A 72,089-nucleotide genomic window follows, 5' to 3' on the forward strand; every position below is an offset into this window, starting at 1 on the left:
GTTCGGGGAGCTTTGTGCAGTGTGTGGTTGGTGCTCTGTAAAACCCGGGAGATGTTTGGACACCCACACTGCACTGAATGCCACAGGTCTGCAGAAGCACCCCCCCGTCGCTCCTCTCACCCCCCGTGGTCTTCAAGCCGCGCACCCCAACCAGAGCCGGGACCCCCAGCACAGACACAGGGGTTGTCAGGTCCGCCGCGCGTCTCCCCATCTCACCAAGTTAAGAGTATTCACACAGAGCTAGAGGGTTTCCACTCCATTATGTCCATCTATGAGAAAGGGAGAGAAATGTATTGAGTACAGCACTGTGCAGGTTAAGTGACAATGAAAGGTGAATCAATAATGAAAAAATTACAATCTTAAATAAGTAAGTTAAGAAGTGCTAGAATCTTGTAATAGTTATCTTGATGTGTATATTTTGACTGTTGATTTATTATTTTTTTTAAATATTATTGCAAGTGCAGTAGCATTTGTCTCCTGGTACTCACATTATCGTTACTACAACTTGATTCAAGTACTTATTTTTATTAAGATTGTAATTTTTGTTCTCCTATGGATTATTTTGGCAAGGGTTCTTATAGGTACAGGCCTTTTCCCCTATTCAGTAAGCCCTAAAGTGCCTATTTTTGGTGAAGATCCATTCAAATGATACATTTTAAATCTATACATGGTCAGTATTTATCTAATCTTACTTAAAAATGTAATAATAAAAACTATTGATAGTGGCTTTGTTCACATGCACACCAAAGATTACTTAACTGGACCTTTAAGATTACTTAAATGACACGTAAATTGAAAAATGTGAGTAATCATGTAACCATGATCAGAAAAAAATAAGAAAAATGCCTTTTATACAATCTTATAACTCCAAAAATGTTATATTAATTAGATTCTGAATGTGCCAGTGTCCTGAAAAAGCATTTTCACTTTTCACCTTTTTGCAGTTGTGCGTTTGAATCCATTAGTAGGCAGCACCCGTCCAAAACAACAAGAGACAAAGGGGCCTGAATGCTGCAGATCAGTGCACCTGTCCGTAGTTGGCCGTACTATTTAAAATGTATGTATTGTGTGTCTTCAAACTTGTTCAGCTCTGTCTGACAACCCTTGAACACCAGTCCGTTAATGTGCGTAACAAGATGGTGATGTGCTGCCAAAACAACTGCTCTATATTGTATTAGCATTTCAAACATTGTGCTCGGGTACTCGCTCATACGTGTGACAGCAGAGGGAATAATTTATTTGAGAGCTTGGAAGTGACAAATCAAAACTCCTGCAGTGAACTCTTTTTCACCAGTTAATGCTTCACAGGCTGTAGGTGCTGTCCTCTGCATTCATCTCACCTTGGACACAGGCCATAATGCATACACTGGTGCATATAGGTGCTTGCTTTGTGTGCATTTCACTTGTAAAGAGCTTACAGTTTGTGCATGCGTAGGTGTGGTGAGCCTTGAAGTGACAGTTTACTGTTGTCTGTGAGTGTTTTGATACAGAAAAGTGGGTTAATATTCAGATTTGGGATACCATTACAACAATATCCTGTAGAAAGAAGGGATGTGGATGTGACTGATCTTGACAATTCCCCATCTTGCTCTTTCCTATCTGTCCTTAAAATTATCAGCACAAAATTTATCATCAACACTGAAGAGCTCCTTAACCGAGCTTAACCGTGCGACCTTTGTCATTAGTCTCTGTGTAATCTAAAGTGACAACTACCTCAAGCAATTAAAATTCCCCTTCAGTCTTCACAAAACACACACACACTTTTCAAATGTCTAACACAATTGTTACCAACCTACTCAACTGTAAATCTGACCTGTCCTCTTTTGGTTCAAATCTCACTTCCACTCTCCCCCTAAGTGCCCTCGAACTGGTTTAGAGTTGTCTTTTAATTTCATACCTCAGCAGCGTAGTGCAACTCCAGGGGTGCTCAGGCTGTCGACTCCGCAAAGCAATGCTCCTCCTGTTTTCCAGTGCTGTGATGCCGAACTGATCGATCCCGTATTGATCCAGGAGATGCTATGTGGTCACTGTATCCCTTCCCTCCGTGTTTTGGTCTCTGTGTCTCATGCCCACTCCTCACTCACAAAAACAGAGCAGTGTGCTAAACAGTGCTCTACCCTCCAACACTCCCCGTCCTACTATGTCTTGCCTTTTTGCCTCCTCCTACTTCTTCTCCTCCTCTCCCTCTCCTTTCCTCTCTCTCTTCCCCTTGTGTTCCTGTCTTCATCCCCCCTTCCAGCGACCATGCATCCTGATGTACAGCAGGGTGGAGAAGGAGAGCTTCGGAGTGAGGCAGACAGAGGAAGTGACTTGCATCAGCGTTAGGGAGTGTCTGTGAATTCCCGTTCAAGTTTAAAAAGCACAAAATGTTACAGCTACTTCAGAACTTGGTACATACCTCTCATTGGCATGCATATGAGTTGTAATAAATTTTACATCAGACGCTGAATGTAGGACATGGGAGAAGTGTTCATGTGAATCTGTTCCCCAGAGAAATAAAGTTAGAGCCAACCATTTAATCTAGTGAAATGTTTAAGTGCCTCCTGCTTTATACATTATAGATCATGGACAATGGATCTGTTTTTGATATGTCTGTATAGAAATAACTGCTGGCTTCTTTTCTTCTAAGTTTTATTCCTTTAGTTTGGGAGTTTTGTTTACTGATGACAGCAATACACACTTACACATTACAACTGGATGTCTCAAAGTTTTCTCTGTATAATAGAGGCCAACATTAGACAATGAAAGCACAACAAGGGTGGCCTTTTTTATACTTATACTATATAATCAGCCATCTCTACTTATGTTAGGAAATTCCATAGAAATCAATATTTTTCATCAGTGCTTGGCCAGTCCTATAAAGTATTGCATATTGCATTGCAGAGCATAAACTGAAAATGCTTTATTATTGTGTGTTCACATTTGGAGGCGGGCATATTCTGCTCCAGGGCCACATCATATTTTCTGCTGGCACTGATCCAAATTAACTAGAGTCTTGTCTGGCTTGAAGACTAATTAACCTCTTTATTTCGTTACCCCAGAATAGAAAATGGGGCTGCAAGAATAAGCAGAAGACCATGTGGAGTGAAGGAAAGGAACCTTGCATGATCTTACACCACGTTTCATATTTGTACAGTGGCAGCCTGGTGTTTTACTGCATGTTGTATGTATGAGTGATTAATCATATTTAATAGTAGTTCTATTTGACTGTAATGGCTGCACTGCTGAGTGTGCTGTGCTCAGTATATTGCACTCATATTCCATCACTGTGGCCCATGGGAAACATGAGGCTCACTTTGTGAATAGGATATCACCACAGAGTCTCAAGGTGATTACATAAGGCTTTACAGAGAAATGCTTACTGTGCTTTAATTCTTGATAACAACAATTATACTGCCCCTATAATGGTTTGGTGGAGCTCAAATTAATAAACCCCATGGTGGTGTTTTGTCTCATGGGAAGTCCAATGTCAGCTTCTTTTATGACCTTTTTAAGTTAGAACAGTGACAAGAAGCTACTAAAGAGAGTCATCTACGGTCCATTAACAAGCCACTAATGGCGATATTCTGTAGTTGTAGGTGACAATAAACCAGTGTACTTTACTTTTAATAATAATGAACTTTTCTTAAAAGTGCAAGCATTTGTAGTACAGAAAACTGTGTTGTTTGTACAGTTGCATTGCACTGTGGGATTATAAAAATATAGGCTGGATCCTAGTAGAGTATCCAGACAAATCTTCAAGTTTTTGAAATACACAAATTTACAGAGTTTAGGTCTTGCCAGCCTATAGTAGCCTCATAAATGTACATAATACTCAGGCTATTATTATTATTGTTATTATTATTATTATTATTATTATTATTATTATTATTATTATTATTATTATTATTATATTGTTGTTGTTATTGTTATTATTATTATTATTATTATTATTATTATTATTATTATTATTATTATTATTATTATTATTATTATTATATGTGTATGCCCATTTAATCTAATGAATCTGTCATCTGTGAGTCTGTGACTAGTTTTATTTTGGGATCTTGCTTTGGACCACCAGAGGGCGCAGCTGTAGCACTGATGAAAGCTGCAGAAATGAATGGGCGTGTAAACGGATGACTCCAGTCTACAGACAGATGGAGCCTGTGGCACAGATTCAAGCAGACGGTTTACTACGAGACAACAACACACGCGTGAGCCTCCATGAAGTCATTGTCTGGATAGGAGGAAACGGCAAAGGATTATCTAACTGTATTTAATAATGTCAAGTCATGGGCCATAACCCAAGGAGTCCACTAGGGATATATGCCACTGAACCCTTGTGTTCATCTGAACTTTGAGATTATGAGATATGAGATTTATTCCTTCAGATTTGTTCAAGGTCCTCAATTGTTTATTTTATTTAGTTCATATTGCAGTTATAGAATTTGTCATTTTTGTCTTGTATTTAAACATTCTTTTGCAAGGTAACATTTTGAGCTCATCACTCATGCTAATATAAAGAAAAATGTATCTACCATTATATATTATAAACTATTAAAAAAACTTTTAGATATTATATTTTCTAATAAGTAGGTGTCAGCTTCTTAATGTTTTTATTTAGAAAACCACTGAAGTCTGTTTATACAGATTATTTCATGTCATCAATGATTGCCATAGATATTACACTCTTTAAACTTGTAATTTCTTTAATATAAACTTTTTTTAGACAGTTGACTCCTACATTTCAGAGTTCAGATTACTGCCAAAATGCATCGACACACACTTGAGCCATTGTGAGATATTTAAGAAAAAAAAACTTTATTTGTGACTTATTAACAAAACACATTACCAGTTTGAGTAAATCAAAAAGAACCACTATTATCACCTTTACACTGATGAGCAGGTGTACAAAAGATGATGTTTCGGACAGATCTGCACTGTCACTGTCGAATGGGACGTGCCACTCACAGACACACCCAATGACTGAGGAACATTCACTATACACAAGCAGAGAATACACAAACAGCATTTTTTAAAAGCATTTTATACATTTTGAGTTTTTTTTTTCTTCTTTTGCAGCTTACATAATCTACTGGGTAAGGGAGAGATATGGAGGGTACGTAAGTGATTTGATTTCACAATACCATTTGTTCCATCATTTCAAAGTGTAACACAAGGTTAATGGAATTGGGATTGTTCGAAATCATAAAACAAAAGCAAAGGGTATTTCATAGCATAACACAATATCGTATATCTAGAAGTTTTATTTTCAACAGGATGGAAAATGTGTTTCTTTTAGTTTTATTCCACAATTGACTGTTTATATGTATGCATGGATCAGTTTGTACAATGGTTCTGTGTTGTATTTGAGAATTGGTATTAGAGGTATATGTAATTCCAATACACATTTCCCAGTTGAAAAAGAAAGAACATATCTATGTATATATATATTATCTATATAGTATTCGGTTTCCTTTGCTTTAAGAACATGCAAACAGCCACTTGGTGATGTGACAGCACAGAAGTTAAGTTACACCTGGGCAGGGACCGTTGTGACTGCTGACGTTAATGGCACCAAGAAAGCAAGGAACACAGAAGGGAAAGAAGATTGGACACTTTCTACCATGCCACTCCCTATAACATAACATACACTCCATACTGGGATTCACTATTGCAATACAGTCAATTTTTCATATAGACAACATTTTCCTGCTTTTTAAATGGTTTTCTTTCCAAAAACAGAAACCTCACTCAAGACTGATTCACGTTTCTTTTTGTATTCCTCATTTTGTAGAGCGATCCTACCACTCTTCCTTTGTCTTGTTTCTTTGCATCCACCAAAGCATTACTAACCTGTCACATGTCCTCACAACATCACCCATAGAGACGCCACAACTGTCATCTATGTTTGTGTAAAGCAAAGAACAGCTCATTGCCAAGAGTGACTTGTCTTTCTATATATTTTATGTCTTTCAGAAACTGTGTTGATGTGAAGAAACAGGAGGACATCCTACAAGTGCTGAAGCGGTCGGTGTGAATGGCGCAGGAAATCGAAGAACAACTATAACATTCAGAGACAGAAGTATATCTGGGGATCAGGCTCCAACAGAAACATTTTTCAGCCATTTTGTACACTCCCGTAGTAAGAATGGTGCCAGGCTGCAATCTTTCTCATTGTGTTGTATGGTTGTAGTGTGTGTAATAGGCTATTCATGTACAAGCCAGAAGCAGGTGTTTGTATGTGTTTGTCTTTGCTGATACACAGTGGGTTCGTGACCCTGCGCCCTCTCGACTCCACCAGAAGGGGGCAAAGATCGCGGGCCGGTTGCATCAGCTGCATGTTTAGGTTCCCTAAGTTTAAATTCCAGTCCCTACTGCATGTAATCCAATCACGCATTGCTAAAGCACAAGCATAGCAACACGAACGCAACCTTAAGTAACAACTAAATATTTAAGCAAGCAAAAGCGAGTGCAAATGATACAGTCACACAATTGCAATCACTAACCATAAAGCAGATTTTTTTTTTTTTTTCAGTTTTTTTTTCTTTTAGGGTATATTTGTTGAATATTTAAACTTATAGAACCACAAAAGTGATTTTTGAAGTTTTATACAAATTACATATACTTTATATAATTGCTAACCATTTCCGGTGGAATACTAATACACTATTGTTTATCAAAGTTTGCATTTTATACATTTTGGTGTTTATAATGCTGGTTAGCTGAAAAGTATATTAGGTTGATGAAGGACTTCAGCATGCATGCTCATTTAGTCCTTGCAAATACAGTTGTATTTAGTACAATAGCAATATTTCCAATTCCATTAATAATATTTCCAATTCCAACATTTTAGATCAGATGTTGTGGTTTCTACCCATTAGCACAGTGTTGGACTGAATTGGCTAAGTCTCCTATTGTTTATCTAACTATATTTTTGTAGCAATACTTTTTACTACTGTTTAAAGTTGTAACTCACTAACCTCCACTGAAGCCACTACTTGTCGCCCTAACCTGGGAACAAACTTGCTCATAGTTGGTGCAACCCTGACCTGAGCCTCTGCGATGTGCTATGTTACACTGAAACAGAGCTTGTTGAATATGTGGTCCTGTACTGTTCCTCTCATTGGAATCAAAGGTGCTAATCTTGTGATGCACTTTTTACAGTTTTTTCTTGTTTTTATAAAAAAGACCACTTTTCTGAATTTCTACAAGGCCTCCGAAATATTGAAGACAAAAGCATCTGTTTCATAATTTTTACATTGTTCTTTTGCAAGTGCAAAAGGGGGAGGGGCTGCATAAAGACAGAGATGCCAACGTCAACAGCTTATAGTGCTCTCAATACAAATATGACACCTCTGTAGGTGTGGCATTATACAAAGGGGCAGCACAATCACAGAAAGGCTCTTCTCATCCAATATTATCCTTTCTGTTTGAATTTGGTCCAACCATTTTATATAGTTACCTGAAAACATTTGAGGGACAAAGACGGGGCCAAATGAGCCGAGTAGGATTTGTTCACATAGTGTAGGGAGCCAAACTTGGTCAAATGAGGGTTTGGCCACTGTACAGCGTCTATGCAAAATTCAGGTGCGAAGAGGCTCCCATACTTTAGATAGTTTGCATTTGGCTTGGATCTGGCTCAGTAATTGGGACGGGAGTTTGTTGGTAGCTCTGTATTTGTTTGTTTATTTTTAACCCCTAGTCGTCCCCCCCGTCATCCTTGCCCTTATCCTTCTTGTCCTTCTTGTCTTTCTTCTTCTTCTTTTTCTTCTTAGCCTCATCTTTCTTGCCAAAGCTGATGAAGTCTCCCTTGTCATCCACTGGTCCGGCGTCATGGCGAATGGAGATGATGGCGGGCGATCCCGGGATAATGAACGCTTCTGGGGGGATCTCACCAGGCTTCAGGGGCTGGGGCGCGGGCACGTAGCCTTGGCCCGACGCTCCATATCTGAAGTGCCAGCTGTTGCTATTCACTCCAGCGCCCACTGGGGGAGACAGCTCTCCACCGCCTTCTCCATCTACACAGACACAAAAGAAGAGGCCACAGGACAAGTGTAAGTACTGGATCAAGTTCATAATAAGCTACAAGGGTATAATTTCTGGATTAATATTATATGTGGAAATTGGAAGATAAGGTGTTATTGTACCTATATAGTGTTGTAGTACTGATTTTTAGTCTGACATTATCAGAGTATAATTTTATATATAACCCTAACCCAAAAATTTTATGTAGTGAGGAAATTGCTGTACCTAAGCTATATTGATTATGCTAAATAATATATACTCTAGGTATGTTTTAGTTATTTTTGGTTTGATAGCCAGTGTTTTTAACTCAAGAATTTATTTTTGGTTACTTACCCACAGTTTGAACCTACGTATGTCTACAAAGTCAACTCAATAACTTCTAACACTGTATACATAACTGTCTAAAAATATTGTATGCCTTTACTAAAATCTGACTATACAAAATACACAAAACCTAATGCTACAACAATAATAGATGTGACAAGAAAGAGGAAAGAAGAGGAGGAGATAGAAGTGACACCAGGGGAAAAGTCTTCTAAAAAGAAAGACTAAGAAAAAGCAAAATGTCACAACAAAAATGTAACTACAGCAAAAAAGTATAAATTGAATGTAATTGAATTGAAAGTGGACGTTTCTCATATGATACTGGATTTCAGAAAGGAAATTAGGAAAGAGGGGTTTACAATTAATTAATTTACTTTATGTATATAATATTTTGCTAAAATAATTAAAATATTAAGGATGTAATATATCATTATCATACTTTCAAGTAATATCTAAAAAACAACATGTCTTTAAAAGAAAGTTTCAGTTTTATATAAATATTTTTTACATCAGCTACACCAGCCATGCCCTATCTAATCAAGTGGCAGGTATAGTGATGACACCCTGGATGTCTGTCAATATGAGAGCACCGTTGCTGCTAACCTATTCAGTGCTAAATGCCTCCCTGCCCCATACATCTGCGCCTCTTCATTAACTTGCTCTTCCCCCTTTTTCTCATTTCTATGTCTTCAGGAACACGCTGTGCTTCAGAACTGCAGCGCTCATCAGGTGAGCCATTCCCAAACTGCCAGCGCCTGCAAATAATCTCCATCCTCATCTTGTCTTCCATTCATATTCTAATCAATAATTAATGTTTGCACAGATTTGAGGTGCTGTAATAGTTTGTGTCGTGTTTTGTTCCCAGGAGGATACATCTCATTCAGTGGAGTGGAGATTCTGTGTTTGAACTGGGGTAGAAGCCTGAGAGACCGGATATTTTGAGGACAACAATTCATCTGGGACTACAAATTCACATACAACACTGAGGGGTAGTAACCTTTAGTTCACATGAGAGCTGAACTTGATATGCATTTCTATTTGATTGCCAATACTTTAAATCCCCTATGAAACTTTGTGACAGCTTATGGCATAAATGAAATAAAGACAACAAAAGACAATAGTCAAAGGACAATAATAATGTCATGAAGGAGCTATTCAAAGACAGACGATTACATAAAGAGAAAAGAGTTATTAAGGTCAAAAGGTGAAAGTTGTCAGAACAGGAGCGGAGGGAGGATGCTGGATGTGGCATAGAGAGAGATGGTGATGAGGGAGGAGGGGGAGGGCTGGGTGGGTTTTCACAGACATACCAGTTCCCTCTGCGCTGACCTACTTTTACTACAGATTTTATTTAGATCAAACATGGGCCTTTGATTCGTCTTTGTAGGCTATTTATGACAGAGCTGCAGCCTGGTCCCAGTGGGAAACGCACTATTTTAAAATCTACTCACTGTCCTCAGACTTAATAAAACATTAAAATGAAAACTATCCAATATGCATATTCTGTTTGGCTAAGCGCTACTAGAAAGACTTGATGATGATGAGCCATAGGAAATGAATTTAATGCAAATATAACTCAACTGTGTTCAATGTAGGCATCGTAATGTCTGTAGAAAAATGGCACTGCCATGGGGTACTAAAATATAAATACAGATATAAATTATGTGTTTCTCATCTCTAAAAATAGGAATACTCATTTTCTTTACATAAAAAATGTGTGTATACATGCCCATGATACCTGTGGAGTGGAACATAATATGCTGTATGGGAAACTGTGTGTCTACAAGATAGTACATTTGTATTTCAGCAAATAATAAAAAGCTTATTTGCTACTCCAATATATACTTCAACATGGGTTTAAACGGAAACAAGACTATGCTACAACCCCTATTATTATTTGCATAATTGCATACGTAGGGCAACTATTTGAACAATAATTTATATCCAGAAATACTGGAACTGTTACATTGTTTATTTCAACACTACCATCTGGCTGCCATCTGAGGATTCATAGAACTATAGTTACATTCTTAACTTTAATACTGTGACCTAATCTTAACCTAAAATGTGTGAGTTTTTGCCAGTAGATCAAGCTTATTTAATGATTAAAAGGCATTATCATCTTATGCTTCCATTAGTGGTGTTAAGTGTTAATGCTACTTTACTTGGATTAAAACATGCCTTTATCTGTGTGTGGTCTTTATGTGATATGAGCAGGGTATGAACCCAAGCATGAGGGGCTGTTATTTTAAATATGCCACATGGCTACACTGGATGTACATGAGTGGGTCTGAAATACTGTGTCCATCTTGGAGGACAAGCAAATGTCAGTGCTGCTGGGCTGCATGTGCATGAGATCATTTGAACTGGTAAGGCGTTTAAACATAAATATCAGATGCTTGTTGGAAACAATAATTACAATATGGAATTATAGTTCAATAAATAACAGTTAGAACAATATTTTTTGGAGTTCATAATTTATGGGAATATTGGGAATATTCTGCTACCATTTAATTTTTAAGGAAGGAAAAAAAGTTCTGCTTTGTGTCAGTGGTGTAGAGTAGCTTCAGTCAATATTACTGTTTATGAAGGTATTTTTATATAATCATATCACACTTCAAAATGTGTTATTGTGACAGCCCTACTTGTTGGGTTTATTTGACTGTAAGATCAAGGCATGCAGGGATTTTATGGTCTGTCTTGATGAATTACTCTGTTGAGGTAATCTAGTAAATGTAATTGATAGAGTCATCCTCACACCGATCAACCAAGCCAAAATGTCAAGTCGCTGTTTGATGTCCAAGTAATTACAAACTGTCAGTGTATCTCTTGATGTCCGTTTGCTTCCTTCACAGACTGTGGCCAATTGAAATCCATGTTAATTATAACTGCAGCTCAGGTGTTAATTATATTCATGTACAAAATAACTACCGTTACAAGCGGGTCGTGTTTTGGGTATAACATCACATACACAGGGAGCTTGGCTGTGCTCCTACTGTGCCTCTAATATGGAGGAATATGTGTACCTCTGCCACCACTTCATATTAGCCCATATTTCACAGCAAACAACCATCTGAAATGGATTATAGCAGTTTCCCAGCTAAGCAGGTCACTCTAGCTCCTTATGAGTAGGTTGCCATGACACCTGCAGAGATGTGGGCGTCTTAAATCCTTGTTTCCGTTGCCCTGGTGTCCCACATTTTAAGTAGGATATCTTTTTATATATACTCCATAATACACTTCTATTTAAATGTGTCACTAGTGGCTTGTAGATCACGCACAAACCCACCGGGCATGTGTAAATTCTCTGCAGTACAGTACGTGCTTTGTGAATGAGAGTGTCTTCATATGCACTCATTTCGATTTGAATGCCTCCTAAAATACTATCTGACCTCCTTTTTATCTGCTACCTACCCTTGTCAAGTCCCCTTCCCTCCCCTGTCCTGTCTCTAATGCTCCCCATTCAGAGATATTACATGTTTCCATGGAAACTGGCTTGCCCACTCCCTGCTGATGGAGGAAACTGATGGTGGGTGCTGTTGGAGGGAGCTGTGGAAAATGTTACTGATGGTCCAAGCCACTGAAGTGTACTAAGAGATGGCAGAGGTACCAAGTGGGACTGTACAAGTATGAGGGGATAGAGGAACAAGGTGGAGGCAGCTGACTGTGGGTGCTGCCCAGGGTGCATAAAGGGTATTACAGGGAGAAGCAGATGGAGCTGATTGAAGAGGCTGTTGTTGGAGGGTACGCACTGGTTTGACAGTCGGAGGGGACTGTGGGTGCAGGTGGAGGGAGCTGGTGTACAGAGCTGAGGGAGGGAGCAGACAGAGGGTGTTGATGGAGGATGCTGTGGAGGGTGCGGCTGCTGCTGCAGTCTCTCAGTGAGACAGTGTTGCTAGGCAACAAGTCACATGGCGTTCCCTAGCAACAACAGTACTGCAGGAACCTGCCAATCCTCTTAACCTTTCTCTTCCTCCATCCCCCCAACACCTCCATGCTGTTCCCTCTATCCCTAGTGCGTCGCTTCTCGTCTTCCTCTCCCAAATCGCTTTAATGTTTTGAGCTTTTCCGTTGTGCTCTTTTACTGCTGATAATAGCTTCTCAGGGCCTCTGGCATTAGACCTAGTCTCCTCATCTGCACCATGGGTCACTTACATAAACAACATTTTAGCAGTGTGGATGCAGCACAGGATGTTGGACAATAACAGTACCCTGTTATTGTATTGTAAAGTGATATAGTCTACATCCCCACCATTATGCGCTGAATTGAATTATTCCCCATCATACATTGGGCCGCAGTGGAAATCGCCCTTTGATTTCAGGCTCCATCTAACCACAGAAATGAGAGATGAGAAGTGCTCTAAAATACAGTAAATGCCAAAACATGTACACTGAACACCTTTCTCAGTGTTGACATTCCCCAGAGATGATTACCATCATGTGTGTTTACATCCCTAACGGACAGACATAACTTGGCACAGAGCGGCTGAGTGATGCCTCACTTCATCCTTCATCCTGTACCTGTGTTAAAAGTTCTGATGCTTGACAGAAAATCAAAGAACAAAAGTGGGGCAAAACAACTGACTGGGGCCTTCACCTTCAACCTTAGTGAGACAGGATGCGATATCAGGTGCACAAGAATGAGACAAGACAAGATTATGACATAATTTATAATTAATAAATTCACTATTTTAGTCACACAGTTTCTGATTTATTTAAATGTTAAACTTTGCTGTAGTTGTAGCACAGCTTTATTGCTAGATCATTCTTCACCCGTATGCCCGATCCTACAATTACTGTCTCATCTCTAATAAGTACCAAAAATGAATCCAGTATTGTTGCGAATGATGACATGTTGTTTAAGCAGATCTAATATATATTTCCATAGATCAAATTAAATGTTCTATGTTTTGGCTTGCTTAATATCAGCGCTCCACATACTTCATTCTGCAGCACTATTTGTATTAAACCACATAAATTAGAACTTGGATATCACGCTATGAATCAAATGAATCAAAGTCTCACCACTCTGGCTATGTTGCTAAATTACTTGAGTTGATATTTCATCTACACTGCAGGATTAGTGAGCAGAAAGGGAGTAACCATGGCAACGTGAACAGTCCATTTTAGCAGTCGGTTATCATGTACTGGTGGTTCTTGTCTTAGCTGCAGAGATGAACTGGGTCCACTTTGGTCCAGCAGTTCTCTATTATATTTTCTTTGTCTCAAGCTTTATTACATAACTGTCTTGAGTTTGAACCCAGTGAACTGTCTGCAATGACACAGCTACAACCTCTACGGGAGGTAAATGTTACGATTGCACTGTTATTTTTTGTGACATTTCTAATGAATAACCTAATGGATAGGTGTGCAGTGTACCAAGCCAAATTACAAATTTGAATTGATCATGATTCATGTAAACTTTGTATGTTTATAGTGCCTTGAAGTTGTCATATGCTTCTTCTGACAGTTCAGATTTAATTTCAGTTGGTTGAGTCCACCTGTCACTCATTCAGGGTATTGCTGAGACAGACCAATAGAAGGTGTAGGTGGGAGAAAATTTGAATGTAAAGCTACGTTCAAGAGAAAATTAGTGAATAAAAATATGGTGATTTGACCAAAATATCATATTGTTACTAGAATGAGATCACAACTTGATTTTTAGCACCATATAGGCCAGTCCTACCTAAATGACTTCTGTTGTCATCAACAATCAACATCATCAACAACTTATTTTTACAACCTAACTTTATTACAGCTTCTGACCTGAATGCAGACTCTCATTAATCAAATTGTTCAGTTGCTAATACCTTTTTGCTTGATACAAGAAAGTACCCTAATTAAATTCACTCACAGATACTGATTACAACATGCTCTGCTAATCTACTTTGTTATGACTAAGACATAATACATATGTTACTTTTAATATTGTATAGCAAACAATCCATGTCACTGATATTAAGAATTCGTTTGTATAATGTGACATTTTTCAGCATTGTACACACGCAAGATGCTTTTAAAATGAGCCTGCATTTAAAAAGACCAGTATACACAATGTTCTCTTTGCTGTGTCCGTAGGAATGTTTCTTCCACTACACTTGCACTTGAGGACTTGCACTAACCTGCAGCGCTGGAGACAGTGGGCCAGTTCTGGACCAGCATCCCCTGGGCTCCCTGCATCACTGCTCCCGACTCCTCCATGTGGACTGAGCTGGAAGTAAGAGCATCAGACAAAAGCATCAATACATCAAGTTTAGGCTAATTACTTTTACTACCAAGCACTGTGAAGTAAATACTTGTAACTAAACATTCTTAAGAGGAATTCAGATCATCTAAGGCCAATGTTTGCAGTGGTAAAATGAGCTAGACTTGTGTTTATTTTTACTATTTTTGAGAGCTGGCACAAAGTTTGTGTATGCTTATCATTAGGCGAAAAAGTAGTACACTTCCACCATGTTTCATGTATTTATCAATTAACTAAGGCATGACATACATTTCTGTTTTCTCTGAATGAGCATCTTCTTTTTATTTAACAATTAACAATACACAGCTGATTAAAGGATCTTCTGCTGGCACTTTCAATAATGCGTTACAACTAAAAAAAAAACATACATTACATAAAAATCACATCCAGCAAAGCTGGGCACTGCAAACTCACATAATGTCATTTTTATTGCTCTACTTTAATGCCCTTTCTAACACTGGGAATCATTACTCATAAATTCATAATGAGTATACAGTGGAGCTTATAGTGGGACCTCCACTTACTGGGGCATCTGCAATGCAGCACATCTACATCTATCTGAGTCTGAGGTGCAATAACTACGTGAAACTATTGCAAAAGGGGCAGAAAAGTGTATTTTTAGCAGTGTGAAGGAACAAAAGTATACTAGTAGGTGCGGTTTTGAAGTGTGGCAAAGACAGGAATACGAGCAAGCAACTGAGTGTGCCAAGAATGTGGGTCAGTGCAGATCGTGCCAAAGCTTTAACTCTGTAGAGTTTTACAAAGCAGTCGAGGAAAATGTATAGATTCTCAAGGCCTTGTCTTATCTGACTACATTTATTATGCCATGCTAACTTGAGGTTTCCTTGAGTTAGGTTTTGTATGTGTGAGTATATAAGTATAAGAACGACACAGTGAACAGAATAGTTCAGAAGAAATTCAAATGACAAGAAAGAAAAACAAAAAAACTAACTTGAATTTCTCGTTCTAGTAGTTGTAGGGCATTAATAGTTGCTACTTGTATCAACAACGATCATGTAATAATAGTGTAGAAAGTGGCAAAAATAAGTAGTTCATAACACATTTTACTTTGAGGTATAGTGAAATTACATGACTTCAGTTTTGATTACTTCTTTAAATACGGTTTTACATTCTGAGTGTTGGTGGTTTCCTTCATGTCATTGCTCATTGGAACTTGATGGCAGTGGTAAATTACGTTGATGCCTTATGTTAATCCATGTCATGTCACAGGGGCCTTGATGACATGATGCAGATTAAGATCCCTCTCCACACCATAAAAATGGACACTAATGTCTAATTAAAACCGAGTCAGACGATGCCAGAGAGTCACCGCTGTAGCCTACATTGTTAGCATGAAATTAGGGAAATTCAGTACAAAGGATCAGGAAGGGAAGCAAAAACTCATTAGGTCTCTATGATCCAGATGTCCGCACATCAAAGCCGCTTCATTAAACTCCATAATGCCACTTCAGGATACAGATCATCACATTAAAATGACTGATGACCCCATTGTTCATTAGTCAGATTTTGGGCGTAGTGTTATTTGGAAGCTATGCAATATGATTGGTTGTCATTAAGAATTGCATTGCTCAAATCACATTTAAAGTTCTACTGAACATTAGAACATGTTCTGATCTGGCTTGATTTTGCCACTTTTTATTCTGATAAAATATCAAAATATAATACAACCTGCAAGCTGTTATTTTGTTTATAAAATGCAATGCAAGTTAACATTCGTTGTGTCACATTAAGCCTGGCTTGCTATTTTGATTTTGGTTGGGTAATTTTAGTTTCTGATATAGAGCTCAAATGTTGGTACAGCTCATATAGTAAGGCAATTTCTTTTATTTCTGTTGTGCCTTGATGGAGGTCTACTCAGTTATTTTAGGATTACTTATCATGTTTCAATGCCTGTATTACTTCCAAATCCTGGCTAGACATGACTCCAGATGTCCAAAAGCTTCTGCCTAGTTTTCTCCACTGCAGTATAATGGTAGAATTTGGCCTGCCTTTTTGTATGCTATAAACAACCTTTCTGATTAGGGCATTTTGGGAAATATAGTATCAAATCCTAAATGATGTACTGCTGCTTTTACCAAATGAGTTCTCAAGTTAAAACGCCACTTGGCTTCCATTTCACAGTCTTGAATCCATTAATGCTCACTGCAAGAATAATCTGTGTATGCACTTACCAAATTGAAATATCTTTTTTGACAGTACTCTACACCTCCAGACTGGACATGCAAGCAAGACACCCTTTGCATCACAATGAATAAGTGTAGGTGTTGAGGATGACGTGAGCTGTTACCATGAGCATGTAAAAGTGCTTATTTATGTTGCTGTAGCGACGTGAGTGGACTGGGATGTTTGCGTGCATCTCATGATCTGAGAAAGGTCATAGTCAGTTTGTTTGTCCTTCATGCTTCCTGTTTAGAGACTGGAGCTGGGGGAAGCAGTACTGTGAATGTAGATGACCTATATAGTGTTACACTGCAGTGGAGGAGAGCCGCTATGCACGGATGGGAGGTGTGCCTGGTCATTCTCCCATAGGACGTTACGGCTGTGATTTTGACAGATGGTAAAATGGCCCTAGTCATTTTATATCAATATCTCCACAAAGGTCTGTTTGCTTGTTAATGATATTGGTCTACATATCAAATTCAAACAATATGTTAGAATAGGGGTTTGATGGGCCTAGAAATGATTTATGTAGATATGGAAAATGGGGAGGATTTTATGATTTTTGGTGGTGGTTCGTGGTCCAACTAATTGTTATGGTGTTTTGTCTTGATGATGCTGGTGACCTATTTTAGGCCTCATACAGTCTTAAAATTGGCACACAGTTAGAGTGGCAATTACCTTTTGTTCCAAAATATTTGGTAAAATGAACTTTGACTACAGTGACTTTGCAGTTAAAGAGTTCTATTATTGTTTAGTTCAAAGGCACTGAACCAGCAAAAGTCAATTTAGCGCTAGGTCTCTGTTTGTAAATGTACATTTTTTGCATGAAATAAGTTGTATGACTGTGTAAATTCTTCAACACTTGAATCTTATTTCAGCATGTTCTCTACCTTTCCTAAAGTTAAAACAGAGAACATTATGCAAGAACATTAATGTTGTGTGTCTGTGTGCACATAGCGAGATTAGTATGTGATTATTTTTAGATTAAAACAAGTTACAAATGTGTGTGAAGTGCTTACCTAGTCTGCACCCCTGCTCTCAAAGATGCAGAATATCGCCAGTCAGCATTGGGTGCTTTTGGCTGAACATGCCCGAGGTGAAGACACAGCAGCAGAGGAGCATAAGAGAGGGACAGAGGGGGGGTGGAGATGGGAGAGAGAGAGGAAAGAGGGAGGAGAGAGGTTAGTTTGATTTCATACAGTGCAGAGACAGGCTAGGCCATGGTCTCATCAATTAATCATGACACACATCCCAGCTGAATGTGATAGGAGCACTGCAGCTGTGTTCCCCATACACACACACTGACACACATATGTGTAGAAAGGCCCACCAGGGTTTTAAAAGGGTCATATTGATAATGTTTTGGACAGTAGAAGTAAATCCATGACTGCAAAAGCCTAATATTGTTTCAGCAGGATAGAATTTGTCATACAAAAAAATACAAAAATTGCAGTTTATAAAAATCTGTGTATACATTTGCATTTGTCATCATAAACAGGGGGGTTATTTGGAGTATCCAGAGGACATCTTGTAATTTATGGCTTTCACATATCCAATCACCATGAGCCTCTGTCACCAGGGCAACCACATTCTCCATGCGTGTCTCGTCGCCTGTGTTAGACCAGTGGGAGGTGTTTGCTTCATCAGCCCAGAATATGCTAATTATACTCTATTTTTAAAGCTAATATAGCACAATTACATGTACCGCACAATAAATCTTTGCAAAATGTGAAGTGGTGGATGCAACAATTTTCTGTAATGCTAGCCTGAGACTGTTTATATGATTGAGAGCTAATGTAAAAAAGATGAAGAAAAACTCTGCAAATGGGAATCAGAGTTAAGTAAACAACACTAAGGAAGCTTTGTTTAAAGACAGGACCTGCTAAAGCTGTAGCAATTGTCCCAAAATAAAATGGCACATTATGTTCTCCTATTCAATTCAGTGGGGAGTATTTTCTGCAGCTATGGCCAGCCTCTTTGTGTAAATTTAATTTGTGAGGCTGAGGAACAGAAGCGGGAGGTTAATCTCATTTCCATAGCTTCAAATTGTCTCAGTGTATAACTAATGTACGAGTGTCTGGCAACCCACAGCTTATGACTGTCAGCCTCAAGATCTTTTGTTTACTTAATCTGATATTGTAAACACCGTTAGCTAGCTGGACTGAACTCTGTGAACCTGAAATACATTAAAATGCAGCCATTAGACCCAAAGTGTTTTTAAACCACAGAAAATTTGCCAAATATTTCTGCGTTGTTCATATGGACTCTGCATTACAGACAAGAGAATACCAGAACTGTCACATTCTCCTAACACCTGCTACTGCTTACTGTGTGTCTACACCCGTCAGGCATAATACAACCGTCTGTTATAGGTGGTCTTGTTGTAAGGTGTTAGGACCACCTGTAGTGATGTGTAGCTTCATATGATACAAACTGGCTGACATATTCCTATCAGAACTTGGAGTAATGACAATGTCTCTGTTTTATATTACGCTTACAAACCAGTGACTCAAAGGCAAAGTGGGTGATTTATCTTGGCTGAGTAAACAACAACATTAAGGAGGCTGGAGTAAGATTTGAACCATCAACTTTCTTGTTAAAGGTGACTGCTCTTATTCTTTCCACCATCACAGTTACTTCTTTGGTGATACTGTATGTCTTGTCAGTTTACAATTTTTCAATTCTTGGATGAGTTTGGATTAACACAGACCGTCCCTGTAGACATGTTGATGTTCTGACCAAGTCATAAAAATGTGCCTTTGCCAAATTTGTATTTTTTTGTAATTTTTTCTTGCTTTAAAAATGTCAACTTTGAATACAAAATGTTTCTCTTGTCTTGACAGTTGTCAGATTAGATGTGTTTATATTACAGTAGAACAATCATTAAAGATTTACACATGTTCAGTTGTGTCTATCAATATGGTAACTGTCATTTAACAGAAGCAGACCTAATGAAATTATCCAGTGTTACTTTAATTTTCTGACACATCACAACCGCCAACAACAGGTCAAAGGCAAAGAGTGTGAGCAAGTCGTAATAGACTGTGTGTGGCTTGCTCCTAGTGGAGATGTGACAAGTTCAAAGTGAAACACAAATCTCTGAATCATCAGAAACAACAAACCTGAAATGCATCAAGAGTGACACTAATGCAGAGTGAGTGCTGAGCCGGGGCTGGGCTCAGACACTGGAGTGGATGTAGGAGTCCTGGGAGGTGAATGCTTGGATTAGTGCTTGTTATTTTGTACAAAGTAAAGTTGTACCTACCTCAGGGCAGAGCTGCAGTGAGGCATCAGGCATGCTCAGTCTGCGTACAAATCCACTGCCACTGGTGAAGAAGCGCTCTGCACCGCTTCCCCAGGTGCCACTAATGGGACGTCCTGTGTTGTAGAACATGAATGTGTCACTGCCGGAGGTGGCAGTCAGGCAAGTCTTGTAGCAGTAAGTCTTTGTGAGCGAGCCATTTCCTCGCACTTCAATGTAGTGAGGCTCAACTTTTAGGTCTCTTCTCAACACCACATTGTTATTGGGTTGCCCACCGGTTGCACCAGCGGCACCTGCACTCACACTGCTGCTGCCCCCATCTGGAGGGGGCTTTTGTGAGCCACAGCAGGTGGAGCAGGACCCTGGCTGAGAACAGTAGGCGTGACAGCGGACAATGGCCAGAACCACAACAGTCACCAGGAAAACAAAGGTGGTGGCACATAGCGCCACAATCAGGTAGAGGGTGACATTGGAGAGGAGCACCGTGCTGTGTGGGCGAATAATCCTTTTGGGGTCAGGGGCCACTTTGGGGGGCACTTCCATGACTGCCACATTGATGGTGGCGGTGGAGGTGAGAGGAGGCTGGCCATGGTCTTTAACAATAACAGTCAGAGCAAATGAGGTGGAGTTGTCTTCCAGGATGCGCCTGGTGGTCCGGATCTCCCCTGTGTGCTCATGCACTTTGAACAGGTCCATGTCTGTGGCTGTGTGGAGCACATACACCAACCATGCATTCGGACCTGCATCTGCGTCGTAAGCCACCACTTTGGTCACCAAGGCACCAGGCTCTGCATTCTTCTGTACCGTCTCCTGGGAGCGTGTCCCATTCCCTGCAGGTGAAACTATTAGTGGTGCGTGGTCATTCTGATCCATGATGTAGATGTAGACAGTGGCGATGCGGCTGAGTGGAGGAATGCCCCCATCTTGGGCTTTGACCTGGAAATGAAACTCTCGCAGTGACTCATAATCAAAGCCTCGCAGGGCGTAAGCCTCGCCTGTATCGGCCTTGACAGACACATAGGAGGTGACAGGGATGCCATGATTGTTGTCATTGAGCACTGTGTAGGTGATGCGAGCATTCTCCTTTATGTCGGCGTCTTGAGCTTTAACAGTACACAGAGAGGCCCCAGCGGCATTATTCTCTGTCACATAGACAGTGTAAGAAGTCTGCTCAAACCTGGGTGGGTTGTCATTTACATCGGCCACGTCCACCTGTATGGTCTTCTGAGAGGAAAGGGGAGGTGTTCCTCCATCCGTGGCACTCAGAGTGACATTGTAGGCATCCTTGGTCTCACGGTCCAGGAAGGCTGAGGTAACCAGAGTGTAGTAATTTCTGAATGACTTAATCTTAAAAGGAAGGCCTGCTGGGATCTCAAGGCTCACCTGTTTATTAGCGCCAGAGTCTCGGTCTGTTACACTAATGAGAGCCACAACAGTGTCTGCACGGGCGTCTTCCCTCACAGGGCTCGACAGAGAGGACAGCACAATCTGAGGGACATTGTCATTCACGTCCACCACCTCTACCACTACTTTACAGTGGGCTGCCACTGCCCCAGGGCCCTTGTCCATAGCCTGGATGTACATCTCATAGGAGTTGTTCTCTTCATAGTCCACATTACTTCTCACTCGTATTTCTCCTGTGTGAGTGTCCATGCTAAACATCTGCCGGACTCTCTCTGGAGTGTAACTGCTGAAAGAGTAATACACTTCTGAGTTTGTGCCCTCATCCAGGTCAGTTGCATTCAGTTTGATTACCAATGTGTCTTTGGGAGAGTTTTCCAACAGCTTTACTTTGTACACAGAGCTATCAAACTTGGGGGGATTATCATTAGAGTCCAGCACTCGCACATTGATTTTAGCAGTACCAGTTTTCTCTGGTGTGCCACCATCCACAGCACTTAAAATTAATTGGTGATAAGGCGTCTCTTCACGATCAAGAGGCTTTTTGAGCACGAGCTCAATGTGCTTTGTGTTCAGAGAGGGTTTGTTGGATACCAGCGCAAAATGGTCGTTTGTGCTAAGCTGATACATACGGACTGCGTTGGACCCAATGTCTGGGTCCAGAGCATGTTCAATTTGGTATCTCGAGCCTGGTGAAGAAGACTCTATGACTTCCAATTGGTATTCATCCTTGGGGAACTGTGGCGCATTGTCGTTGGCATCCAAGACCTCTACCTCAATATGGTGCACCTCTGTGGGGTTTTCAAACGTCACCTCCAGATTAATCAGGCAGGTGTTCATAGTGTCACACAGAGACTCTCTGTCAATCCTCTCATTGACGAACAGTTTACCGTTTTTAGAGTTGACAATCACGTAGCGCCTCCCGCTACTAGAGGTTATCCTCATCTTTCTGCTAGGGAGCTTTCGAATATCCAGCCCCAAGTCATGCGCCAGATCACCGACCAGTGCCCCATTTTCTTGCTCTTCTGTTATGGAATATCTTAACTGTCCAAACGAAAGGCCACAAAATAAAAGCAATGTAAAAAAATAAAAAGGCACATTATCCCCTATCCGGTTGCATATGCCCGCCAAAGCCATCGCAAGCTCATAGGATCCGCAGATGGATTAAACGCTGCCTTCCTTCCGCCTTTTTAGCTTGCAGTACCTCGCGTCCCAGCACCTCATTAAGGTGGGCTAATTGGTGTCCCGCTGAATCGAACACGAGCGGCTCATCCATTGCGGTGCCAAGCCCAGGTGAATCCTTTCCAGCGCGCCCATATTCCCTTTGTCCGTGATGCGCTCTTTTTTTTTGTCTCCGCTGTGCGCTGCTGACGGGTGTGTTTCCCTGCCGATGGAGCTGTTAGAAACGTCAAGACCCGCGAGTTAGGGATGTGGAGTTACCGGAAGAATAGTCCACACCTCATAAAATAAAACATTATTTTCTTTATGGAGTCCTTTTCAGGAAAACAAAAAAGAGAAATGATCACGACTAGATCAGTTTAAATTATTTTATAGAGAGATTAATACATTTTTATATTTTATTTTTCAATTACCGTTTAAGTGTAATACTACTGACTAGATTAGTCTGAAAATATTATTGGTCACTGCACTGGTATCATTAGTCTAATCTGTGATTAAGTAATCTACAGTAATACAATTACTACAATTAAACAAGAATGCCACTATTTTTCCTGTCATTGCCAACAATCTGGCTGTAATTTAGTGTTAAACTCACTATAAAATAGTCCTAAAATAATGTATTACTATTAATTTATAATTATTAATATTTAAATGTATTATATAAGTATACTCCCGATACATTAAGAATTTGTAGACCTATTGTGCAATGGTGTAGTATTTATTTAGTGATTCCTAAATAACCAATAGCCTCCATCATTTCTACGTTACGCATTTTACGGTGAAATGCCCAAGAGGAAGTTAATACAGCCAATATCTCCGCCTTTACAATGTATCCCACCCTGGTGCGCGCTCAGACTCCAGACCCATCTCTCCTCCGCAGCTCGCCTCCTCCCTCCTTCTCTTTTTACCCACCCATCCCTCTATTTTTCTATCCCCTCTTTACTTAGCTTTTCTTTATAAAGTCTGCCCCGGTAGCTCACATATGCGTCCCTATTCAATACGTATATTTCTGGAATTATCTCACGTTACGTCCACACCTTTGGCACTTCAAAGCCGGTGCATGACTCGAATGCTAATGAATGCTTTGTTTGGAATAAAACGATTTTTTAACCCTTCATGGAGTCATTAATTGCCTTAACAGAGTCAAGGAGAGCAGCGTCCTTCCACTAATGAACACAAGCGTTTATGTTCTCTGCCTGTCTGTATCCTGTATTTGAAGCGTAAAAAGGGGGTGCCATGCGCTCTTCATTTGGCCGGTGGCAATTCTGCGACGCAGCCATACATTCTCAGCATACTATAGCCTAGCAACAACACTGGGCTACAGCAGTCTCATCTGTGGCGCACTATGGCGCGCGTTTGGCACAAAAAGCAAAACATCGCAGTGACAATCACAAGCTTCCCTCCACGCGGATCACTGTCAGTGGAGTCCACGCTGTCAGGTCAGATCAAGCGTGCTTCACATGTGCCGCCTGTGGTGGACCCCATTATGCGAGAGTCTGCGGGAGAGTGGGTTTGCGGGTCAGGAACGCAATGTGTGCATATGTATTCAATAATCTTGTCTACAATGTCACTAAGTTTAAGGTGTAGTTGTTAAAGTATGCGTGTTATATGTCACAAGATTTTAATCTCTTCCTTTTGTTCTTTTTAAGAATCTTAGATATGTCCTTTTAGGTTGGCTACTCTTACTGATTCAACCTTCAACATGTATCCAGATTTTAAACAGACACAGAAAGTACTTGCTTTTAACCCCCTGTGGCTGGGATACAACAAGCTTCTGATTACACAGATTTTTTATTATTTTTTTTAATCAGACAATACTATTGTACAGCTTAATCTTATAACCCCAATTAAACTGGTCTCATTGTTCAAACAGAAGTCTTCCCTGATGTCCAACTCCCCACTAAAACCATTATGCATTAATCTAAATGCACAGGACCTTGTGTGACTGTAGTGGTCTGTGCTCGTATCAGGGCATAGACGACCTGCCTACATTATTTACTGTCTCTCGGGCGACACACACAAAGATAGACTGCACTGCCCTAGAGCACCCTGGGAGTGTGAGGTGATTGGTGTTGAGGAATTGCACATCATTCAAAACAGAAAGGACTAGACAGCAGATCTGAGAAATTAGAATGTTGCCTGGTCAGTATAACAATTTATTTATTTATTTGCATGGATAAATAATGAACCAACAAAATATTCACATAGCGTAGCTTACTCTAGATATACCTATTTCACCATTTATTAAAACAGCTCCTCGGGATCTTTCCGTAGAAGCTGGAGGTGTGCGTTGAGATGAAGTCTGGATGTCCCTGCTTAGACTGCTGCCGCCTTGTCCCTGCCCCGAATAAAGTGGAAGAGAATGGATGGATTTGGCACAGAACTGTTTGATGTTTGAGTCCTAACTGTTTGCTTTTCTGCACTCGGACATCACTTTTTTCTGTGTTGTCTGAATGACAGTAATAAGTGCACACTACTGATGGGCATGAGAGTGATGTAAACCACTTTTATGACCATTGCAATCAATGTAATGGTGCATTTATTCTTTTCTCCGATAGCTTCTGACTTAGACTATATATATATATATATATATATATATATATATATATATATATATATATATATATATATATATATATATATATATATATATATATATATACACACACACACACACACACACACACACACACACACACATATCTGGGTCCAACCTTAAATTATTGGTATAATTAATAAGGCTTGATTTCATTTTTGAAGAGTAGAACCACTTTTCCCAAACAGAGACAATATTACATTGTTGCATCACAAATGACTGTTATGTGCAAACTTTGAGTCAGAGCCTTGAGTTGACATTAATGAGAGATGATGAGTTTGCAGCCTGAAATGTGAAATTAGGCACTTGCTCTTTCAACAGAGGACAACAAGTTTGTTTTACAAAACAAAATATTTTGTGTTAGACACAAAGAGTGTGGGAAGTCAGTCCAAAACAGAGAAGCAAAGTCGGTCACAACAGCTGGCAGGGCTGCTGTCCTCCTGGCCTTAAGCAGAATAGATTACTGGCTGAATGAGTCCAGTGGAGGAGTGCCATGATGAGGACTTCTTCAGCAAAACACGACAGACATCTGGGACTGCATTCACAGAAAGGGCAAAATATGGAATGCATAAAAACACGAAATTGTGGATAATGATAATAAAATAATAATTATGTGAATCTAAAAATTACATGATATATTTTGGGTTTAATGATTTAAAAAAAATAGAAAGTTTTATGTAAGTTTACTTTTACATACTTTTTGTTTGTTTGTGTTTGTTTTTGACTTGGTGTTTGGTGTTTTTAATTTAATGGTGCTAAAGAAAATGGCAATACCACATAACACTTGTGATGAATTATTGAGTTACCAAATTCTGAACTAATAACATTTTGTAATGAAAAATGGCAGATTTATTCAGTGTTGCATTTGCATCTGTACCTCATACGGCTCAAACTAGGAGCTGATGTATAAAAGCAATTGCAATGTTTGACAAGTTGTTGCAATATAGCAACAAACCTTATTCCAAGCATGTATTCATTTTCATTGTGTTGAAGCATGTTTGGATGTTTTGTAGGTTGAAACTGTGCAACCCTCATCATTTACAAGGGTTTGGGTCTAGTGCAAACATTCATATTGACTTTCACAATGACTGGCTTTAAATAATTACATTATATATGTGAATGAAATTCCTATTTAAATTGATCAGTTGTTTACCCCTTATTTCTAGTGTTATGCAAGACTCTGTCTCCATAGCAACACATTTTTGAGTAGCATTGCTGTCATTTTAATTCTCAATTATGGTTTGAGTGCTATTCTATGCAAGGTCTATCAAAGCATGTTAAGAGACATCACAAGTTGCAGGAATGTCATAGTTCGATTTCCAAAATGGATATAATGAGCTCTTGATCTGTGCTCAAGTGCAGTCATCTTAGACAAAACCAGTGCACATCTTAAATTGGTGCAGCATTGACCCTATGGCAAGGTCGGCCGCACACAGGAAAACCTGCCGTGGGCGTCACTCAAGCCTGGCATAAATCTCTGTGCACTTACTGCAATCTGCCTCCACTGTGTTCCATCTCTGTCAGCAGCCAAAGCACTGGCTCAGCACACTCCCGGTCTCCTGTGTCTTATTCATGAATCTGCTTTTTAAAAGAAAAACAATGTATTATCTGCAAAAAGTTTGTCTAAGTACAAGTATGTGACTAATGGTAATCATGTGTACATCCAGGTTAACACAAACAATGCAGATCAATCAGTCCTGCCCCTTGATGTATTTACATTTTAGCATTCAACCTTTGACCTTTTAAGGTCCTCAATGGTAGTCATAGAATCATTGTAGACTTGTCATACTCAATAATAGGCACTATAGTGATTTGACCTGAAAGTCACCTGTATCTAACATCAATAGCTTTGATTACATAGTGACTTGAGTTGAGAATTTAAAATGTCTGGTCAATATTTACTTATCAACAATACACATAATCTGTCCAAGCACCTTCACAAGATTAAATATGAGCTGGGAAAGAATAAATGCGTGGGAATGTAACCTTCTGCTATACCTTGAAAGAAAAAAAAAAGAGATTTTTTATCTCGGGTTCAGATCTAAGATTCAATAATTTTCAGTTGTCAATGATCAGCTTGGGTCTGTTTCATTGAGAGTCAGTAAAAGCATGTAGTTTTGGAGTGCAGTTCAGACCATGAAGGGATACATTTGATAATTTCTTGTATCAAATTGTCATTGATTCATTGATTAGGGAAATCGAAAATCATTGTCATTCAATATGAGGGAGAGAAAATCAGCCCAACCTCTATTTTATATTCAAAAGTAGCATCAATGCAAAACCAGTATAGTGGTAAAGACTAGGGCATTTTGAAGTTGAATGCCTGGATGAAAAAATATTAATGTTAAGAAATATTATAACATATTCATTTGTAATTCAGGAAATATACAAAAGTGTATAATAATTGCTTGCTTAGAAATCACTCAAGGGCTATTTGTTCCATTAACGTCATAATTAAAGTAGCTCTGTCCTCATTGTCAGGTGATTGGAGTTGAAGGAGACACTTACTGGATCAATACACTGTATGTACTGCTCCCTTACTCACGCACTGTGTGCAACCCCAGCATTTATCCGACTGAGGGAAGAAGAGGGATTTCTTCATGATTTATGATGAAATGCACAAACCTCACATTATACAGACAGACAATGTTCAGCTTAAGCTCTGTGGAGAGGGGTGGCTGACTTCTTAGTGCTAAGCTGCTGCTACATATGAGTGCTCTGAACCCACTGACTCTAAACCCCCATATTTCATTATTGAGACCAGTGTAGCATATGGTTTGGCCTAAAAGGAGGAAGGATCAAATTTCTGTCCCAAAAGACTGAACCTTTATATTGCTGCAACAGCTACTGTTACCACCATCATTACCACCATTACGTCAGTGTCAGTAGTTTCCTGAAATTAAAATGAATCAATTCTGTAGCTAAATATTGTCTGTCTCCAGGTTGTATGACTTTTGATATTTGTTATTTAGCTTCATACTTACAATAGCAAGAATGTTTGTAGGTAATTTTGGTGCTATTGGGTCATTATTGGCTTGTGGGAGGAAATATTTTTTTTGTTACTGGGTAATTATTTAAGGATTGGTTACCTCTATTAGAGTAGCTTGTGTTTAAAGCAAACAAACAAAAACATTGATTTGTGTTTTGTTTCATTCACACATAATTGGCAATTCTAGGACTGAAATCACTCAAATGATTCTAGTGAGGGTATATGAAGTTTAAAAACACTATGGTGCACATCCTGTATTACCAAGTGACATCCCAGGCCTTTTCTGTTTGAGAGAAGAACTCACTCTTAATATGCAGGATTTATGTGTTAAACATGTGTGAAAGAAACAACATTATAACATAGATAGGAAAATAGCCTAAGATGGACCCTTTAAAAAATAGCAAAAGAAATCATTTGAATCTAGTTAATAATCTAGTTTTAGAAATGTCTATGCAGGGACTGTCTGCCTTGGTTGGGGTCACTGCTCACTCTGCCTTTAGTTTCAGTTGCCATTTAGAGCAGAGTCACGCCTTCAGACAGCAGTTTTTCCCACATACCACAAAATCCATTGGCAATTAAGAACCATTACATACGTAACCATTACATAACCCGTGTTTACCACAAACTGCTTTTTGCAGCTTTTATGACAACATTTAAACACATAATTACACAAGTAATATTATCCCCTACAGTTGACAAGAAAAGGTCGAGATGGGTAGTTATATTTACTGAGTTACATTTACTTAAACAACTTTTTAAAGAAATTGTACATAAGAGTATTTTTGTTTGTTTTTATCATGTCCGTGGTCTATCATTTGAAAATACATTTTTTTTTACATTATTTTGAATTTTGTTCTGACAATTAAGTCAACTGCAAATTATAAATCTGATGTTGCATCCAAACATTACTCTTACTTGAGTAGTAGTTTGCAAAATACTTATTATTATTTTTTTTTTAATTATTATTATTATTTAAATTCTTACAGCTAATCCCCCCATTTAAAATTGGGTATGTTTGACCAGTGGATTAGCCAAGATTGGTATCAATCTGTATTTTAAAAAAATATATAATAAAAAATAATAATAATAAAATCAATTTAAATACAGAGATATGTCAATCTGTATTTTCCAGGCAAAGTTAATAATACAATTTTAAAATAACATTACTGTACCCACATCTGGTAAAAGGTGAACTGTACATATAATAATATGCATCAGCTTCAAGTAGTTCTTAACTTTAATTTCACAATTTAAAACAAAACAGCCAAAACAAAAACATCATAATCATGATGTAATCTTGACCAGCTAATGACATTACTTCTTGCTCTGGTCCTTATGAATCCCTGTGGGCTGGTTTGCTGCAGCTGGTTTTCAGCACCAAGGACAGTGCCCATTATAAACCCTGTGCTCTAGAGAAGAGAATTGATGGCACAGATAACAGGCATACTCAGCACACACAATCCATAGCCACAGGTGCACTGTTTCTTATGTCGACCTACTTACACTTTATACACGGGAACCTTTAGGCACTGTGATGGTACCAGCATTTCAGGAATGACTTGCTATATAAACTCTTGCAGTGTATTTTAACAGTATGTGTAAGTTTTTGAACAAAGCGTATAGAAGATTATATGTATTTATATCTCCTTTGTGGAAAATAAGTGTAGCTGTGGTAGTAATAGTAGTTATAGGTATATTTCAAGTACTTAATAGTCTTTCATATTAGAGTAATAGTATTTACAGTAAGTAGAGTACATTATTTTTCCACATCTTCTACACAGTACACAGTGTAGGCCTGTGTGCTGGCAGGAAAGCAGACTATGCAATTTACCACAAGGCTTGTGCTAATCCTGACAAAGCTATTATTTTGTAAACTGCTAGCATGGCCTTTATTTTTGCTTTTCAATTTCCAAGAATTAACACAGAACTAGGTCAGTGTGTGTTTATGGGGCAGTTACTTTTGAACAAATTCTCATCACACAAAAAAGTCAGATTAAAAAGCTTTATTCAAACTAGCATGATCAGGCAGAACATTTTACGCCAAATCAGAAACATCAAAAAGGGACATTTAACTGAAAAAAGCAAGGCCATTCTCTCCCCAAAACTTCTAATCTTCTAAAAGTGGCTTGATTATTACAATCTAAATAAATTAGTAGAATAACCTAAAATGTACACACATGAGAATATTTAGAGATCTAAAAGCACGTTCCTGTGCCATTCAGTCACAGTGAAGACAGATATATCAAAAACAGTATAAAAACACAAAGTAGAAAGCAGTTGAATGTACAATAAATGCATCTACCGGTTCTAATTCTGAACACAAATAACAAGGCTGAGCTCCTATTGTTTTAATACAGGGACAACTGTAACTGGGAAATAGACCAGTACTGTGCAAAAATGTAAGTGAGGTTTCAAGAAATTAAGAAATACTGTTCCAAAAATCCAATTGGTTTGGAAGAATAAAGAGCCAAGATTCTTAAATACTTTTTTTTTTTATATATATATATATATAAAGATCATTATGTCATAAATTTTCATTTTCATATTTGTTTCAGATTTAATTTTTGCCTTTTGGATATTTCATAGGAAAGTACAATAAAATCAATAAGAGAAATGTCTCTTGCCCACCATCTGAGAGTATGACATCATCATATTCTACAATCTGAAAACCACCAACAAACAAATTAGATTTTAACAGCCTTAAATCTCAGTCTTTTGCACAGCACTGAACTGTCCTTAATTTCATTCATTAGAAGTTAACAATGCAGAAGGCACGCAAGGAGCTCATCGCATGTGCAATTCTTTTCACACCAGTCTTGATTGCACATTATTGTACCCCAGGGCGAGTGTTTTCCTGATTAAGTGACATCCTCGGTCTGACAGGCAGTGCACTGTGTTGGTGTTACAGCCACACCAGGAAACTGAAGCTTGGGTTTCACTGACTCAGACTGTAGCCTGATACATCCACTCAGAACCACTGCATAAGAATACAGGCAGCTCACATCACATTTACAGACCGATCTGTGCATTCTGGTTGTAGAGTGCAGACCACCTGCTTTAGACTGGCCTCTAATGTAATACTTCTATGTTCAGTAACACCACAAGGGTTTTGTTGTTTAGCACCTTATTTGTAATCATAACTAATAGTGGACAGAGGTACAGTCATGTCATTTGAAGATGGTATTTTTTATTATTATGGGGCACTGAAGGCAGTTTGATCACTGTCAGTATTAATGTTACTCTTGACCTGGATATAGAGATTGAGTGGAATTACGAAGGAGACAAATCACAATTTACTCCTTATGTGAAATGTGCTCTTTTCCTTGCACCATTACTTTAAATATGTCCATATGAATGATATTCTGTGCATAAAGTTATGTCTGATCTATGTAAGTTAAATCAAATGCCAATAACTTTATAGTCAAGCTTCTAAGAGCAAGCCTTGCCTTTTCCCTCTGTCCACTATTCCTACTGCATAAGTTTTCTTTTTAAAAGCTCCTTGTTTTTTTATTAACACAAATCTGGCCTTTTCTATAGTGCAATATAGGTGCTACTCTTGAGGTCAACAAAGGTCGAGAAAAATACTTAATATTAGTAATAATAATAACACTGTCAAAAACATCACCAAACTACAAATACGCAACACAAAATGCCCTTGAAGAAGCTCACAAAAGCAGCATAAAATCTGATACATAAAATATTTATAAAAACAGTCATTAACAACACTTTATGTCTGGACCTTATCGTACATGATAAAAATTGTATTACAAAAGTTTAGTACCTTTTTTTTTATTACTGATTAGCTTGGTGACGGTTGAAAGCAAATATTTTTTATTAGTTTTGTAAGTTCGTGTTGTGAAATTTATAAACCAATATTTTTTTTTCATGATGTAAAGAGATTTGGATTTTTAAAAATCCATTTATATACTATATTTGAATAAAACCTTTTTTTAAGAAGTAGAATTATTGCGGTCTGCTCTGCCTATTGCAGTCAGGCATAAAGCTAATATTTCTAAATAAATTATGCACCTGATATTTTTTAAGGGTGTGCGTTTCTTTCTGTTACCTCATTTTCTTTTCTTTACAATCAACTAAATCAAACAAGACACTTGAAAACTCACTATTTAAGAATGGTAATGAAAACTGAACCACTTGTTATTTTCTTACCAGTAACACTATGAGTCTTAAGACTTAAAATGTAGTGAAAATGCTTTGTATAAAATATGTCAAATCAATATCACTAATGTCTAAGCACTATTACCAGCTACAGTTTTATGGAGTATTTCACCCTGAATCATGTGGAAACATGACCTTAACAATGAGGGATATCTATCACTAAAGAATGCAAGGTGTGTCCGAACTTTTACAGTGTACTTTTTGTTTTCTCTGTGCAATTGAACAAGATGTGAGCACAACTTTTTTGTTTTGTTTTGTCCAATGTAATTAAAACATGTGGTGTCAGTACTGCCACCAACACACATAAGCCTTATACTGAGATATTATGTTAGAAAAACAGGACCTGCATAATCTTGGGATGCACTCGTAAAGCTCTTTATCTAAAGAGGCCAAGAACTTGCTATCCCACTTTTCTAGAAAGTCTATCACAAATGCACAAATGAGGGTAAAAGCATTACCATTGAAAATCGATCTCCTCTTACTTTATGGACACACCTTGTATGTAAAGCTGGAGAGAAGGCAGCACTTCTCTGGTTAAGGAATGACAGCATGAGGCCACTTTTGGAATGTCCAGGATTTCTGCAATACACTATTTGATGCCTGAATATTGTAGAGCCATGCAGATTCATGCTTAATCTGAGATAAGAATGGGTCGAATTGTTGATGATGGAGGGGACAGGGGGAGTTGGGTGGGCAGCTGTGGTACGTCTTCAGTGTGAGTCACCAGTGAAGAGGTGATTATATCATGGCAGTTCTCTTCTGGGGCCCTGCGCAAAGAAACACAACATATAATCAGCCCAAAAAAGGAAGGCAAACTCCCCCAAACTCACAGAAAGTCCTCTCTCATGCAACACTGGATCCTGACTGGTTACTGCCACTGTAAGTGTAATCCAAGCATTTTAGAACAAGGGTTTTTGCAAACATTTGGAGAAATTTGCGGGAGTTGATATAAAATTAGACAACTAAACACAGAAACTAAGATAGAAATCAAGAGATTGAAAATTAAATGCATAGCACAGATTTTTGAGTGGGCTGTATTGGGTACTTTGTTTTGTGATACGATAAATTGAATGAGGAAAGAGAAACAAGAAGTAAACTTTATCTGGATTTCTGGTTGTGGTCTGCCATCTGCTTGTTTCCACTGAGAGGTTACTGCTTTGTCTGTAATGTCCCACAGTATGGCATTCAGTCTACATCTTGCTTGTATTTATTTGATCTTTTTATTGCTTAAAAGGAAAACATTCAAGCTTTTTTACTGTAAGTGGAGTCATCTCTTCTGAGATCTGACCTATAACTTGGCCTGCTGGCTTCATCATGGAGATAGATGAGTGAAACATTTCAGGAAAAGTAGTAACGTCTCCATGGAGATCAAATGTTAAAAACACAAGAACTATTAACCATAGCTAGGTAATGGTTTGTATTTCTTTTGTATTTCTTGACAAGGTAAAACAAATGTACACACAAATTACTGTTGTATTAGACAGAATGTGTAAAGAATAGAGATTTAACACTACATTTTGCTATATATTTTACCAAAATTATTTTAGTTTTCCTATTTGACCAATCAAAAATTCTCTTTCTGTACTTCTTTCTCCTTCTCCATACTTCAAATTGTTATAGTACCTAAAACAATCCACAAAAAAAATCTGATCTATTATAGTAAACGCATGCACAAACAGGCACTTGGTGTTTGGTGGGGGCCAGTAGAATAGAGTATGTGACACTTCTATGTGATGGCCACAAATAAATCTATCATGGTCTTCCATTCAGAGATTTATGAACCATGATATGTTGTTTCACTCTCAGGTGCACTGTGCTCTGAGAACCTATTCCGGAAAAATCATTCCTTTATCTTTTTTTCTATTTGTGCCATTACATTGTCTTGAATCTGGGCCAAGCAAACCAGATGTGCGCCACAAAAATCTGACTGGCAGCCAATTCCAATTCTAATCTGTAAACTGAAAGGTTTTCTCCCTTGAAAAACTGTGGCCAATTCGGATTTTATTGCAACCAGAACATACTGTATATTGTATTGCTCTAACTTAAAATGACCAATTTGTCTGCTATTTTTAGACCAAACCAAAATTATTAGTAAATACAAAAGTGTAAAAAAGAAAATTATAGTGGCTCTACAAAATGTAGTTAGCAACCAGCATACCTCCAGTTGTCGGGTGGACTTCCTTTCATTTTGAATACTTTAGAACAGAAAGAAAAGACAAATTGAGTTGAACAAGTGAACGACAATAGCCAGATATACACAGGCGTCCTCATGCATATTCATATTGTTTAATCTTTCAGTGCAACACTTGGTTGAGTTTAGGCTGCAGGTCCATCTGTAGAAACACAAACAACATCTGCTGTAAAACTCTGCTGCTCTGTTGGTTTGTTCAGATCTGTATGTGAAGAGGCAACATTGGAGATGCAGTTTATCTCATGTATGGCAACATCTTTTGTCCTTGATTCATAGCTCTGCAGGCTGCGATGCTTTGAAGTTGAGCGCCTCTCACGCCCACTGGAGAATGTCTGTTTACTCCCTGTGCATCTGTAGCACCTACACAGGCACGGAGCTGGCACAGGTGTAATTTGGTGGCATTTTGACTACATTCAAACAGTTTTTTCTCTTTTCTGGTTGCTTTTGATCATGGTTATCCACTGTGTGTAGTAGAAGCCAATTATGTTTGTAACATCACTCTACATGACACACTGACCTCATTCTTCAGCTTCATTTGCATGATTTTCTTACTACACTTGAAGAGTTGTGCTAATAGTAGTAAATCTTGACCAGCAAAATACTAGGTGTAATATCAGTACGAAATGCAATAATGTTGCATGTGACATTTCTTTTTTGTTTTTCAGTCTGGTGTGACAGACCATATATATAGAGAATATATCTATATACCTATACAGAATTTAAAATATGATTTATTTGTGCAGTAGATATTTAGATAATTTTAATGTATACACATAGTGCATTGTTTCCTAAAGACAGGGTAAAAACATATTATTTTTAAAGGTCAGTTATTTGGTGCAATATAAAAGTATATTGTTGTAAAGTAATAGCAAAATTCTTTGCTTTTACAAACTGCTCCATATACTTTCATGAGCTGTGCTAGACAGAAGACAGAATTAACATGCTAATTAGGTAATGTCATGCCATTTAAGAATGTAAATGTGCAGACTGAACATAAAACCTAAGCATACAAACCTCCAGTGTGGATGCTCTGGAGTCCGTCTCACTGGGGCCTATGCTCCGGGGTATACTGGACACAAAATAGCCTCCTTTGGGGATGATGGGCTGCCTCACCACCACTTTCCCCTTCCTCGTCTCAGCCAGGAACAGGCTGTACCAGTAGGCATCACTGGAGATCAGGGTCGAATCTGCGATGGTAGAACTTCTCTGACTGATGACGCTATTTCTGCTAATCACACTGTTTCTGTTAGCATTTGGTGGGATCTTGATAGCTTTGGGCTTTGGTTTCTGACACTTCAAGACAATTATAACCAGGATGGTGATCAACAGCAAGAATGACACAGCTCCTAGTCCGATCACCAAGTACAAGTTCAAGTCTGTGAACATGTCATATTCAATTGGCAGCTCAGTGGTTTCTGAAAACGACATCACATTTTCTACAGTTGAGATCTTGATGGTCACTGTAGCTGACAAAGCGGGATCACCGTTATCCTTGGCAACAATGACTAATCTTTGTTGCCTTGGATCTCTATAACTGAACATCCTTGTTGTTCGGATCTCTCCATTGTACTGGTCCAAGCTGAATAAAGAGGCATCTGTGATTTGTAAGAGTTGGTATGTCACTCTTGAATTCTGCTCTGAATCAGCATCAATGGCGATAACTTTAGCCACTAGATGCCCCTTATCTGTAGATCGAGGTATTACTTCTTCCACGATAGATCCTTGAGCTCTCCATGGTGACACTATAATGGGAGTGTTGTCATTTTGATCTTGTATGATAATATGGACTGTCACGTTACTACTAAGTGGAGGAACACCAGAATCTCTTGCCTCGATGTGGAATAAGAAGTCCCTTTCTCTTTCATAGTCGAATGTCTTTAATGCGTAAAGATCTCCGTTTTCTGGATTGATGGAAAACAGCATGGACATGGATGTGTTAACAATCTCTTTTTCCATTATGAAGTAGACTAAATATTGGTTTTCATTCAGATCTGGGTCATGAGCGCTGAGAGATGTCAATAAAGCCCCTGGTACATTATTCTCCACAACATGGATGGTGTAAAAAGGCTGAGGGAATGTGGGTGCGTTATCATTGATGTCTAGAATGTCTAAAATTATTGTTTCATTTTCAGATAGGGGTGGGTTGCCTTTGTCTGTGACCATTAGAATTAGTTCATATTTGCTTATCATTTCTCTGTCCAATGGTTTTGAAACTATTAGCTCATAAAAGCCCTCAGAAGTTTTGTTTAGGAGTAAAGGTAGTGTTGCTTGTTGGCTCAAAGTGAGTTCGACCACACCATTGTCTCCTGAGTCCTGGTCTCTCACTGTTACGACTGCAATAAGCGTGCCAATGGGGGTGTCTTCACTGACAGCGTTTTTCACAGACTTGATGGTGACTTCAGGATAGTTGTCATTGAGGTCTTTGACATAGACCGTGACTTTGCAGTGTCCTGACAGCGGGTTGGTGCCCCGGTCCTGCGCTTGGATGTGCATCTCAAAACTTTGACTCTCCTCATAGTCTATGACGCCTTTCACCTTGATCTCGCCCGTGTGCTGATCGAGCGTAAAGATCTCCTGGGTTTTCTCCGAAGTGTACAGTGTGTACGAGTATAGCAGCTCTGCGTTCGTGCCTTGGTCCAAGTCTGTCGCATTTAACACCATGACCACAGTGCCTGCAGCAGAGTTCTCGGAGACATTGACTGTATATACCGGCTGACTGAAGAGGGGGGCGTTGTCGTTGATATCCAGGACATTGATAATGATGCTCGCTGTACCGGAGCGGGGAGGCACCCCTCCATCTACTGCCGTCAAAATCAGATTATGAGCTCCCTGCTCCTCTCTGTCTAGATTCCCATTTAGCACCAGATCTACATATTTAGAGCCATCACTGCCAGTTTGGATGTCAATGTTAAAGAATTTGCTCTCACTCAGATGGTAGGTCTTGACTGAATTGGCGCCCACATCTGCATCTACAGCATTTGTCAATGAAAATCTCTCCCCGGGAGGGGTGGCTTCCGAAATGTCCAAATTCATTGTCTTTCTACGAAACACAGGCTCATTGTCATTAATGTCCATTATCTCTAGCTCAATGTTAAAAATACGAATGGGATTCTCGAGAATGACATCCATTTTTAAGAAACAAGACGTGGTTTTAGAGGTGCAGATGTTTTCCCGGTCTATTTTCTCACGTATAATCAACTCACCCGTGTCTCTTTTGATGTCAAGGTAATTCTTACTGTTCACAAAATCGAGCTTCGCTTCACGTTGCGTCAGTGTGCGGACGTCCAAACCCAGATCCGTGGCCAGATTAGCAACAAAGGATCCCTCTTCCATTTCCTCCGGTATGGAGTAGCGAGTGATGGAGAGCGCACAGCCCCATAGTGCAATAAGCGTGAAAGCCGTTACCATCCAACGTGTGCGTAAAGGTGCATGCAGAAGCGCCATTGTAACGCTTTGATTCAGGACAGGTCTCAATGATGAAAAACTCCGCGTAGATCAGACCGTGTGCATGTAGGACAGCGCCGGTGTCATCGCCCCCACGCCTCGGAGCTGGAGCTGCAGCAGGCCATACACAGCGCGCACTACCGCTGGAGGTGCACGGCTCCACAGCAGGGGCGGAGACGGCGCTGTACCACTGATGGTGACACAACGAACAAAGCCCCCATGCACAACTAAGTCCCTATACTGTACAGAGGGTCGGTCAATATGTTATATTATATTATATTATTACAGACTATTAATTGTACATCATATGTACATTTTTATTAGCCCAATAAAAATAAACTGCTTATCAAATGGCCAGTTACTCAGCTTTAGTTTTTACATTTTATATTATATGTCTCTCTTGAGTAAGTGTTGAGTAATGATGAGTAATTTATTAGTTCATTTGTAATATAAATTGTATTAATGTTATTATAGGCCAATTGTTTTCAAAGTAACAATAGTCCCAGATAGTGTGTTTTTTGTGTGTGCAAAACCACAAGGTGATGTATAACTAGCATTTAAAATAATGAAAATGTGCCTTTGAGCAGGCAACACAGCACAATAAGGCAGCCACGTTTTTGTCAGACAGTCACAGGGGAGGAAGTAACTTACAACTATTAAACTGACTCAAGATTTAAGGAAGGAACAACAGTATATTTCGCTGAATATGGTTAAGGCTGAATAAAATAAAATAAATAAAAAAGTTGCGTTGCTTTTGCGTGTTTAAGTCTTTGTTGTCCATCTGGGTAGAGTCACGTCTGTGGTGAAGATGGTCTTTTACAGGCTTTACACTGGCTCCATCCAGTGGTCATTTGCAGTACGACATAATTGCCTAAGCTTAATGAGCTTTTAAGTCCTTGTCATCAAACGTCTTCAATACATAAATAAATGAATGAATATAGGTTACTACAGTTAAGGCTGGTGATTATGTTAAAATATATCTGTTTACTGTTACGAATGCCTTTGGGCTGTTTAGAGATTGCTGATACCTTAGATCACAACATAGATGACTAAATAATTAAAAAAATAATCCAATTTTAAACAAATTTAAATCTAGCCGATTTTAACTGTTTGTGACACAGTAGGGTGACAAAATATATACACGTGTGTCAGAGTGATGAAAAACTGACATGCAGCCATAATAATTAACAATTTAAAATGGAATAGCCATTTAAACGGTCAGGCCCACAAAATTTTGCCTATGAACAGGAAACTGAAACTCATCAATAGTTAGCATTCACATTATCTGTTTGAAAAAGTACCAAAAATCAGTTATAGTAGCCTGCGTTGTTGGTGTTTTAAATAGAAATGTTCAATCACTCAATCTGGGTTGCAAGTACCTGCAGATAAAGGACACATACAAAGTTTTCTAATTCTCTTATGGATAGGCCATGTGAAAAGTCTGAACCTTCACAGTCCACTCACTGAGCTGTGGAGGCAGCACAAGCACTGAATACTGACTGACTGCAGGTACTGGGGTTTAGGTAGTGAAAGATTCAGATCAGAGAGTCTTTTAAGGTTTAAACAAATTGGAATTCAGCATTGAAACTGGAGCCTCAAATGAGAGACTGATGTGAGGCTTATTCTGCTTCTAATTGTGTGATCATTTTGAGAAGATCTTGAGAATCAAAACACCAAATTAAATCAAATAAATGGGGCATCCTATTGCTGTCTTTAAGAAAGAGTCAGCATTGTGATTTTTATCACTAAATTCTATATTTGTTTTCAACATGTTTATGTATGTGTGAACATATTTTCATCATGTTTAAGGAATTTCAAATAAATATCTTGCATACAGTGTACTAAAGTGAGGTCAAGCAAAGGACATTCAATATGTGGGTGCCCCCTAGTGGCTGATGAGGGCCTGTATTTATTTGCAGAACCTGTCTAGCCAAGAAATGATGATTACAATTAAAACAACAAATAACTTATACCATATTCCATTATTTACCCTAAATCAACATTAGTTTTAACCTGCATATATTTTATCATTGGACCAGCCTTGAGATGCATACATTCATGTCTTCAATAGGCTGCTGCCGTAATTCATTTGAAGAACCAAACTTGAAAGCACTCTGAAGTATAAATGTATTTTATCTTAACTGTCCTGGATTTTCTATTCCCTTTAGCATCTGGGCTCTTGTTTTTCTTAAGGGCCTTGGACTTAGATTCTTGGCAGGTCCTCTCTACCATTGGCTGTCTCCAACTGTCTTTGTAGTCAGCCTCCCCCAGCATCTACAGGGACTTGAACATGTGGCACCCTTCCATCAGCACATAAGAAAGAAGGCCCAGAGCATTCTCAGTATGACAGACCAGGAGGATAGCCTGACAGAAAACATAGTACATTTATGCCAATGTTAATCAATTCTAAAAAAAATATAAAAAAGTAGATCTTGTGAGATTTCTTTTCCCATCTGTTATGTTTTGCTTGAACAAAAAGAGTTAATGTTGGTGGTGAGTTACACCTCTTGTGAAACTGTAGTTCTCAAAAGCAGTGCTATAATGGCAGAAATTCACTCATATAGATGTGTTTTTATTCCTGTTGAATATTCCAGACAAGCAATAACATTAACATTGCATCCCACGCTTAATGTATATATATCATAACAGAGTTAGATAGACAGGGAGCTAATTAGGCTTTGAAGCTAAAGACAGATGCTGGCCGTAAACACAATAATGCAGTTGGGACAGGGTTTATGACCTAATTTAAGAATATGCTAATATTGAAACAACAATGAATAAATCATCATATCACTGGCCCCCATTTTATGCTTATGTGCATAATTTCCAGGCCAGTGTTAAGTAAGAGGGACTTAAAGTTGTTACACCAAAATCCAATAATCCACACATTTTTAAAAGCAGACTTGAGGTCACACTACACTTTATAGTCATCACATATCAGTCAAATATAATATTACCTTCTATAGATTACAACAACACAAATAGTATTTAACAAATAGCAAACGTTTGCACAAATACTGGTGCTGTATTAGAGCTCCCCCTAGTGGCAGCACATACATAATTACTGTAAGCTGTGGTCGAGTGGGGTAAAATATAAAAAACAAACAAACAAAAAACGTAACTCTCTCAATTCTCTTTCCTCACTTCCTTCTCCTTGATTCCTGTCCTTGATCCTCCATTTTTCAGCTGTCAATCAAATGTGTCATATTAAATGGTGTCCCAAAGAAAAACACGGAATGAAGGAGTAAACATGAGGGAGGCAGACATCAGATAAAATTATCAATCTGTATTGGTCTCAGTGAGGAGTTTATATCCTCCCTCCTTCTTGTGTCCCCTCTGTGGGTGGGACTTCCTCACCCATTTCCTGTAGGACTGAGAAGAGGAAAATCAAGGAGCAGGAAGTGAGGAAACAAAAATGAGACACTACCTCCCATGGCTGCTGTTGCCCCTGGCCTCTCGTGCTGTTCATCCTGCTCTTCTCCCTCTGGGCTGTAGACTCCTCTCCAACTCCTCCAGTGTCCTCTTTTTAAATGCCAGTTTCTGATTGGTTAAAGGGTTCACCAGGTGGACACACAGTAAAAGCCATTTCAAAATAAAAGCACACAATTACACGCACAAATTTACAAATAAAATCACTACAAAAAGTGCTTGTGCATTTTCACGTGAACATTATTATATCAATTTTTGTTCAATATATGATAGAACTAACAATAATTTTTTAGCTCAGTTTTTATTGTATGTACCCTTTTTTTTGCACTTTTGAACTTTTCAAGATTTTTTGTAGTACAATCAGTAGAGAAATGAGTAACTTCTATGACTCATTATCAACTCCAGCTGAGTATTTCATTGTGCTATGTATTTATTGCAGCTCATGCTTTTTTTTTAACAGTACTGAACATTAAAATGTGTTGTTGTGACAGGCCTATTTTTTGTATGGCTGTGTAATTTAACTGTTTTCTAAAAATGTTTAGTAAGCCTTAAGATCAAAGTTGGCCAAAACATTTTCATTACATGTCGATAATGCAAATATTTCACATTAGCCTTTTACCTACAACTATTAGTTCCCTGTTAACTGTTTGCAATGGTGATTCTGCAGTGGTATCCAAAGCTGCAGTGGGTATTATCAGAATGATGTGTTGTTAGGGGGTGTTAATGCTTAACCTGAATGTTTAACAGTATTATATGCATATACAAACATATTTAATTTCAATAGGTATTTTTACAGCTGAGAACTATCTGACCGGTAATTCTGCTTGTTTAATGTCACACTGTGGAATATTCAGGCATAGGAGTAAGCAGGTTGTTGACCCTCCACCAGAAAAGCTGTGTAGTGCACCTTTAAGGATCCAGGTTTAGAAACGAGTTAAGACAGACAGTAGTGTAAATATTTTAGCATAAATATAGAACTTTGACTAATTTATCTATCTCTGTGGTGTGTAGTGAAAAACAACCAGAATGAAATATAATGTCTCTTTTAAGTAAACACTCCCACATTTTAGTTTTACTGGGAATTATGAATTTTAGCCATTGCTGTAGGATGGGCTGAAAGGACAGTTTATAAACCATACTGCCATTGTGTCTTTCAGCAAGACACTTCACCCTCCTTGCCCATGTGTGGTGCTGAGATAGATTGGTGGTCATTAAAATGCTGATTAAACAGAACTGGAGGACAGGTCAGAATCTTTTGGTAGAATTTGCTGTCTAGACATCAGATTGCAAATTTGTTGTCCTGGTTTTTGAATAATATCTCTCTAATTAAAAACCACACAACACTGGCACGACAACATCTTCTCTATCAGTATAAATAAACACAAGCGAAATTAGTTTTTCATAATTACTTCAGAAAGTGTTGCCATGATTCAAAATCAAAGCCAAGACAGACTGTTGTTGTGACAAAAGACTTGAAGACATAAGATTAAGAGGGCAAGTGTGTGGAGCCAATCCATAAGGTTTATCATTTGTGGATTTTCATTGGGATATTTCTTTCAAAAACATCTGAAATTATAACTTCATCAAATTCTATTCATGGATTTCAGATTCCTGTTATGCGCAACATTTAAGGATTTTTCACCATATAATTAATTTTAATTTATTATTCACTTTTAATTATGAAAAAAGTCATGGCAACACTTGTAATTTTCACCTATTTTTCAGCCTATTATATATATTATTATTGCTCTTGATTGTTGTGTATTTCCGTTTTTTTCTCAGTGGGTCAGTGGACTGTGATTAACCCTGTGCTGTACTGTGGCCTGTGGCTGCAGATCTTGTGGATTATCTGGGCAGCAGCAGTAGTGCTATAAAGCTGAGGGTTTACTCCACTGAATGTCAAGAGTGAAGGTTAAATGACACTGTGAGCCGTAAGTCACACCACAACAATAACACCCGCTCCTTCATCATCCTCCTCCTCTTCGTCTCCTTCCTCACAGGGACCAGCCCTAAGCTGCACTTGTGAATCTGAGCGCAGGGATTAGATGTAATATAACCTCCTGATCCCATCGCCGCAGATAAATTGGAAAATGCCCCTCCAATGTCAGGCCAAATTGTGCACAGGGTTAATACTTTGTTTCCACCCAAAAATGACTGGGGAGGTCTAAGCCGTCTTGAGCCAAATCTCCACCATCTGTGTGCAAACTGGTTTAATCACTAAGAAGATATCGGCTCCAGATGCTATAGGCCAGACAAGTGTGGAAACAGGAAGTGTATGTTCAGTAACTAAATTCATGATGGAAAAGATTTGATGGAAGTAGTATTGAATATATATTATTAAAACCATTCTGGTTTGTTTGACACATCACTATATTTAGAATATGTGCCTTTGCTTCTGGGATATTTGTCACTGGTGTCCCATTTCAAAATGTGTTTGTTCATTGCACTGGTATAACAAAATACAATATATCTGAATAACAGTGGCAGAGAAGAAAATACTTGTTCATTCCTTCTCTCAATACAGTTTGTAGTACATTCTTAATGCATTGTGGAAAACGTAACATCTCTTGTTTTTGAAATCTGTAGTCAAATGAGCAAAATATTGTGTTTTTCTGTGTCTGGAGCTCATCTCATCTTAACAAATGCATCAACAACTCATGAAGGCATAATGCTTGGCTTGGAATTTTCCATGAACTACAAATTTTGAACATCTAAATTTCCATATTGGGGATTGGGGACTTTACTCAAATCCCCATTTCCCAGCATCTTCATAAAGCATTATTAGAAAACAATACTGAGAATCTGACTAACAACAGATGCTAAAAATAGTTTCGGTCAATCAGTTTGTCTTTAGCGTTGAAAGTGATCTTTGATGCATGTTTGCAGCTGATATGGGCAAGTAAGATGTGAGCTGTGAAGATATGAATAGTAATTAGTTGTTTATGCTACGCTCTTAATTTTTAAAGCAATAATCCACAAATGAAGCCACACTACACACAATGTGTCATGTGCATTTGAGTTTGGCTGACCACTGTTTCTCCAAGTATAACACTTTTAAGACCACACCTAATTTGGGGTAAATTAGAAACCTACCCAGTCTGAACATAGAATTCAAAAAGACAATATTCATAATCATGCTACAAAATTCATTTTGCTGCACCATGCTAATAAATAAATAATCCTCAGCATTTTCTACATTAAAATTGGAGTTTTTGAGGAAAATAAAAGACAAATTAATGAGCTACGGTTGCAGAACTTGAAATAGACAAGTGCATGGATATACACAGACTTAATTGTATATACAATATTTAATGCATACTTTATACATACATACATACATAATGGTCATACAAATTATAAATAAATATAATGTACTTAAATAAATTATGTTCCTTTACAATATGCTGACATTGTGAAAACAGTGCATCCAATACTTGACAAGACATTATTTTACTATGGAACTATCGACATACAGCAAACACAGAAAAAAGTTATGTGTTGTTGAAACTCATGCCATAGAGAAAGAAGCAATGTTTTGTGTATCAAATAATTTTTCTTTACAAAATAATGAATACAAACTCATGTGAACATTCTGTTTACACTTGTATTTCTTTAATTATATACATTCCCATAAACACCAGGGTCAAATTTAACACAGTATTTGGAAAGCAGGATGCTAAATGTGAAATGTCCAGATTGAAATAATGTGGATTACACTGTGTGTTTTTTTTTTTTTTTTGCCTACATACGTCTTTGTGAATAGCAACTACTTAACAATTTCATTCTGAGCTTTTATGCAAAAAAATAATAATAATAATAATTGCATTTTATATATATATATATATATATATATATATATATATATATATATATATATATATATATATATATATATATATATATATATATATATATATATATATATATATATATAATTTTTGATTAAAAAAATTGCATGAATAATTTGTGACATTGGTCGTGAAGGAACCTGGCCACTTTGCAATCACAGCTCCCCAAGTGAAGTACCAGTAATTCAACAATTGCAAAAACAACATTTAACTTTGATTCGTGTTTAGTGAATATGATTTTTTATTATTTAATAAAGAGAATTTGGAAAACTGTTTCTGTTTTTCTTATACAACAGTGGGTACACAATTCTCACTTTCAAATCAAAGCACTTTCTCATGCAAGTTTTTCCACTCCTTCAAGCTCTCTTAAAGGTCAGAGCCTCTTCTTAGCTTCTTTTTCATTTGACAAAAATAAATTCACTGCATTGGATATCAAATTTGAAAGTATGTGTCTACTTTTCTTGTCACAGCAGCCTGCAATTCTATCCTTGAACTACTTAAATATATCATTGCTTATGAGTCCATTGTCTTTGTCGAATGTTTGCTCATAGTTTGAGATTAACCTCTTTTTCTTGCCAAAAGTAGAGAAGCTGTTATACACGTCCAGCTCTCCTCTGGGTGCCAGTTTCAGGGTGCTATAGCCAGATGTGGTGCCAGGGATGTACACATTGTGCTGGTAGTCTGGCTCTTCCGAATTTGGCTGTGCGTATTTTGGCGTCCATGAGTAGTTGGAGACGCTGGCTTCTTGAAGAGATAACTTGCAGTCTGTCAAAGAAATACAAACGCATGAATATTGAGATTAATCCTACCTCATTTGCATACAGTGTACTTCATTTAAATACAGGTTTTAAAGTATCTGGCTTTTAAAAGGGAGCTTCTTACAGTGACTAAAATAATCCTTTTGTTGATGCATTAAAATCCCCATTCCCTTGTGGTGCCTGGCATTATCTGCATTTACCATTTCACTTTTAAACTAAATCCTTCACCAGGCACTCAGCGGACACCCCACCCACCCAGCCCCCTTCCCTCCCCAGTTGAAATACTATAAGCCTTTTTTTTTAGTCAGACCTTTCATATGGGAGCCCCAGGTCCAATACTGCGGTGCAACGGAGCAGGAAAAGCTGTCGGCGTCATAGTTCGGTTGGCGTGAAAGAGTAGCATCCATATTGGCTGTACTATATCTGTAATGAGACAATAATAGTAAATAAATAACAATACTATTATATATGTTATAGTGATAATGTATGGTGCAGTGGATAAGTTTCAAAGATAATATGGGCGCACCTTTTGTAAGCAGAGTTGCGTTCGTTTTTTGTCCATGTCCAATCTTTGTTTGAAGATTTTAGCTGTAAGAGACAAGCGTTGCAAGTCAGGCACAAAATAAACATTTCAAATATAAATTTTATGATGATAATATTGTGACTGGAATAAACATCAGTACTATTTTTTCTTTCATATACACCGAAGCTTAGTCCATAATATAGACTAACAGAATCACAGAAATAATAGGAGCAAGTCTGCACAACAAAACACAGATTTGTGGTTTATGGCACTTTAACTGAGTTCTTAACACTTTTTATATACACTATTCAATTTGCAAGGTGCTTGCAAACTGTCATGCATAGTAGGCATATTTAATCATAAAACTTGTAAAGCACATTGTTGTTAGTTCCTCTGGCAATGAGAAATCTGTAGTATCTCAAGAATGTTCACAATCCTCATATAATGCCTCAAGGACAATTCTAGGCTAGCTGTCAAGTGTCAACATATCTGAGAAGTCATAATTTGTAGCCCATAGAATGCATAGACTATTGTTTGGTAGTACATTTTATATATTTTGCATATTTTTCTCTCAAAGCAAACTCCCTCTTCACAGATCAACCATTCTCTACTTTTTCTAACATTGTCTTGCTGTAGACTAGTTAAGGCTGCCAGGTTATTAATTGGCTTCAGGGATATTCTTATGTGTATTGATGTGCTGCAGTTTCTCAGGGTTTGGCAGCTACAATTGAACAGGAAAAAAAAGAAAATAACCATCTGGTAATTGTAACACACAGCCTGAAACTAATCTTTATACAGAAGGCTTTTTTTTCTACAAACAATATTGCACTAGGCCAAGAGAGTCAAATAAAAGTGATTTCTGCCCTGAGAAGTTGTTGAATTTTTAATGAACATTCTGCATTTTTGCTTTTTATTTTTGCCCTTAAAGCACTGCAGTGTTAGGGTGTGAATACTGTTGTTTTGTTTGGTTCAGAATCAATTGGACTAGTGGCTTTTAAACACGAATATACTTTCATTTAGTTCAGTTTTAAAGGTCAAAAACTCTCATGCGACAAACCAGTCAAAGCAATCGTCTACACTACAGCAATGCTAGAAATTGCAATTTGTCATAATGTTGTATTAAATGGCAACTTATTTTTGTCTTTGTTTATTAGAAAACCCAACTGTTAATCAGCTTATGTGACTAATATGAGTTTTGGTCCTGCTTTTTCCTCAAATATCTCCCTTGTCACCACCACACCTTTAATCCCCACCACCACACACCCAGTATAGACAGGGATTATCGGCCCTAACTGTGGGATGTGTTGTCACAGTGTGCAGAGATGGCTGGGTGCTTCGGAATTGTTCATTGAGTTGCAAAATAGTCACAGCATGATTAGCTTTGCACACAAAATCCAGTTAGGAATTAAAGCGTTTGTCATAACCTGTCAGTGAAGCTACGTGAATCATTTTTAAGGACAATAATACCCATTTGGCAAAGCACGGTAAAGTTTTGGCAAGGTTTTTGAATGTTGTTTAGCAGATATTTAAATTCAAGGCACTAACTGACCACACAATGTGTTCATTGTGGTGTGAAGCCAAGAACAGGGCCTGTATTCAGTAGTGTAAGTGGCTAAAGTAGTGTGTGGAAAGGAGGTTTTACGAAAGGTTATGACCAAAAAATTATTTGTAAAATATACAAGCAGTCCAGGTGGCTGGACTCTGAATTAATTTTTATTTAATGAAAAAAAAAAAATGCACACCGCATTTTACACATATAGTGATTTTAACTATGTTTTGTTATTTTATTTTGCTTACTCTACATATGCTGGGTTAGATTTATGTTTCACTATCTGTAATCTAGGGTTTTCATCATAGACCAACGTCAAAATAGACCCATAATCTAATTGATGCAAAAGCAGAAGCAGTATCAAATCTAGGCTCATGTGAGCAAGAGTCTTGATCTATATCACATCTAGATCACATGGAAATATTAAAGAAACTACTGCTACTTTATGTTGAAGATTACATTCTACTGTCTAAATAAAAACATATATACATCATTGTGGTATTTATATTGTTATCAAGCCTTTTCCTAAGTAAAGAGGAAATGAACCTCACTCCTTGTAGTTAATGGGCAAACGTCTTTACAATGCTGAACTACTGCAGCTCCATACAAAATAACAAATGTATCATCTTCTTAATGGGATATAAATTGCTATATTTGCTGAAACAATGTCTTCATCTTTTAGAAGTTTCACATTCATTTTTGACATTCTGACTCTCCTCCTTTTGCTATAGTCACTCCCCCCTTCAGATCTATCACATTACAATCAGGACGCTTTCCACCAATGAAACTACTACATCTTGCATCAGGTTTGTCAAGTTGTTGTGTAGAATTTTGTATAATGGTTTTGTTTATTTATGGAAGATTGTTATGTGGAAGCACAGATGACGCAGGGTTGTGGGCTGAGCATTGCATAGAATCTTACAGCTAACCGTCAGGAGGGTTAGACTGTTAAAATACTCAAAACATACATAGATGACAACTAAAACCTCTTCAGCCCTGTTTTTGCTAAGGCAACAATGTTATAACATTGTACAAAACTGAAAAAAAGTTGATTTTGCATAGCACTCCCTCTTTGACCTAATGTTGCTGCACCAGTATGTTTTCAGCTGATAGAATTTGCCATACTCACCTCATTTGGAGATGGTGAAGTGTTGTTGACGACTTCATTCCTGTCGAGTGTGCTCCACCCTGATGTCAGATAATCTGTGCTCTTCACATTATTCTGTTGGACAGACATGACTGGACTACACGGCTTGAGGAACATGAAGTCACTTTTGGATGACTCCGGGGTCAAACACATCTTGTAGCAGTAGGCTTGACGTATGGCACTGGCATTGGCCTCTGTGAGCCCATTCGAACTTGGGGGCATCCGAATAGTAAGATTAGACTTTTTAAGCACCTCTTTCCCTGTTGGTGTGTTGGATCTGGAACAGCAACAGCATCCACTAAAAAAAGGCAGAGTGTACGTTCCATTGGTCGGTCTATCCTTGTATCTCCGCACTGTAACCAGAACGATAATAGCCACCAGAAATGTGAACGAAATGGCGCCTAAGGACACGATTAAGTACAGGGTGAAGTTGGAGTTGTGATGCAGGCTCAGTGACAGGTCACCCAAATCGGGCCGCGATTCTGGCAGGCTGTCCACTAGTGACAAGATGATGGAGACTGTAGCCGAGAGCGGGGGCTGACCATTGTCCTTGACCAGAACGACCAACCTATGCCTAGTGGGGTCTTTGTCACTAATCTGTCGGATTGTTCTAATTTCGCCTGTGTAGAGAGCAATACTAAACAATGTTGAATCAGTTGCTTGGAGCATTTGGTAGAACAGCCTGGAGTTTTGACCTGAATCGGCATCCATTGCATTGACTTTGCTTATGAGATAACCAGGATCAACAGTTTTGGGTACCACTTCAACAGGGGTGGAACCATTTTGAGATTTCGGCGATATTATTACTGGTGCATTGTCATTTTGATCCAAGATGAAAATAGTCACAGTGACGTTGCTGTTTAGGGGTGGGAAACCTGCATCTTGGGCCTGGACTGTAATCTGGAAGTTCTTGAGCTGTTCATGGTCAAAAGATCTCAATGCATAGAGATTTCCATTGTCAGAATTGATGGACACATAAGTGGAAATTGGCATTCCTTGTATGTCACCATCTAGGATCGAATAGGATAGGTAAGAATTTTGGCCTGAATCTGGGTCTAGGGCAGTTACCGAGCAAATAGAAGCCCCTGGTGCATTATTTTCAGTTAGGTAAACAGTATAGCCTGGCTGCTTGAATAGAGGAGCATTGTCATTAACATCAGAAACTTGAACAAGTATAGTTTTGCGCATAAACAATGGTGGAGAACCCATATCTCTAGCCGTAAGAGTGATGTTATACTCAGATACAGTCTCTCTATCCAAAAAATCTGAAGTAACTAAGGTGTAATAGTTCTTAAATGAGGAGTGCAATTGGAATGGAATCAGATTGGGAATTTCACAGTCAACATTCCCATTTTCGCCAGAATCCTTATCTGTGATGCTTATAACTGCAATGACAGTCCCGGGGGGCGCGTCTTCTAAGACAGGTGTGGACACAGAAGTTAAAATGACTTCAGGGACATTGTCATTTTTGTCCAAAACATTCACAAGAACTTTACAGTGTACCGCTACAGGAGATGGCCCTTTATCTTTTGCTTGGACATAGATCTCATGCATTCGAGCTTTTTCATAGTCAATAACGCCTTTGACTTTAATTTCACCTGTATGGGGGTCCACACTGAAAAGCTGACGCACTTTGATTGGAGCGTGGCCGCTGAAGGAGTAAGTTATATCAGCATTGGGGCCTTCGTCTAGGTCGGAAGCGTTAAGTTTAATGACAACTGTTCCCTTGGGTGCATTTTCAGGCAGCCTTACCCTATAAAACGACTGGTCAAACACAGGTGCGTTATCATTCGCATCCAGGACTGTGATGTCAATTTGCGCAGTGCCAGACTTCTCCGGTGCCCCTCCGTCTACTGCGGTCAGAACCATTTGATGTGTGCTCTGTTGCTCTCTGTCCAGGGGAGTTTGAAGAACAAGCTCGGCAAATTTACTCCCGTCACTCCGTGTCTGGATGTCCAATAGAAAGTGCTCGTTAACGCTGAGCAAATACGTGCGAAGAGAGTTGGAACCCACGTCCAAGTCCTGCGCGCTCTCGAGTGGGAAGCGCGACCCGGGCGTTGCAGATTCAGAAATGTCCAGGTTAAACTCGGTCCAAGGGAAGCTGGGAGAGTTGTCATTCACGTCTAAGATTTCCACCTCCACCCGGTAAAGCTCCAGAGGGTTTTCTATAACCACTTGCAGGTGAAAAGAGCACGACAAACTCTGCTCGCATAGTTCCTCACGGTCAATCCTTTCGTTCACAAATAAAACTCCATTCTCCAAATTAACCTCCACGTATTGTTTCTTTGAGCCCGAAACTATTCGAAATCTCCGCGCTGACAGTCTATTAAGATCCAAGCCCAAGTCCTCTGCAATGTTTCCCACAAAAGCCCCGTGTTCAAGCTCCTCTGGGATGGAATACCTTATTTGTCCGTTAACAAAGTCCCACAAAAATGCCAAACAAAACACGACTTTGTACCGCCAGTAGAGTCCTTTCTTCACTCCCGGCGCGTCCATTTGTGCTCCCAAACAAAGGAGAAAACTTGACAGTGTTCTTAGTGCAGCTTTGTGTCTGGGAGAACAGAGAGGAGAGAGGATGTGCACTGGGTTATCGCTCAGATTAGTGCGCGCGGTGTGTGTATGCGCGCGCGTTTATTATTGGCTATACTGTTCCGATTGAGGGGAAAACGACATCTGTTAGGATAATCTATGCTGCCTACTAGCCCGATCAAACCGCGTGTCCCCTCCCGTGGGCTTATCTGCAGGTCAGAGCATATTAATTCAATTCGAGTCGTATCATCTTTTGGAACAGTTTTAATCTGCTGGAGGCATACCTGCATAATAAGATTTAAAGTTACACATAGTTTTGATTAAGGCAGCAGGACTTAAAATATAATACTCACATTTATTGAGGTATTAAATGGCAATGTCATGTGAAAGTTATAATGCCAATAACCCTTTCATATCGCTTCTGTGTGCATAGCTTTTGTTGTAGTGTTATTAAAGCTTTAAATCTACATGATAAATTGTATTTGATACTGCTGAAGGCGTTGCTACTTTTATGATTTCATGTAATAGACTATGTCACTGTTCTTTATGCATTTTCATTTTGAATATACTTTTGTCAGTTGCATGTTAACAGGGTGAAAACATTGAAAGCATATAGCTGAAGAAATAATGTAATGATCATTGTTTAGAGAAGTGTTTTGTACAGTACTCGTTCACAATGGCAGCCAAGTACAAATAATAGACTAATGTAAGAAAGGTGCCTGTTATCAAAGTCCATGTTATATCCTTTGGACAGATGCAAAGAGAATACAAAAAATCCACTTATTCTTTGGGAAAAAAAAAAAAAAAAAAATCCTTTGAATCTGAAGCAAAGCCCTAAGCAAAAAAAAGTCCATAAAAGTGGTGTTACTTCAAATGCACTAAAAATACTGTCAGGTCTCTAAAGATACATACAGTAATTCTATGTCAGTGTTTGAAGTGGGGGAGTTGTAAAGTTATTCCAGAGGGGGGGCTCAAATTCCCAGACAAGTGGAAAAGCCGCCCATAAAACAGCATTTTCAGCACATTTTTGAAGCATATTTCATTTCACATTAATACTACCCCGTTGTTGTATCTGTTTACTATCCACTTCGGTGCGCTCTGAAAATCGCTGCTCCCCTGGTTGGAGATGCAATCTGTCTGCATAGGAACTGGGAGTGCAGCGGCAGCAGATGGCGAGGTTGTCCACGGGCTCATGCTCTTTTTAATTAATGGAATGGAGATTAGAGGGCATTTTCCCTGGATCATTAGTGAACAGAGGAATTAAGACATTTTGTGAGAAATAATCCCAGGGCTATCCATGCCGTGCACATGTGGTTTTCTCATATTGACCTGCTTTTCACAGCCCTTAAGTGCATGGCATCACTTGCGCTCCCCACACACTAAGTAGCCAGGGATAAGGGGGACACAGCAAGCCACACATTTAAGGATCAAAAACACAAAAGAGATTATGCTTGTGTCCCTGTATCCTACATGCATAAACACCGTCCCCACCCACTCACTATAGCTTACTCAAGGGCAAGAACAGACTATCAATCCTCTTGTCTTTAACTACTTTTCAGCTTTTAAACTCTAGGATTAAACTAGGTTAGCCTACATTTCTAAAACACTTAAGAGGGTTAAGTTGAAATACTGTCGTGCATCTCTCCAGACTTAAAATAGCAGTGATATGATTTGCTAACAAGACAATAGGAAATAACTGCTGCACTTAAGTAGTACTATAAATCAAGTTATTTAGTGAATGACTGACTACTTCTTATGTTTTTTTTTATTACTGTTACTGCGTATGACCACTTCTATTACTTATATTACTACTTTCACCATATTATCGCAATTACTTATACTACAACTACCCCCACCTTTACTACCCACTGCTCATAATAATAGACTTCTGCAATTGTTCCATGAGCTAAAAGAAAAACAACGTTATTATATGAAGTAGACAATAATTTCCAAGGTTTTTTTTAGACGTACAATGTATTGCTGTGTTTGTTGCCTGCAGTGAACACAAAGGAAAATAGCAATGTTCACGTATATTAGACCTATGTGTCCCAGTACTATTGCATATTGTATCCATTCACAAATACAATAGAATAATAGACTATTCACCGCCATTTGTCCAATGTGCACAATAACAATCAGGAGTAGATTGTATAGAATAACAAACATGGAAAAAGTGAAAAATGATAACTAACATGTTTTATAGTCTTTCTCAGATTCTGAATCTGCAAAACAATAACGAGCAAAAATCAGGGGTTATTTTGGGTTATCATCCATTTCTTTCTAACACTGGTCATGTGACATGCTCTGAGTGTGGCTAATTATTCTCATTTCAGACTATTGTGTCCAATGAAGCTACTCTAAACCACCTGGAACAAAGAGCCAGAGGCAAAATAGTAACCTAGCTTTCTCATGTCAGTGGATGCTTGCAACGCAGCAGGACTCACACCTCACTAATTTACCTTGTTTGGCTCGATATGTACTTTTCTTTTCAAAGATAGTGAGTGGAGGTCTTGTTGTCCACTTAAGGCAGAAATGGAACAGGCAGACACTGACCAATTATACAGCTTGGTCTGAATATTGCACATGCTCCAGGAGAGAAGACCAGGCAAGACTAGACAAGGGAAAGCTCAGGGCAAGTGAGAGAAACGTCAAGCATGTGGGTAAGTGTGTGAAAGCACCATAAGTCTAGGGTCATTTAGCAAACACCATAGAATCCTAGAAGACATTTTTAACAATAGTAGATGTGTTCCTTTACTAAGCATGAATCATACATTGTTTGCCAAGGTTGTTTGATAAGGAAGATTGGCTTGTTAGTAAGTTAATGGAAAATGCACTGATGGTTTTCTGCTAGTGTGGAAATCTCTAAAATAATGCCCATTAAAGGTGTAACTTTTCTGGTGGAGTGCTGCTTGTCATCATTGGTATGTTATTCTATTTCCCTAGAATGTTCCACTACGCATTATTATTATCATTAAGCAATGTAATTTTCACTGATCATGATCCTCTGAAATCAATAAGCTTATCTATCTCCATGGAGACAAGCAAAGGGCGCCACCAGACCAAGTTACTGGTCAGATTTGTGGAGAGATAAGGTGGATCACAGCAAAAACAAAAGACAAAACAAAACAAACCAACAACAACAAAAAAAACACCTGTAGTTAAAAATATTCAAGACATATACAGGTGTGTTTTGTACCATAAAGTGGAACATTCAAGCAAAACAATAAAATCTCTGTGATCATTAGGTGGCGAATGTCTGTTAACATTATAACTGTTGAACACTAAAATACTAAAATTATCTATATTATGTGCTTAATTCATTATTATAATTCAAACCATATACCACTGTTGTCTTTTATCATGGTATTGAACCTGCATAAATGGTTTGGGTCAAGACCTTCTGCTATCAGTATGGAAATGATTGCATGTGTGTAAGCTCATGTTTGATGTGGTGATACTGGATGAAAGAGCCAAATGAAAATGTTCAATATGTGTTGAACTGGACACATATTTCTAAAGAGAACAAAACAGTAGAAAGTAGAAAAAAGAAAAAGTACTCTCAGAGGCTCAAAGGTATAACACTGAGTTGATGAGATTTCAACCGAAGCCATTTCACTTGGGCATTTTATAAATTTTTGCATTAAATCATGATTTGACTATAGTTCTTGCAGAGAAAGAAAACTGTTGGTTGCAGAGTCTTCACCTTTTCTGTGGCCTTTACAGACAGAGTTGGATGAGATGAGGTGAGGTCAACACCTGTTATTACAGTCAGTCCCAGCGCCAGAGTGACATGAGGTACAGAGAGAGCCTTGAGGGGCAAAACATCTCTGAAACACCTTAACTATGCTCATGGACAAACTCAAAGAAACTAATATTAAAGAAAAGATACAGCTCACTGTGCTGTGTCATATATTCCTATAAACTCAACTACGTATTGTGTGTTCTATTGTGGTGTATCAATGCGCCTTTAGCAATAACCCACACACATTTGAAGGGCACAGTTCTCCATGGAATGTCTATCTTTAGAATTATATTTTTCATTTCATTCTTCTATGAAATATCTTATTAGTCTTTACATAAGTTATAAGAAGAACTACTTTACTTAGCTTCTCTATTCTCTTTACAGCTGCATGAGGACACAGAAACACCTACAATAGCATCTAGTGTAAAATATGAATTCCTAGCTTTTTAATCATGACATTATATGACAATATGTAAGCTCTGTTAAATGTCAGTTTAACAATACACTGCCTACATGCAGACATATAAAATGTCTAAAATGTATATTTCAATCTTTACATATGCACAAACTTTAAAATTGCATTTGTGGGTTGGAGGTAAGCTTTTTCCTTAAGGTTTCTTCTGAAAGTGAAGGCGGATGTGTTGTGCAGTGGTAGAGACACACACGTAGCAGCAGCATGCATCAATAGAGAGCCTGCTCAGCCTGTGTATCATGGTCTGGACTCCCCAGAGAAGCAGTCTGTTAGACAGCCAATTTGAGCATCCTCTTCTTCTTTGCTATATCATTGCACTGCGAGGAAACAAGGAGCACAACAGAAAGGACCTTGAGTGTCCGAACTCTTGTTCACAGAGTTCTTTTGCCTTGTTTGGTAACTTCTTAGTTATTCTCAGTAAACAGCCTTCTCTCTGTGCCCTGGCATGAACTCTTTTGCTTATAGCCACGAAGGCAGTTTGCTTCCATTGGTTAATATTAGTTCTATATGAGGCATTAGGAATATTTGCATCGCTATAATTGGATCTTATATCCAGTAACTGTAATCAGAATACAATCCTATTCCCCATACATTGGGGTAAAAGAGGCCAAGACAATTAATTGACCTGTTATGCTAATTAGCTGGGTTTTCTGGGTTTTAAATCAATGTCAACATTGATGTGATGTATAGTAGGAGATAAAATATTCTAGACATGACACTCTGGTCATCATGATGCAAGAGCCTTTTTTAGATTTACAAAATAAATTTTGTTGTTTATTCATTTAAATTGATTCAATAACCTCTAACATATCCATGTGCTGTTGCTGATCATGCAGTACTTAATCGATTCTCTTACCAATCATTAAAATGTGACTATTTGGCAAAGATGTGCATATTAAAATAATTATAATATTTTTTCAGGAATCTATTGGTGGTTTTCAGATTCTAAAATGTGATGATGTTATACTCCCAGATGGGGGGAATGAGCCAGATTTTCCATTTGATTTTGTCATGAAATATCCAAAGAGAAAATTCTCAAATACTGAACCTGATTATTTTTACTAGTGACTAGACCCAAGACCTTGCTGTGTTACAACACAACTCTCCGTTTTATTTGCCTTTAGAATGCTGTGATGCTATCTGAAACCAGCAATCAGACATGATCTTGACTGAAAAAAAAAATTGGAACTATTCAGAAGAAACAGAATATGCAAGTATAAACCACCATAGATATATTTTTTGAATTCAGACAAAAATCACAAGTTTTAATATACTACTTATTCCACAGTGTTTCAGTATTGTTAAAGGTGCACTATGTAACTTGTTTGTGTCCATCCTTAGTTTTAAATTGTCCATTAAAATCTTTTGTTTTGCATTCACTCAACTACAGGTGCTGTTTTCTATTAAAAAAATATTCATTCTTACTGTGAGCAAGAAGAAAGACAGAAAATTGTACAGCGGAACATTCTAGGCATATCTCCATGGTAACAAGCAGATGATGGATCCTCCACTGGACAAGTTACACAGTATACCTTTAATATGTGCATTTAATCCATTTACTAAGTCATGTTTAAGAAGGTATGGATAAGCCTAAAACTGTCAAGCAGGAATACACTGAGCATTTTGCAGGTGTCTAATTTTTTTCTCTCACTTTTCTTTTCATAACAAAGGCTGCTGTTGCCGGAGACAACATAGTTATTAAAGCTGACCTGAGGCACCTTCCTTACTGCAGCACGCGGGCTAATGGCTGGCAGAATAATACGCTACATCCTTCAGCGTGACACAGCACCCTGCTCCAGTCCTCTTGTGAGTAAAGTCCTTTTACCTTGCATTACTGTACTTTATATTGACACTGCACATAACGCCGGTGAGCTACGGCTTTGTAACCCCATTGTGACCAACATCTCATTTATCAACCATTGTAAAGGTATTAATTAAGTTTCTGCCAGCACCATATTTTTCATGTTGTAACTTTGCCTTATACTTTGAATATTTCCTGAACTTTTAAATCCTAAATCAGCAGTCCGCTTACTTCTTTGTTCTCCTCTCTCACTACTCAAATCTATTATTCAGCCTGTGAAGAGCACACTTTCAAATCGTACCTTGCACCATCTTCTGCTGGACCATAATTATTAACTAAATAAAGAAAAGCTAAGTAAGTCTTTCCATTCTGACTTGGTCTTTTTCACTTGAGATAGCTTTTATGTTTCTTGAAATGTGACTTTTACATTCACAATACACTGGATTGTATATACTTGAGAATGCCCTTTTAAAAAGACGTTACATTATTTAATTTCAAAAGTGTCTCCTTTTCAAAGCCCCCCAAAAGGCATTTTGTGAGTGAGGTACATGCAGAAGTACACACAGAAGCCCTAATGTGTTTTTGAGACATAATTGATGTTCGGTGTGCACTGATTGGGGAGTGTGGCTTTGTTCATGACAGTGAATTAACACACTCAGGCATGAAGATTTATTAGAAGCAGTCAATTCTGTGTGCTGAAAATGATTACAGTGACTCTCTGGTAATTATCGTCTAAATGGTGATTGGAGCAGCTTTTTGGAATGTTTTTAAACTATTCAAACTTTGCAAATTGCCAGTAATTTACAGGTTAATTATGATTCTATAAAGATGCACAAAACATTAGACTAGTCAGAGAAATATTTGTATGACTTTTTGAAGCTTTCAAAGTTTTGCCAAACAAACGTTTGCAGGTTTCTGTGACCTTTACCTTCAGCGGATATTCACTTTTTATAATAAAGGAAAGAAGGAAGCAAGAAACCGCAGACTGTAATAGAAAACTGGCTCTACAGAATTTTGTTTTTAAATGCAATGCTTCAAGTTAATTAAACTCTAATGTATTTATATTAACTTTAGGTCAGTATGGTTATGTTGTGTATAATTGTTTCTTGACAATATTAATATTTATTTTGTTGTAGTTATTAAATTAGAAACATTTTAATCATGTAATAAAAAGAGAGCTATCTGAGGCATGTTTGGTATTTACTATAGGCATTTATTACAAAACCGCCAACGTGTTTTGACAACAAAGAGTCTTCTTTAGGGAAAATACAGCACAGATGAACAGGCAGCTCTTTATACAGTATAAACATATTGGATACATGCCCTAAATGCCACAAGCCATCTGGGATTTAATGAGAAGATCAATTTTTCTCCTTTTTTGTAAATATGCCTCTTCCTAATAACTACTTGTAAACAAACATTTAATGTATTGTGGCATGTATGCAACAGTGTCTCACACTGTGTGTGAGTCACTGCTTTTTCCATTGTGACTTACATCCATTGTAATTCATTGTTCCATTGCAATCACCAGTCATTTGATGTTTTTTCATAATTTTTGCCATTGCCTGTGCAGCTATGTCACAAGACCTAAATCACATAAATTATTAACCATTTAAAGAGCTGCCTGTTAACCTGGGCTGTATTTGCCCTGAAGAAGACTCTCTGCAATTGAAACACATTGGCGTTTTTATGATAAATCCTTAAAGTTAACAGCACACGTGCCTCAGGTATCCCTCTTCTCCTCATTAATTGCTATTTTGCCCTCGATCATTAAGAGTACCTGTGTGAGAAGTGAGCACTTCTCGCCTCCTCCTTCACATTTTCATCATGATTTAAATAATGTATCGTATGAATCAGAGAAGCATGTTCCTCTCCATAAACATTTCTATTCTATTAACCATTTAAATATATTGACTTTTTTTTGTAAAAGCAAAAACGTCTCATACTGTAAATGTCAAATTCCCATGAATAACATTAATCCCCGTTTATCTTGCATGTTAGTATATTTTGAGTATATTAAATGTAAAAGCCCACTCGATTCTAACTAAGCCCTGATGAACATAAATAAAGGCCTTTTAACTATATACTTATACTTATAATTATATAATTATACTTTTTTGGAGGTTCCTGGATTTTGATTTATCTAAATGGTAAAAGCTCACTGTTGCATATACACAATTTGAGTGGCACTGCATGTTAATTAAAGCAGCTACACACTTTTGAGCTCACTTTACTCTTACCACTTACTGACAATTAGACCCTGACACTTCTCACATGCGACTTGCCCTGGGTCAGGGAAGTCATGCTGTTCCCCAATGCCCCCGTTGACTTTACTTTGCAACAGTGGAATCTTGGCAGGGGTGAAACAGAACGAGCCTGCCCTGTCAAGTGAGCTAGCATAAATAAGGTCTAAATGTGCACACAGCAACATCATTATATACTCCACAGTTGACCAGTAGACTGTCTGGAGAGAGGATTTGCTTGTCTTAAAGGGCATATATTATACTATTTTCAGATCTAGGTTATAATATTGTTTCCTCATCAAATAATACAAGAAGTGCTCCACTGTGTTTTTAAACTCCATATACCACCACCAGAATTATTTGGATAATATCAGCCCTCAAACTGTCAATATCTACTAAACAAAAGCAAAAAGGGAGCTGTTAACTAAAACTGGAAGGTGGAACAGACCTTTGGAGACATAGTAATAGACAGACTAATAATGCAAGATTACTCACACGTTTGTGGATGAAACAAAACATAACTATATGTATGTTTTTGAAGAGGTGACATTAATCCATTTAGGTGTAATATAGGACCATTCAACTTTATATAAAGGGCCTATTCAGTCTTTGTTTTTTTTAATGAATGTTTGATCCGTCACAAAATGACTGCAAACTGCAACTTAACTGATGTAAAATATGTACTACAGATGCAATTCTATTAAACAAAATAAAGGTGTTGACATTTGATTTAAATGAGTAGTCTAACCTATCACTTCAAAGATGCATTAAGCTTTCTACCATGTTATAATGTTGATCCCTCATCAAAAACAGAAGAGGTTTTAGATGTCACCCATGCATGCTTGAGGATTTTAGCCCTCAAGCCTACATTATCCATGCTCCCACATAACACTTCTCCATAAATATACAAAAACATGATACAAACAGAGGGGAGAGTCAAAAGCAAAACTTATAAAACATGCTAATAAGATGTTTTTATACAAATAGCATTTTCAAAACAACTAAAGATAACATGGTGATGTAAATATGTTATGTGTTAGCAAATAATACCCTTTAGAAGTAAAATACCCCCTCTTTAAGCCCAATGCCATTCACCATTACAGGCTGCGTGGTCCTTTTCTCCGCCGGGTGCTCTCTTGTACTCAGTCTACCCTCAATTGCTGTCAGTTGTGTCCTAAAGGCTGTCATCTTCACTTTGTGCTCCATTGCCACCATGTCTCCTCTGCTGCTCTATTTTTCCCAGTTCAGTCAGGCTGGTGGCTGTTTGTCAGTGGAGGCTGATGGCGCGCTTATTTGGTTTGCTGTCTACCTTCCTGTGCTGTGCCACTAGATTTTGGCTCCAGTCAGACATTTCATTACATATCAGCAGCACCTTGGCCTGAGCATATTTGATTCCCACTGCACTGGTAAGCTAGAAAGGATCAAGGCAAGACTTAATGTAGACTATGTAACTGTTCTGGTTGAGAGAAAATTTCCAGGCTTATCTCAATATGATACAATTTCTTTGCCAGTAATGTTCCATGATATGGCATTAAACTGGTCAATGTTGCATTCATTCAACTACATGTGTTTTTGTTTACTTGAAGACACTGAGAAACCTGCATTCTTACTTACTCTGTTGCCTCTCCACAGATCTGATCTGTAATTTAATGTGGTGGCTTCAACTACTAAAAGCCATACTGTACAACATTCCAATAGTTAATCCACTGAAACAAGCAAGTGGTGTGCACTTCTCCAGAAAAGTTAGATTCTAAAACTTATAAATAAATAATATGGACATTACTAAGGAAATCCAGCATATGTTCTGAGTTTGATGAAATGAAGTCAAATAGGTCATAAAGTAACAGAGCATAGATTTATTAGTTTCAGTCACATGACTTTTACTGTAGATGACCTTTGACTTTTCAATATATATATTTTTGTTTCACTTTGAATAGTAAATCACTATGGCAACAGTTGTAATTTCCACCCCTCTGAAAGCCCTATGAGGAGTGATGCAACTGCAAAGCCAGATCACACCTCTAGAGGTCAGCATCTGTCTGGCTTTTGAAATCGAGACTCAGTAGAACTCTTCCATAACGCCAATGTAACTGCCTGTACTTATAGAATGAATACATCCACACTCTGAAACAAAATGTTCCAATTGGTGCAGTGATTGTTCTCATTATACATTTTTGACTAAATACAAAACAGGACTCGACAGGACTTGAGCTATTTAGACAACAGACCAATGAGCATGACAGAAGTTGGATTACTCATGCAGGATGCAACTCCTCAGTCGCTTGTAATTTTAAATACAATATAGACTGTTGCAATGTCTTGGTTTAATACGTCTGATTAGTGTCCTCTGTTCTATATTATTTAAAACGCTATTTAGTGTTTCTATGCTGTCTGCTTTCCAAGCTGCCAAAGCTGCTCAGTCTTGTCGTTGTATTTTCTGAAGAGATTATGCAAGAGTCTCATCTAGCCAATTATAATTAGCTGAAATCCCACAATGTCAAAATATGCCAAAATGGATTAATGTCTAAATTTATGTGTTCAGTGCCTGAGGTAGAGCCTGTAACCTACAAATTGATTCACCAACAAGACTACAGCACAACGCATACAGTGACAAGCACAGAGCAGGGTGTACAACAGGAATGGGTAGAATGTAGATGGTAAATAATACAAAGGTAGTCTCTGTAGAACTGTGTACAAGAGCGTGTTGGTGCTTTGTGTGCAGAAAGCAGGGCCCCTCCAGTCCCCGTCTGCTTTCACCTGCAGCTTTCTTCATCCTGAAATCACAAGAGCTACGGTTCTCTCATCAGTCAGCGCCTACACCTCTGGGCCACTGCACTGCCCCACCAGCGTTTACATTGTCAGTTGTCAGCAGGACTCTGGGCTTGAGGTACTGGTGAATAAAACAATAAACTGCTCCACCACTGTTTTAGAGTACTGCATAGTTACTGCTCCAGTTTCACATAAAGGCTGAGGCGAGGCTTTCTTTTCTGGAAAAACATCACAGAGAGAGATAGTGCAGAGTAGAGGCTACACAGTGTTGGAAAAGCAAGGGGTACTTGAATATATATGAATTATTATACGCAAAATGTATACACTAGTGCATGTAATTAGGTCATTATCAGGAGCTTAAATGTAGCATAATACAAAATACTATACTTTTAATGCTCTGTTGTGTAGTTCTTTGCTCTGTGGATTTTGTGTGTGTTGAAACTGAATAAACAATACTTAGATTCAACAGCTACTACTCAAATAAGGGCTTAAGGTTAGGAGTTAGTGTATTACTTTACTGAGTAATTTCTAAGCCTTAGTCATTCATAAAGCACCCATTTTATACTATTTTCTGATCTATATTATAATGTTTCCTCGTACCTGTTGGTTTTTGTTTCATTTACACATGTTTAACGCACAAACCCTGCATATTTAGCCTGAGTTCTTCCCTCAATAAGAAACCACGTTCCACCTTTTTTATTGCTTCATACACCTTCACTAGAATCATTAAGATGATTTTAGCCCTGGAATTGCCAGTCTCAACTAAACAAAAGATAAAGGTAGCTGTTGACTTGAAAACGACTGGTTCATGACATCACAAGGTGGAATAGAGCATATTGAGCTTTGAGAATGTAGACATACTAAAAACAAAAGGATTACTCAAACACGTGTGAATGAAACAAAGCACAACTTCAGGTATGTTTTTGATGAGGTAACAACATTGTAGCATGGCTTAAAGCACACAAGAGGCAATTTTGTGTAATATAGGACTTTTAATAAACTATTTGTTCTCATTATACATTTTTCTTTCTTCATGCGCTGTAAATGCTAGATAGGTGTAATTCTTTTTTTAAGTGTTAGGGGTTCATTCAAATCAAAATTAAATGAACAAAAGTCCACATCTGTTTTATTTGCCCCAGACAAAAATAAGCCCTGCCAGCAGGACAGCCTTGGACAAACCAGCAGAACTGATCATTGCACATGTAGCGCTTGTATGGAGTGAGCTGACAGATGTAGTTCAGGTTGGAGGGCTCGTGGGTAGGCGGGCAGGTGGAGGAGGCCGCAGCAGCATAGCCAGTGGACATGGACTCATTCTGCCTCCTACAAATCCTCCAACAGTTGATTGCTTGGGTGGGCACTATGGCGACAGTCCTCCCTGCCCTCCTCTTTGCTCTGGCATTAGATGGCTGCTCAGTGGACAGCAATGACCCTCTCAGCTGGATGACACACTGCAGCTTTCTCCTCGAGTGAGGCCAAATAGAGCCATGGCACACTGCACGGGACATCGCTGCCATTTGGATTGTCCGGCTTTATCCCAGCCCCAGATGTGGCTTCATGTAATCTGTTCGTCTTCAAAAATATTGTGTTCTTTGAAAATAGTTTTCTGATTGGGCATGTGTGGAGAACAGACTGGAATGTTTATCAGTAAACTTGACCTTTTGCTTGGAAGATCTCATACTAATTATGAATAGTTTGAAAATGGCATTCTGCTGCTTGATTAGCTGCTTTTAATGTGTTTGAGCACACAAGGAGGCCCATTAGTATGTGTACATGCTAATTATTATTTCAAATAGAGCTTTGTCCTTCTATCACACTGAAGTGCATTCACAGAGGATGTCTGGAATTTGTAATTCCAGACATTTCTTCATTCATTGACAGTGTTTTGTGTGTTCAGCTTTTAGAAATTCACAGTGATTTATTGAGCTTACATCTATCAAATTCAGATTTTTAATAACCACAAGGCTCTTGATTATGAGGCACTGCTTAGCCATATTTTTCTGGGATTACTTTAAAGAACACTATGATGTTAGTATAAGATTTCAAGATTAATAGACAATCCCTAAAGAAAAATATGGGCCAGTTTAGGTGCCAGATAGTGGTTTTATATCAACAGCCTGTAGCTGTTTTCAAAATATGGGGATATTAGGTACAGTCAGATAGGTTTGTTCCTCCTCAGTATTTTTTCTTTACATTTATGCTGCTAACTATGGATATAGGAACAAAAGTATGTCCCCATTTTAATTGTATGCAAGAAGAAAAAAAAAAACACTCAAAAAACATAGTTTGACTGAAGTTGAAATGTGATGATTAACAAACTGACATATAGGAGATTATTTGTAAACTATATTCCACTGATGAGATTAAAATGCGAAGTCCTTGTAACTGTCCTTGCAAAATGCATAATATTTCAACTTGCAGTATCTTGATATCTCAGCATCTTCTAACAGGCTTCACTTTTAAATCCTAATACATTTCTTAAAACCATGCCAGAAAACACTAAGCATATTCACCCCCCTCTTTGTCATGCCATGCACAGTGCCACACTTGAGTCTTGGTACGGCCTGTTTCAACAAGCCAAAACAAATGGTAGTTATCAAGATGGAGCATGCTGATAATAGCTTCACCTTCTCTATTGACCTAATGGGGGATATCAAAAGTAAGGGCCGCAACACACTGCTGAATCAATATTAGGCACTTACCCTGATTGGGCACAACTACAGGGACATCAGAGCTGCAGCCGCTCTGCTTAGCTCCCTTTAATTTCATACTCACTAATTGTAAACCAAGCTATGTGATACAGTCTTTTTGGGTTGACCTGGCAGGTATTGGTATACACAATCCTTCAGCAGTTTAAATAGCACATGGCCTGAAGCGTGAAGCATGTTATCAAGTACAAGTGTCCATCTGCCCACTGCTCAGCCTTTGACAGCTCATCAATAGCACTGATACTATTAATATCTCAGTTCCAGCGTAGCCTAGGGACTGGGTCGGTCAGACACATTCATCTAACATTGGGGTGAGCAGCATCAACAACAGCGCATGACATTTTACAGTGAGCATACAGAACATACTTGCATTTAAAGGAAATGGTGGGGCATGATTTAACATTTTAAATTTTTATTGAAATGTTTATTTATTTAAAGAAAGTATGTAAGATTTCTGTCTCTCATTTGGGTTGGCAAATGCTGAAATTCAGTTGGTTTAAAGCTAAAAGGACTCTCTCTGATTGCTCTCTACATAGCTAGTGAGGCCAAATAGAGCCTAGCTAGGGCTAGTGCAGCCTCTGCAGCTCAGTGAGGGAATTCTGGAGGTTCTGGAGGCATGGTCTATCTATATGAGAATGATAAAAACGTGTCTGTGCCCTCTATAGACACTGACATCCCTGGTTCAGTTGTGATGGTAGTATGGAAGATCACTTGTTTAATCAAACTTTGAATTATAAATATGGTTGAATTTGTCACATTGATTTTTTAACTGAACATAGTTGATTATTTTCATTCTGAATTTCAATAGCTGAACTTTAAAGTAAAAAAAAAATAAATAAATAAATCACAGCATTCAAGATGCCAAGACATAAGGTAATTGATCATGTGCAACTGAGGAGGATAGAGTCAGGCTGTTTCCTATTGGCCTTTCTCATCTGTGTTATAGTTAATAAATCAAAGGCCACGTCTCATTTCTCTTTCCTAATTTTTTTTTCTCCTTGATACCTCTCCTTGATTCTGCAGGAAATGGGTGAGGAAGTCCCACCCACAGAGGAGACACAGGGAGGAGAGAGGATATAAACTCCTCACTGAGACCAATAAAATGGGACTATTTTATCTTATGTCTGCCTCCTGAAGCCTCCCTTATGTTTACTCCTTCTTTCCATGTTTTTCCTGGGACACCACTTAATATGACACATTTGATTGACAGCTGACAAATGGAGGATCGAGGTGAGGAATCAAGGAGAAGGAAGCGAGGAAAGAGAACTGAGATGCAGCCAAAGAGATGAGGTTTTGATTAGGCTAATATAGACCAATCAGACTGATTCCGCACAGCGTATCCTGGTTGTTTCTAAGTTACATCAACTAACTTAGGATCAGTTGCTTATGCCTTGGCATCTTGGATCCTTGCTGCAAAAAATTTCACTGCAAATCTCACACTCTGAATTTTGACTGTTGAATAGTTGAAAATATTTTTACAGACAAAATGTATACTTCAAATTCAACTGCCATTGAAATTCCGAATGTTTTTTCAAAGGTAAAAATGAAATAGCATTGGAAATTGAAAAGTTCCTTTTTTAAAACTGTAAGAACACAGACACACAGTCCTTTACAAACTCATGCCTCTTTTATTATTATTACAACAACAGGAGAAGGATAAATCTGTTTTTGGAAGCAAGAACTTCAGAAAGTCCACTTCTGTAGTCATAGCAACAAACCAACCAATTAATATTTCATTGAGATATTTGTCTTTTGAATTCAACTTGGAGAAGATTCTCTGTTATGGCTCAGAACCAGGTGCACTTTTCAACCCCTGTAGCTGCAAACTCTGCTCTGAGCATGTTGTTTCCCATGGACATTGAATCCACTACTGGAACTTCACACCAGCAATTAACCCAGACACAAACAGGTTTGTGTAACTCAGGACTTGGAGCTGTGTGGTGTTAGCGTGTTAGTCGGAGTACAGATACGTGCGACTAGTGTGCACCCTGTGAAATCTCTGCTAGTGTACCCCAATCACATCACCAAGGTAACAGATCTGACAACAATAAGGAGGTGTAGTAACAATAAGACATGAACCCGCTCAAGATAATGTGGCACTGTTTTCCGTTCAAGTCTGGCCATGCCTCCATTGTAGGCTGTATTATATCCTCTGTAGAAGCAGGACATAGATGGAGCTATTCACAAAGACGTATTAACAAAGACCCAGTTGGAGGTGTCCTTGGTATGACAATGAGCAATAGATAATCTCCCATCACTTTTGAAACATGAGTAATAACAACATATTTTCTACACTCACTGCTACCTTGGTTTACCCATGTATTGCGTTAGCAGATTTTGTACTTAATTGTAGTGGATTTGCTTCTAGTTATACAGCAGTAGCTCATTTGTAGTGCGTTCTACCATTGATCCGAAGGTTGATGGTTTGACCCTAGCATTAGTTTGTAGTGAGATCCAGTGGCCTGCAAGTTGGTGTTTCCAGCTCCCACTGTGGTGTATTGTTGTTGTGTCCTTCAGCAAGACACTTAATGCACTGCACATCCTTGAATGTTTATCAGTGTGTGTGAATAGGTAAGTAGTTTCTTGATGCAATGCGCTTTGAGTGGCTATTGCAGATGGAAGCGTGTTATATTGATATGACAATTTATGTGTGACCATGGAGCTGATTGTAACATAGCTTTCAAATATAAAATGTGATTTCCATATTTTATACTTTAAAGGACCCACTAAATTCTACTTTATGAACAATGTTATAATGTTGTTTCATTTGCACAAGTTTAACACACAAACCATGCATATTTAGGCTGAGTTCTTCTCTCAAACTCTGTTCCACCTTATGATGTCATCATGTGGTAATACAGGAAGTGTTCCACTGTGTTTTTTTAAACTCCATATACCTTCACTAGAATCTTTTGGATAACTTTATCCCTGGAACACTCCACTGCACAAAAAGATAAAGGGTAACTGTTAATTTGAAAAGTACCACCACATGACATCACAAGGTGGAACAGAGCATTTTGAGCTTTGGAGAAGTAGACAGCCTAATAATGCTGGATTATTCAAACATGCATGAAACAAAACACAGCTCTAGGTGTGTTTCTGAAGAGGTAATGTCAGTCTAACATTTTACGTAACTTATCTGCAGATTTATCCTTGGAATATTTTAACGTCAATGTTGTTCTAAAAAGCCACATTTGAACAGGTAGTGTATTTGGCTGACTTCTGAGGGACGCTCACGGACTCACTCACATTTCAGATTGCACTGTATAGAAGTACATTGACATTTGGTGGGTGCCAGCTGGGTCCAGGCCTTGTATCTGTGCCCTGCCAGGCGAGGAGACCAGCAGCTTGTTGAATAGAGTACTTCAGTTGTGTCCTCAAACAACAAACTAAGCTCACCCAGTGGACTTGTGGCAGGAACAGGCTGCCCTTTAGTGGATAATATATGCAGGAAGTGTGCTTGTGGTCCAATAAAATCAATTATCATTTTTAGATGTAGGTCAGTTTGCCTCAGTGTTATAAAAGGCTCTCAGTAAGCCTGGCCAAATGAGGTGACTCAAAACTTAGGAAGTAAGAACTAATTTAAAATTTTAAATATTGTGCATTTAAAGGTGCAATGTGTAACTTTTTGGTTGGCGGCTCGTCACTTGCTTCTTTCTATGGATATGGCATTGCTCTGCCTGCAATGTTCCACAGTATGACATTAACTACTTTGCTCTACTTTTTTCTTTTTTTTTTTTATTATATGTGGTTTTATAGGTATTTTTGAGTTGTAAAACAGTCATTCTGACTATGAGCGGGGTTGCCTCTCTAACAAAATGTCACACAGTGCACCATTAAGCTTATTTATTTATTTATTATATCAGTAGCAGCATAACATAATCATAATCCTTATCTTCTTATGTGCATGTTTTCTCTAATGCCATGATCTTATATCCAGTTTTCCTTTCATAAAAAAGACAACATATTTGTAAGTGGTACTGTACGTCATCAGAGGTTTTAGTTTGAAAGATCCTGAGTACCTTAAGGAATACGTGCGTTGAGAATCCTTCCACCTATGTGCTGATGACACTTTGGCGTAACATAAGCTGCTCTCGCCCCACTGTTTTAACAGTTAGGCATGAACGCCAACTTATCTGATGACATCACCCGGTAATGCTCCTCTCTGCCTTGTTTTGCCTCAGTTTAAGAATTGAATCCTCATGTGATGCAATTCACAGCAACGAGTTAAACTATTGAAATTTAAAATAATCAAAAGATTTACAAAATTATGTCAGCGGTGGATGACTTTGTAGTGTAATACTAAATTCATATTTGTCTTAAATGCAAATCACTGCCATTGGGTTCGTTTTCCTGGTAACCTTGACAAAGCTTGTCAACAGCTCTTGTGTTTTGTGGAGTTTTATAACCAATATTTATGTGAAAAAAAATAAATAAATGTTCGAAGTTTCTATTTCTATTTCTTTCTTTGGGTTATGTAAGTTTGGGGGAAGGTCAACCAAACCTGAGAGACTCTACGCTCATGTTTTTATTCATCTAGATTTAGACTTTTTCAGTTATATTACTCTAACCACCCACTGTTGTAACCTCCCTGGGCAAACCTTGTACTACATTTGGCCTCCAGTCGTGTATTGTATGTGTTGTTTAGTTGTTCTTTGTTTCCAACATTTTGCTTCCATCACTAATGCTGACATTTGAGTAGGTGTGCAGCAAAAATGTAAACACTTTTAACCCTGGACAGCAAAATTAAAATTGAGTTCATTTTAAAAGCCACAACCCTTGTTCTTTAGATTCTCAGAAATCACTGTAGATGTGGGTTGAAGGTAATTACGGGCTGATAAAATTTTAAACTGGCAGTGCTTCATAAAGGTTGGTAGCCGGAGAGAAACAAGGGAATGAATTTGGTCTTAAATTTGGCTCCAGGCTCCGAGTGAACCAACCAAATGTACCTGACTTCCATGGCAAAATTACACCAAAGAATCCATTTACACTGACAGTAGTGATTTATTTTTCCTCCCCAACCCTTAGGAAATAGAGCTCCAAATGTCATCTTTGAACAAGCGCTTCACCATTCTTCACAAGGACTCATTGACAGACACTATGTTATAAGTATCCCTTTTCAATACAAGGCAGATGTTTCCCATAACTGTATATACAGACTGACAAGTGGCAAATGTGTTTTCTAGTCATACAAATTCAGATACAAGATTAGATTTACCCTGTGTTGCGTTATTCAAACACTGTTTCCTTTTACATAATTGTCTTTTCCCTGCATAGCACAACAGTATTCAAGCTGACAAGCGTGACCATGCTGTACTAATAAATTTACCATAGGTGCAAACTGGGTCATTGGTTTATCTATAATCAATTAAAATATACCAAAAGAGGTCTTCAATGAACTGAGATGGCAACAGTGATATTAAGAGCCTTAACTGAGGGCACTGCGTTTCTGCATAAATTACACATAGCTGTCGGCTAAACTACACACTAAGGCCCAGGGAACACAATTACCAGTCAATGTACACAATATCTACTGGTAAAATTTCTCAAAATAAACATTGGGTAGAAAACAAAAAGATTAAGAAAAAGCAAACTTCCAGAGATACATTATGAGTGTATTGTTTCAGTATTATTGTCTTAGTATTGCATTATTGTCTTAGCATGGACGGCAGTTGCTCAGTTTGTATGCAGTTCACCCACTCTTACACCCAAGGCGGTGTGATCCCTACTCCCACCAGTGTATAATGCCATTGTGTCTTCGGGCAAGACACTTAACCTGTTTAGCCTCAAGCATTTGCGGTATGAACAAGTGTGTGGTTTCTTGCTGAAGAGCGCTTTGAATGCATATTATCATTTGAAAAGTACTGTATAATTTTGACCAGGGGACTATGTAGCATATAATTTCTTTCTGTGCCTCTACTGACTACCAGTTAAAGGATGGAAATAAATATTACTTGTAAACTTCTTAGAAAGACTTTAACTGTAGGTGTGTATTTTATTTTTTAAAAGTTAATGGACCAGTAGCAATTCAGAAGGTTTAAGTCGGTTGTTTTTTCATACAGTATTTGTTGTTTGAATCCTTCTTTAAAGTGTCCACCATAAACATTGTAATGAGATGGGCATCAAGTGGAAAATTTACACAGTATTTGGTGACTCTGTAAGGAAACAGATTTAAAGCCACCATTTTAAAAGTCATAATATACTATACAGAACATTTAAAGGTGCACTATTTGTAACTTTTCTGGTGGTGGATCTGCTACCACTAGTCTCCATATGAGATTGAGATGAGTTATTCTTCTGAATTCTTCCACATTATGGAATTTAACTTAAAACCAGCTAGGATTTATTTAATTACTAGAGTTTTTATTGCTCAAATGGATATGGATATATTTAATACCATACTATAACACAGTCCTGGCAAAGCAATAAAATCTCTGGTGACGTGCCCTTCACCAGAAAATCTAATACACCTTTAAAGGTCCTATATTATGCTATTTTTATTATCTATTATAAATGTTAAAATGTTGTTTCCTCATCACAAACAGAAATGATACCTGGAGTGCATGTACACATGTTT

The 72,089-nt window shown here is 38.2% G+C and overlaps 3 protein-coding genes and 1 long non-coding RNA gene across 4 annotated transcripts; 1 reads left to right on the forward strand and 3 right to left on the reverse strand.

Moving 5' to 3' along the window:
* Positions 1-7,358: 7,358 nt before the first annotated feature.
* On the reverse strand, positions 7,359-22,559 carry pcdh2ac (protocadherin 2 alpha c). The gene is made up of 4 exons (XM_020930297.2): positions 20,025-22,559; positions 17,779-17,840; positions 14,457-14,545; positions 7,359-8,003 (listed from the first exon to the last, which is right to left on the reverse strand). Exons 1-4 carry the CDS (start codon positions 22,557-22,559, stop codon positions 7,684-7,686), a joined length of 3,006 nt encoding a protein of 1,001 aa, XP_020785956.1. The 3' UTR covers positions 7,359-7,683.
* Positions 7,993-9,491, forward strand: LOC129407442 (uncharacterized). The gene is made up of 3 exons (XR_008631539.1): positions 7,993-8,039; positions 9,028-9,063; positions 9,200-9,491. It is a non-coding gene; the product is annotated as an uncharacterized LOC129407442 (long non-coding RNA).
* A 10,546-nt stretch (positions 22,560-33,105) lies between the features above and the next one.
* On the reverse strand, positions 33,106-37,997 carry LOC110165022 (protocadherin alpha-C2-like). The gene is made up of 2 exons (XM_055148509.1): positions 35,568-37,997; positions 33,106-33,129 (listed from the first exon to the last, which is right to left on the reverse strand). Exons 1-2 carry the CDS (start codon positions 37,995-37,997, stop codon positions 33,106-33,108), a joined length of 2,454 nt encoding a protein of 817 aa, XP_055004484.1.
* A 7,770-nt stretch (positions 37,998-45,767) lies between these two features.
* On the reverse strand, positions 45,768-51,747 carry LOC110165021 (protocadherin-10-like). Its single transcript, XM_055148507.1, has 4 exons — positions 49,234-51,747; positions 46,559-46,620; positions 46,343-46,455; positions 45,768-46,039 (listed from the first exon to the last, which is right to left on the reverse strand). The coding sequence occupies exons 1-4, from the start codon at positions 51,745-51,747 to the stop codon at positions 45,768-45,770; spliced, it is 2,961 nt and encodes a 986-aa protein (XP_055004482.1).
* Positions 51,748-72,089: the final 20,342 nt, after the last annotated feature.

This window comes from Boleophthalmus pectinirostris, unplaced genomic scaffold (genome assembly GCF_026225935.1).
Source record: "Boleophthalmus pectinirostris isolate CB_2022bp ecotype Guang Dong unplaced genomic scaffold, ASM2622593v1 HiC_scaffold_12, whole genome shotgun sequence".
In the NCBI taxonomy this organism is placed as follows: domain Eukaryota; kingdom Metazoa; phylum Chordata; class Actinopteri; order Gobiiformes; family Gobiidae; genus Boleophthalmus; species Boleophthalmus pectinirostris.

Excerpts from the sequence above, each read along its gene's own strand:
- LOC110165022 (XM_055148509.1), bottom strand. The coding sequence starts at position 37,997 with ATGGCGCTTCTGCATGCACCTTTACGCACACGTTGGATGGTAACGGCT. Across the intron at positions 33,130-35,567 it reads CCAGAGCATCCACACTGGAG|GGCCCCAGAAGAGAACTGCC; the intron begins GTTTGTATGCTT and ends TTCTTTGCGCAG.
- LOC110165021 (XM_055148507.1), bottom strand. The coding sequence starts at position 51,747 with ATGGACGCGCCGGGAGTGAAGAAAGGACTCTACTGGCGGTACAAAGTC. Across the intron at positions 46,456-46,558 it reads CGCAACTCTGCTTACAAAAG|ATATAGTACAGCCAATATGG; the intron begins GTGCGCCCATAT and ends GTCTCATTACAG. Across the intron at positions 46,040-46,342 it reads CTGGGGCTCCCATATGAAAG|ACTGCAAGTTATCTCTTCAA; the intron begins GTCTGACTAAAA and ends TTTCTTTGACAG.
- pcdh2ac (XM_020930297.2), bottom strand. The coding sequence starts at position 22,559 with ATGGCTTTGGCGGGCATATGCAACCGGATAGGGGATAATGTGCCTTTT. Across the intron at positions 17,841-20,024 it reads CACTGCAGCTCTGCCCTGAG|CCAAAAGCACCCAATGCTGA; the intron begins GTAGGTACAACT and ends GGGCATGTTCAG. Across the intron at positions 8,004-14,456 it reads CACTGTCTCCAGCGCTGCAG|ATGGAGAAGGCGGTGGAGAG; the intron begins GTTAGTGCAAGT and ends GTGTCTGTGTAG.